At 35.4% G+C, this 72089-nt stretch overlaps 3 protein-coding genes and 2 pseudogenes across 3 annotated transcripts; all 5 read left to right on the top strand.

Annotated features, from left to right (window-relative positions):
• Positions 1-8341: 8341 nt before the first annotated feature.
• Positions 8342-9280, top strand: LOC139029601 (olfactory receptor 4C46-like). The gene has a single exon (XM_070463124.1). It carries the CDS (start codon positions 8342-8344, stop codon positions 9278-9280), a length of 939 nt encoding a protein of 312 aa, XP_070319225.1.
• A 13185-nt stretch (positions 9281-22465) lies between these two features.
• Positions 22466-23407, top strand: LOC110123145 (olfactory receptor 4C46-like). The gene has a single exon (XM_070463122.1). The coding sequence runs from the start codon at positions 22469-22471 to the stop codon at positions 23405-23407; it is 939 nt and encodes a 312-aa protein (XP_070319223.1). The 5' UTR covers positions 22466-22468.
• Positions 23408-32214: 8807 nt separating this feature from the next.
• LOC110123148 (olfactory receptor 4C11-like) lies at positions 32215-33142 on the top strand (annotated as a pseudogene).
• Positions 33143-40502: 7360 nt separating this feature from the next.
• Positions 40503-48187, top strand: LOC110124057 (olfactory receptor 4C13-like; annotated as a pseudogene).
• A 21306-nt stretch (positions 48188-69493) lies between these two features.
• Positions 69494-70426, top strand: LOC110122446 (olfactory receptor 4C46-like). Its single transcript, XM_020869958.2, has one exon. It carries the CDS (start codon positions 69497-69499, stop codon positions 70424-70426), a length of 930 nt encoding a protein of 309 aa, XP_020725617.2. The 5' UTR covers positions 69494-69496.
• Positions 70427-72089: the final 1663 nt, after the last annotated feature.

Here is a 72089-nt window from a genome sequence, read left to right as displayed (position 1 = left end):
CACAAAATTCCAAAGCAGAAAAAAGTCCCTATTTGCAGGGGTTATGGTTTTTCTCTTGTGTCTTTGGGAGGGAATGTGCTCACCCCTTTGGGCACCATACCACCAGCTCATTTTTCTGGTGTGCTCCATTTACTTTTTTTTTGGGGTCAAACTCTCTTTTTTTTGATGTCTTCTATTCCTTTGTCAAAACCCCAAACGATTGTAATTTTTTCCCGGGGAAAAAAAACCAGCTCTTTCAAATTTAATGCATGGAAAACCCCAAATTTTTTGGGAGGGATTTGGGTTTTCAGTTTCTGACATCATTCTGCCTTTACTACAATGGGCCCATGACGCTAATTGGGCCCTCTGCCCAAAGGGCCCGGGGACTACACAACCCTCAGACCCCGGGAGTGTTTTTGGTTGCTAGGGGAGTTGGGAAAGGGCAGGAGGTTTTCTTATTTAACCTTTTTAGGGTCCTCTTCCCATCTTCGGCTACCCTTCTTTGGGCCCTAATTTCATTACCACTTTATTGTGATCTGAACCCCTTTTCTCGAAAAATTTCCTGCACTGAAAACCCCCAAATCTAGGGCTTTTTGGTTGCTGCCAACAGTGGGTTTATCTGGCTGTTAATCTTTTCCCTTTTCATGATTAGCTCCCCAACAGCATTCTGCCCCTCTTTTAAAGGGCATGGGGCTTTGGGGGGCAAGGGGAAAAAAAACCCCCTCCCCCTGTGTTCCCCATCACGGTGATTTCTTTCTCTTTTGGCCCCTGCATATTTTGTAAAATGGGAAGGGGGGGGGGGGAAAAGTTACTTTTTCCCCATTTATAAAAGGGGGTTCTATATTCTACACCATCATTTGGTCCCAAAAAAGTTTTTTTAAATTAAATTTAATTTTTTTAACCCTTAGAAATGGGCCAGATTAAAAATGCAATTAGGAAATTATTTAATAAAAAAATGAATTTTTAATGATAAAAAAATGGGTTGGGGACCCAAAGTTCAGTCAAATGATGCAAAGATCAAAAGGGAAGATGAGTAAAAAAACCTATTATAAGAAAAAAAAAAAAACAGTTTTAAATCAGAGCTTTTCCCAAATACAGAAGAAAAATGGGGTGGGAAAAAACAATAGAAAATCTCACCTGGGACTTTGCAGGGTTTTGGAAAATTCTACCAAAAATTTTGGGCTTATCTTATTAAAATTTGTCTTGATAAAAGATTTAAAAAGCTTTTACCCAACAGAATTAAATAAACAAAAAAAAACATTTTGTGATATTTACCATAAACCAAGGCCCAGCAAAAAAGGGAAGTGGGTGCTATTAGCCCCATTTTACAGGTGAAATAAATAAACAAAAATGGATTTCCAAAACAGAAACCTTGGGGAACCATAATAAAATCAAAATGCCTCTCCCGACCATGTTTTTTCACTGCGGTTTTAAAAACTGAAAGGCATGCAAAGAAAGGTTTAAGTTAATTTTCACCTTTTTATCATTTATTGAGGGCAAGATCATGCTTGGGCTATCTATTTTTCCATCTGTCCTTTTTTATATATACACATTATTTCCAAATTTTATATATATTTTAAATATTATAATTAAAATATTTAAAAGCTAAAAAGTTATCTGCTTTTATTAGGCAAAATCCTATTTATATTAGACTATATAATATATCATATACAAGGGATATGTTCATTAACCCTACCAATTTTCCCAGGGTTTTTTTTAGTAGCTCTGCCATTTTTTACATTTTCATAGTGGGGGATATTACTTTTACACCCTATATTTAACTTTTTAGGGGTGTTAAACCCAAAGGGGGCCATTTAAAACCCCTAAGGCATAAGTAACATTATTTTAATACCCAAAATATCCCTTTTTGGTATTTTCAAATTTTAAAATAAAAAACAAAACAGTATCATTAAATTTCCTAAAACCCAAGGGCTGCCCAAGTGCCTAGTGGGCAATTTCTGCTGGCTGCTGCTAAAACCTTTGTCATGTCCTACTCCCGTGTGCCCCATAGATGGCAGGCCACCAAACCCCCCCGTCCCTGGGATCCCCCAGGCAAGAGCATGGAAATGGGGTGCCCTTGCCTTTTCCCCGCCAAGGGGAATGATAAGAAAGGAAAAAGAAGATAATATCTCTTTTTAAAATTTCCCCCAAATAATTTAAAAAATTTATGTGAAATTTAATCAATGTATTTCCCTAAAAAAAATAAATCTTGGGCCGTGTGGGAGGTTAAAACAAAGAAAAAAAATATTATGTTTAAAATTCAATAATTAATCAATTTATACAAAATTTATGGATAAAGGAAAAATCACATGGGCTTTTTCAATGATACATGCAAACTGATACCCTTTTTAATTTAGATTTAAAAAATAAAAAAACCCTTTTGGGGATTTTCCGGGCTTTAGGGGTTTTTCTTACTCTTTCTGATACCCTGGGCTGTAGTTTCCCGTTTTCTCTTGTTTTATGGGGATTTTCCCCGCAAAAAAACGAAGGGATTGTGATGTTTTTCCTCAGGGATTTTTCCCCACCCAGGGTTTAAAAGAACATCTCCTTTTCCTTCCCGCATTTGCAGGGAAATTTTTTTTTAAATGGTGAGCTATCAAAGGGGGTTTTAATGGAAAAACTATATTTTGTCAAAATTTAATTTTAAAAAAACAAATTATCAAACTTATAAAGAAACAATTTTTTAAAAAATTTACAGCTAACATCAACTTTAATGGAATTTTCTCTAAGATTGAAAAAAAGTTTTTAACTTTTAAATTTAGTTCTGCATTGTAACCTAGCTAATTTAAACAAGGGTTTAAAAAAAAAGAAAATTTAAAAAAACATATGGATGAGAAAAAAAGATTGGCCCGATTACAAAAATATATTTGTGGGGAAAAATCATCATGGTTTTTCCCGTGATCATTTATGGATGTGAGAGGGTAAATTTTGAAGAAAAATTTAGCACAGAGGAATTGATTTTTTAATGTGGGTTGGAAAAAAGACTCGGGGAGTCCCTTGGGGCGCAAAGGAAAAATCCAACCAGTTTCCCTTTCCCAAAGGAGATCAATCCTGGGGGGTTCATTGGAAGGGCTGATGCGAAAAATGAAAATTTCCCAAACCTTTGACCCCCTCATGCTAAGAGTTATCATTGGAAAAGACCCCGAGCTGGGGGGAAAATTTTGGGGGCAGGGGGAAAGGGGGGACAGAGGATGAGAAAGGCTGGATGGAAACATACTCGATGGGAAAGATTTGGGTTAAAATCCGGGGGTTTGGGGTTATGGAAAAGGGAAGGGCCGGCGTGCTGCGGGTTCAGGGGGTTTTCAAAAAGGCGGGCACAACCGAGTGATGAACTGAATGAAACATCATGGGGATAGGGGAGAAAAAAGAAAAATTTAAAGCTGCTCAGTTGTGTCGAAATCTTTGTGACCCCACGGGCTGAATTTCCCTGGGAAAGAAAAAATAAAGGACTCCTACCAAAATCAAAAGGATTTTAATTAGGTTTGTTAAAAGGGGACAGGTAAAATTCAAAACAAAATTCGGAATGCAAATTTTTATATGAACAACTATTTAAAAATTTTAAATTAGAAGCAACTTTTTATTAAAGGACTGTTAAAAACATAAATTTCCCTGGTTTCAATTTTAAAAATTTCAAATTAAACCTTGGGATGTGAAAAACCGAAAAAACTTCTGATAAACAAATTTTGTAAGGGAAAGGGGGAGATTTTGCTATGCCCGATTAAATTAACAGACTCAAATATTTAATATATCAATTGCAATTTTTTTAATTTCAGTTCCCTTAAACATTCTATAAGTATTCAAAGAAGTCACAAACAAATTGAAAAAAATAATAGGGAAAATTTTAAAATTAAAAAAATCCTGGAAAGTAATTTCAAAGAACGCAATATTTTGGGAAAATGTTTCTCATCTTTAAAAATCAATTTCTTTTAGATATGTGCCCATTTTTTTTAAGTTTGTTTCCCAAATTTTCTCATTTCCCTTGGGCTTTATTTTTTTATGCTTTTTTTTATGCTTTTTTCCCTTTTTTTTTTTGGTATTGGTTTTTGTTTCTCTTTAAACATTTTTTTTTATTACTATTTTTCTTGGGCTTTTTTGGGGGTTTGCCCTTCTGTTTTGGTTTGTGGGCCCCTTTTCTATTTCATCACAAGGGCTTCTCACTGGGGTTTTAGTGGGGTTTTGGGGCATTTCATTTTCTTAAATGAGGGAAAAGGGACTCAAAGGGAGTAGGACTCCAGAGCGTGCAAATCCCCTAGGGCCCGCCCTTTTGGGCTCAGAGCACATGATTTTTCTAGCTGTGGCCTGTTAGTCCCCCCATGGCGGTGGGGTCTTTTTATCTTTTTTCAGGGGTCAGACCCGCCTTTCCCCGGGAAAGGGAGGTGGGTTTTCGGGGGCCAACCAGGGAAGGTCCCCTTTTAGAAGGTTAAAGGTTCTCTGCCCCTTTCCCCCTTTTTGGGGAAAACCCCCATTTGGGTTTTTTCCCCCTTTTTTTTCTTTTCACCTTTTTTCCCCCTTTTTTTGAAAACTCTTGGTTTTAACCCCTTTTTTTCCCTTTTTTTTAAAATTTCTTTTTATTTTTTTTCCTTAAGGGGGGAAATTTCCCCGTCCTGTAATTTGGGCCCCAAAAAATAAATTTTAAAAGAACTTTTCAGTTTTATAGAAATTTTTCACAAAACAAAGCCCAAAGGACTGGGGAAAAATTTTTTAAATTTTTTCCAAACCTTATTTTTAAAATTTTTTTTCCCCCCACGGGGTTTAGGGGGTTCCCAAGGGGGAAAGGTGGAAAAAAAACAAAAAGGATTTTTAAAATTTCTATGTGGTTAAATAATTTAAAGAAAAAAAATGGAATTTGAAGAAAAGTTTTTTTTTAAAAAAAAATCCTTGGTTTTTGAATTTTAAAAGCCCCCCTTTTTGGCTTCAAATTTTGCTTCCGAAGGGAAAATCTTTTGGGAAAGGGTGGAAAGACTCAAGTTTAAATCCCTGGTCAAAAAAAGATTTCCCAAAAAGAAGGGAAAAGGACAAATTCCAAAAAACAAAAAATTTTTGGCCTTAAAAAATTTAAAACCAATACAGAAAGGAAAAATTGGCTTTTTCGGGCCAAGGGACTTCAAAAAGGGCGCCGGGTTGGGGCCCCCCCCCAAATTTCCAAGCCCCCGGTTTTGGGGTTTAATATCCTCCAATTTTTTAAAATTTTTAAAAGTTTTCCCTTTCCCCCCTTCAAATGGCTTCCGAGAAAAAAACCTTAATATTATTGATTTTTTTTTTTAAACCTAACCCTTGGGGTTTAATGTAAAAAATTTTAAGGGGATTTATTTTTGAAAAAAACAAAAATTTTTGGGGCCTAAATTTCCAAACTTAAAATAATTCAGGTTGGGGTTTCGGAAAGGATTTTTTCCCCCGATAAAAAGTTTTTTCTTTGAAAATCAATCCCGTAAGGGGTTAAAAAAAAATTTTTTGCAAGGGGGAAAATCTTTTCCTTGTTTATCACAACAATTCCCCCAGAACCCCAAAATTTTTAGATTTTTGGAAGGGAAAAAGGGGGAAAATTTTTTCTTGAAAATGCAAGATTTAAAATTCCCTCCCAAATTTTTTTTCTCTAAACAATTCTTTAAAAAATAAACCCCCTTTTAAAAAAACCTTTTTTAAGGGAAAGAAATTTCCCCAAAGGAGGGTTGGAAAAAAAATTTTAAAAAAGGTTTAAAAAAAATTTTTTGGAAACCCCTTTTAAATAATTTCCATGGGGATTTTCAGGTATAAAATTTTTTTAACCCAAAAACCCCCAAAAGAAAAATAAAAAAAGGGGGAAGGAACTTTTTTAAATTTAAATTTTAAACCCAAAAAATCCCCTTTCCAAAAACCTTTCCCCCCTTGTGTTGGGAAAAATTTTAAGATTTTTTTCTGCATAATGTTCAAAATTGATCCATTCTAAATTCAAGTCCCAGGTTGTCTGTGAAAATTTTGTAGGTCTTTCATCTAGAAGAAAATATTTCGATTTATAAAAACAATGACTTGTCTACTGTGACACTCAATAATCTGACTAGTGTCTTCATGAGTATGTCATATCTTTCAAACTGAAAGTTAGTTAGCCCCAGAGGAAGTCAATTTAAAATGGAATTAGTTCTGAATATCCTCAGATATCGCTAATATCTTCCAAAGATCAGAGGGTAAGTTTATTAAATGCTTGTTAGCAGCAGTTACTATATATATATGTGTGTGTGTGTGTGTGTGTGTGTGTGTGTGTATTAATCATGCTTTAACACTTTTCAAATACAGCAACAGAGCATTACATCTTCACCCTTTCCTTCAAAAGACACTTAGTGAGTATCACTAACCTAGTCTGTTAGATGAAAACCTTAAGACTCATAGAGGCTGAGAAACTTAAAGGAACCCACTCTCCATCCCTAGATATTCTTCTTTTCCAGGAGACATTTCTTTTGATAATTTAAATTAATAATGAGAATGAAAACAAAACTTAATACCCTTCACACTCAAAAAGCCACAGATGTCTTAAAAGATAAAAATTATCCTCTTTTTATTTCAAGCAAGCACATGGATAATTATTTCAGGGATCAACTGCTATGAATGGTATGAGTCCTTGTGGCTTCTTAAAGAAAAATGACATTGTCGATGTTTCTCCCCCATTTACTGCATGGTTAAATGTGCTTCTCTGTTTTATCACTCAAAATGTCAACTCTTCCTACCTTCTGGGTGCATAGAAAGTCATAAAAATAAGTGAAGATCCTTTGTGTTTTCACAGCAGTGTGATGAATATGTTCATATTTGTTTCTTTAATTAATTCTCATAAGCGCCTGTGAGGTAGACAAATTGTTCTCACTTGATACTAGGGGAAACAAGAATGTAAGGTGTCAAGAAATATACCCAAGATCAAGGAATTTTAAGTGCAGAAAAGCAAGATTCTGATATTGCCCTTTTGATTCTCAAACCAATGGATTTCACCACTGGGATCATTATTTCAGCATTTTACAGAACAGTCTGTTCATGATTTGTAAGGAAATTAAGGGAAGAAGAAAATGAGGTGAAGGAGAGAGAGAAAAAAAAAACAAAAACTAATTTGACCTTCCATGAAAGCAGTGCCACATAATTACTAACATTTTAGATTCCAGTGTATTATATTATGCACATGTGTCTGGGTCTGTATGTATGTGTATTTTCATTTTCAGTGAAATTGCTTTGTATATACTTACCTCTGAAATACTATTTAAGCAATTATAATTATTGTAATCATGTGAAAATGAATTTGCTAACTCAACATTGTATATATTAGCCTAATATAAAAGATGTGTTTTAAGAATTTGCAGTAAAAAAGAAATGAGAAGTATAATCTGAAATAATCTTATATCTGCCTTTCATTTGTTGCTTGATTTGGGGCAGGATCTTTATCTTCTCTATTCTTCTATGTCCCGATGTGTAAAATAAGTATAAAAATGATGGCAGTAATCATCCGACAGGTTTGTAACAAGGATTAAATAACCAAATGTCTGAGAAAAAAATTTAGCACATAGTAAGTGTTCATTAAATTAAAAAAAAACAATTTTATTGAAGTATTGTTGATCTAAATTGAGATCTGGTTTTCCAGGTGGTGCCATGGTAAAAAGTCTGCCTGCCAATGTAAAAGATGCAGGATACATGGGTTCAATCCTTGAATCATGTAGATACCCCATAGGAGAAAATGGCAACCCACTTCAGTATTCCTGCCTGGGAAATCCCATGGACAGAGGAGCCTAGTGACTATAATTCATGTGTTTGCAAAGAGTCAGACATGACTAAGTATGCTTGCACTCCCACAATATTATCATTAATATTACTGCTAGCTTTAGTCTCTGAGATTATGTGCCAAATTGAGAAAACAATACCATTTACAGTTTGTTTTCATGTTACACCCATGGAAATCAGTCATTATATAATTTTATTAGCTACAACACAGTTGTTGGACTTAGGCAATTTATTTGGCAACTGTATTACAGAAGCTCCGGTATTTCACTATTCTTTCATTACCAGTGCACTGACAGAGTTAATATTAACTAGTCTCATAACAGGCTTACATCTGGCTTCCATCCCCTTAGGGAAACTCAGCTCACTCCATCCTAGTACACAAAAATCTTTACTAGATCTACATACAAGATTTTCTCTCAAAACCCTCTTCTTCACCACATTCATATTCTCAGATTCTTACAGTCATATATAAGTAATATTCAGCAGATTGGAACATTATCTTTTATCACAAAAAAGTCATAAGAATCTAGGCATGTGTTATTTATTAGGCAGAGATGTTTAATGAACGCAAGGTTGAAATAAAACAACATCTTTTTTTCCCCCTGCCCCAGGTTATGCAGTTAACAATAACATGAGATACATGGAGAACAGGAACAACGTGACAGAGTTCATTCTCCTGGGGCTGACACAGAATCCAAAGATGCAGAAAGTCATATTTACAGTGTTTTTGGTTGTCTACATTGTCTCTGTGGTAGGAAATGTGCTCACCTTGGTCACCATCACCACCAGTCCTTTATTGGGTTCTCCCATGTACTTTTTCCTGGCTCATCTCTCTTTTATTGATGTCTGCTATTCCTGTGTCAATACCCCTAAACTGATTGTAGTTTCACTTCGTAAGAAGAAAACCAGCTCTTTCATTGAATGCATGTGCCAGATCTTTGGGGAGCATTTATTTGGAGGTGCTGATATCATCCTGCTCACTGTGATGGCCTATGACCGCTATGTGGCCATCTGCAAGCCCTTGCACTACACAACCATCATGAACTGGCAGGTGTGTTGGCTGCTAGTGGGAGTGGCATGGGTGGGAGGCTTTCTTCATGCAACCATTCAGATCCTCTTCATCTTCAGATTACCCTTCTGTGGCCCTAATGTCATAGACCACTTTATGTGTGATCTGAACCCTTTGCTCGAACTTGCCTGCACTGATACCCACACTCTAGGTCTCTTTGTTGCTGCCAACAGTGGGTTCATCTGTCTGTTGATCTTCCTCCTCTTGGTTGGCTCCTATACAGTCATTCTGCTCTCTTTAAGGACACGCAGCTTGGAGGCGAGGCAGAAAGCCCTCTCCACATTGATCTCCCACATCACAGCAATCCTCCTGTTCTTTGTGCCAAGCATATTTACTTACCTGAGACCAGCAGTCACTTTACCTGTTGATAAAGCTGTTGCTGTATTCTACACTATGATAACCCCCATGTTAAATCCCTTAATCTATACCTTGAGAAATGACCAGATGAAAAATGCTATTAGGAAATTGTGTAGTAGAAAAGTGATTTCAAGTGATCAATAAAATGTGCTTATCTTCCAATGTTCATTCAACTGATGCAAATGTCAAAAGGACGCTATTGGTGAACACACATTATCAGTTAAGAATATCAATGAGATAAAGAAAATAATAACCAACAGAAATCATTGCTTCTGCAAAAGGGGGAGAAGAAAGTAATACAACAAATGATAGCATAACCTAGCAGAGGACAACTCATATTTTTTAAAATATTCTGCAAAATTGGAGACTGATTTTACTAGTTTCATCAGTGAAAATACATCCATAAGCTTTAACCCCAGTAAAATGAAATAAAATAGATAACTCATTGACATTTAGCAGTCATTTCTATAATAACACAAAGAGGTAGGTATGTTTTTATCCTCACATTAACAGGTGAGTAATAAACATAAAAGAGGGTGGTCCAAAACAAAAAAATTGAAGATCCAGTAGTCAGAGTATAATTTCCTCTCATTCCATGTTCTTCACTGCTGTGATATACTGTTGGGCAATTCAATAGTAAGGTAATATAATTATACTGTTACCATTTATTAAGACAACATCAATTCTGTTGATATTTATCTATCTTTCTGTCTCTCTCTATATATATACAAATATATATTTGTTATACATATTTTTAATTGACTTTATATACTAGTATATGTACTGTCTTTCATTACATGTATTTATTCAGATATATAAAATAACTAAATCACATATTTTCACTTACTCTGTTCATTTTTATATATCATAGTGGTAGTAATATGCTAATTGTAACACTGTGTTATGTAACTATTTTTTAAATACAAAATGAATAGGTCATTTAAACTCTAATATATAAGTAACAATATTACACCATATCCATTTTAACATTAAGAAACATTAAAAATAAAAAATAGTGATGCATAAAAAAGCAAAAACCAAAAAAATATTCTGTATTTTACATATCAACAACTTAGGTTTATAAATCATCAGAAAAGAGGATGATTTAAATAAAAGAATATTTTAATTCCAGACAGTAATTTCAGTGTATTCTCTTAACAGTCCTACTTCATTAAATACTTGCAGACTTCTTAGCAATAATTTCTGCAAATAGCATAATTTTGGTTTATGATAAATGTTGACTGGATAAGCATTATTAGAAAGGAAAATGAATACATTCAGTAAAATAAAGGAAAAAAGTAAGGGGTAGTGGAGAATAATAATTTTTTTTCTCATCTATTTCAGAATCTAGGAAGAATTCTATCTATGTCTATTTTGGAAGCCACAAGTTGTCTTAGTCCTGCCTATGTAAGAAAAAAAAAAGTAATTGAAAGTATGCTATATTGTAAAAAACAATTTTTTACATTGATATCTTCTCTGCTCTTAGAAAGAATTTATTACTTTATGAATATTGTTTGGTCATATTTTTTCTTTTTTCAAATTAATTTTTTTAACTTTTAAACTTTTAATTTTGTATTGGAGTATAGTCAATTAACAATGTTGTGATAGTTTCAGGTGAATAGCAAAGGGACTCAGCCATACATATACATGTATTAATTCTTCCCCAAAGTTCCTTCCCATCCACGCTGCCACATAACATTGAGCAGAATTATATGTGCTATTCAGTAGATCCCTGTTTGTTACCAATTTTAAATATAGCAGTGTGCACATGTCCATCCCATGTACATGTTGTATTTTTCTGTTATTAATTTTTATTTCCAGTAACTTTTTTTATGAAAAACAGTTTTAAAAATATGTATCTCTGTCTATACAGAAAACAATTGCAGTGAAAATATATTCCATTCATTTCTTTTGCCCTTCATTCACTAAACAACAAATAATTTTGAGCTCAAGAAATATAACACTGATCCACAGGGTTGCAAAGAGTCAGGCAATTCAGAAGTGACTGCACATGTGCATGTATTTGACTTTGATCAGTGGACAGAAGAAAGGGGGTTTGTGGCTTTTATACCAAGAGTTCTGTAGTGATAAGCAGGCATCACCAAAGCAGACAGATGCAGAACTAATAGCCCCATTCATTCTTAAAAAAAAAAAAAATCCTTCAAGGCCAGTAGAGATGGATAACCTCCCAATTAGTGTAAGTTCAGGCAATACACCTGGTTTTTCACCTTGATTGGAAAAAAGACATGTCAGATGTGCAATATGTACTGATTCATGGATTTTAACCAACAATTTGGCTGGAGGGTTAGGAACATGGAAAGAATGTGTTTAGAAGATGGGCAAACCAATCTGGTCAAAACCCCAAAATTCTAAGGTCAGTTGTTTATAATATGTATGCAATTGTTTGAAGCACATGGGGTAAGAATATCAGCACAAGGAACAGGTCGGATTAAGGAGAGTATGGAAAATTCTGAAAGAGATGGGAGTACCAGACCACCTGACCTGCCTCTTGAGAAACCTATATGCAGGTCAGGAAGCAACAGTTTGAACTGGACATGTAACAACAGACTGGTTCCAAATAGGAAAAAGAGTGCATCAAGGCTGTATATCTTCACCCTGCTTATTTAATTTATATGCAGAGTACATCATGAGAAATGCTGGGCTGGATGAAGCATAAGCTGGAATCAAGATTGCCAGGAGAAATATCAATAACCTCAGATATGCAGATGACACCACCCTTATGGCAGAAAGGTGAAGAGGACCTAAAAGCCTCTTGATGAAAGTGAAAGAGGACAGTGAAAAAGTTGGCTTAAACATCAACACTTGGAAAACTAAGATCATGGCATCTGGTCCCATCACTTCATGGGCAATAGATGGAAAACAGTGGAAACAGTGTCAGACTTTATTTTTGGGGGGCTCCAAAATCACTGCAGATGGTGATTGCAGCCATGAAATTAAAAGACGCTTACTCCTTGGAAGGAAAGTTATGACCAACCTAGACAGCATATTTAAAAGCAGAGACATTACTTTGCCAACAAAGGTCCGTCTAATCAAGGCTATGGTTTTTCCAGTGGTCATGTATGGATGTGAGAGTTGGACTGTGAAGAAAGCTGAGTGCCAAAGAATTGATGCTTTTGAACTGTGGTGTTGGAGAAGACTCTTGAGAGTCCCTTGGACTGCAAGGAGATCCAACCAGTCCATCCTAAAGATCAGTCCTGGGTGTTCATTGGAAGGACTGATGCTGAAGCTGAAACTCCAATACTTTGGCCACCTCTTGCAAAGAGCTGACTCATTGGAAAAGACCCTGATGCTGGAGGGATTGGGGGCAGAAGGAGAAGGGGACGACAGAGGATGAGATGACTGGATGGCATCATAGACTCGATGGACATGAGTTTGTGTTAACTCCGGGAGTTGGTGATGGACAGGGATGCCTGGCCTGCTCCGATTCATGGGGTAGCAAAGAGTCAGACACGACTGAGCAACTGAACTGAACTGAAATGAGGGTGCCACAGGAGTCTGGTGGCCTACAGTCCATGCAGTCACAAAGAGTTGGACACAACTGAATGTTTAATACTTTCAGTACACCAACAGGCTACTTGCAATGGGCCTGAAACTTCCAAAGTAAAACCTTTCAAGATAAATTCAATTATAAGAGCTGAATTCAATTATAAGTAGGTTATTTGAAAGAATTGAGAGAGTAAGGAAAGCATATTGCATGAAGAATAAGAAGCAACTTGAAAAATAACAAATTGTAATCAAAAAAGTCACTTTCAAGAAAGTCTAAGTACAATAATATATATATATTTTTTTCAGCTGTTGGAAGAAAAAAAACAACTGTAAGTAAAACATATGGTGGATTTAGGAATATATAAATATATAAAACATATATATATTTATATATATAAATATATAAAACATATAAGATTTAGGAATAACTGTAGAAAAGTTATTTGTATATATCCTGTATCACAAATGTACCATGGAAATTATAATTTGGGGGCTCAGAACTACACACAATTATTGAAAGCAAATCATCAAATACAGTTAAATGATTTGGGAACCAAAAAAACAAAACAAAACAAAACAAAAACGGTGACAGTGCTTAGAAATTTAATCAGAAGATCCTGTGTGTGTGAAGGAATGTCCATCTATGGATCTTGAGGTTTTCAGTGACCAGAGTCCGGATAGTGATCTAGTCAAACAGGGGTCTCCAAGGTCCTTTCTTCCTTTTAAGGAAAATGTTAAGTCATTTCCTTGTTCCCAAGGAAAGAGTTCCTGGGGAAGCAATAGTTACTTTCAGAGAGAAGGTTTCTCCATCTGCCTTTCCCCTTCCATAGCTGTCCTTTATATTGAAACCTATAAAAGTTTACTCTAAGGAAATTTTAAAAGTCTTATAAACAGAAACATATCTCACATTCATACATCAAACTATTAGTATAATTAAGATAACATAATTCCTCACAGTGATCTGTAGACTCAATATAATTTCCATCGAGATACAAATATTATTTTTTTTCCAGAAAGAAAACGTTGATCCTAAAATTCATAAGGCATTCCAAGAGATCCTAAATAGCTAAAGAGTCTTGAAATAGTTTTGAAATGTTCTTTATTAAGAACAAATTTGGAGGACTCACACTTCTCACTGAACTTACTTAAAGCTACAGTAATTAAAACAATGTATTAGAATGAGGTGACAAAGATTAAAAGAATATAAATAAATGTCCAGAAATAACCTTTATATCTAATGGCAATTGTTTCTTCACAAGGTTGCAAACAACATTCCATAGGCATTGAATAGTATATATACAAGTAGTGCTGAAAAACTTCTGTGCCGGAGCCTGCCGGCAAACGAACTGGTCGAGAACGCAATTACCAGAGTACCTGAGAAATATAAGACTTAGACAGACTTAGAAAGACTTAGACAGACTTCGAAAGATAGGGTTGAGAGGGACAGAGTCAGCTTGCATCTGACTCTGCCAACTTTATTGAAGAATACCACACCTATATATATGCTAACAGGAGTTGCTAATAGATCAAAGGTTTGCATATGTGCAAAGCTACAGGCACAGATGTTTTAAATTTCTCCACTTAAGATCAGTAAAGCATCACCCTAGCGCCCAACATGATTAACTAGATAGAAAACAGGCTTCAATCATGACGAGTTTATCAGCACCAGGAAAACAGGTGAAAGATCGCTACAGCAATTTCCTTGAGGGAGGTGAGAAAGGCCAACCTGTGCTTTAATAAATCAGGGGTGGCGGGACAGAGAGGGACCTCTTGATCTCTCTCAGAGCCAAGAAGGAGCCTGAGCAGTCAGGCTGGCTCCCCGCATCTCCCCCTTTTCTTTTGACTAATGGCCTTTATATCTCCCTCAAAGGAAATGGCTGCGTTTGCAAATGGGAAAACATCAACAATCTTTTATATATCATTTCAGATAGGCATTGACAAATGCAAGAACCAAAGGTTGTATTCACAAATCCATCAAGTGTTATTTGGGGCTACGCATCTTATACTAGGACTATTGTTCCAGTCTGACCCAGGCCACACAAAGGACTTATTAGTATCAAACGTCACATCTATCACAATTTTACATTTGTAGGAAAGTAACAGTCCCATATGTTTCATCAGGTTTCCTGGGAGTGTTCAGCCTTCAAATGTTGGTATATGAGTCTTTTGCTCCCAGCAAATGTCAGCAGGGGTCAGTAGCTGTCCTTTTTCAGGGGTCATCCAGAAATATTCATCCCAAACTTGATAATAATCACCTTCAAATCGATCAGGAGCACTGGGGGAAAGCTTGATTAATTACTGCACATGCTAATGTAAGAACAATATAGGCCAGAGCAGATCGGGGTTGAGCAGTGTCAGCGGCCATCCTTCTTGCTTGTAAGATGAACTCATGCATCTGCTGAGCTGTCGGGAATGCATTTCTCTGCTGTAGAGACAGCCGACTCATTTGCTGGTTCAGTGATCTTCTCCGTCTGGCGTACCAGCCTTTCCGGGAGCCAGCGCGGTGTTTTGGCATCCTGTGGAAAAACACATACATAACCCCTCCCCCAAATTAATACTGGATCCGGACCATGCCATGAATTGTCTAATGGGTCTTTCCATACATCCATCTGCCAAAGGTGATTAGGTAAGAGTCCATGAGGGTTGACACCTAGATGAGGGACTGGAAGAAATTCAGGACAAACAGAACAAGATTAAACAAATTAAAAGGCTGTAAGAGATATTGAAAACAGACTTTGTGAACCACTGAAAGTTCGACTTCTTGAGCGAAGGTATATCCAGTCTGCCAGGAAAAAGAAGTATTATTAACCACAAAAGCAGAAAAACAATCTTTTAATTATTTTATAGGTTGCACGTGGTATCCCAGCAGGTGAGGGCAAGCTGGGCTGGAGTGGTCCCATAACCACCATAGTTTCATTAACTTTGCAAAGGTCTTGTAACAACCTCCACCTGCCGAACTTCTTTTTAATAAGAAATATGGGGGAATTCCAAGGGGAGTTGGATGGCTCAATATGTCCTAATTGCAACTGCTCCTGTATCAATTGCTCAGCTGCAGAAATTTTTTCTTTTTTCTTTTTTTTTTTTTTTTTTTTTTTGCATCTGGGGCATACATCAGGATTCTTTGTACTATCTAAATTATTTTTCTTAGGACATTGGGCCATACGATGTCCCAGTTGTCCATATGAAAAGCAACTGCTGGGAGGCCCTCCCTTTTTCACACTACCCTTGTTCTTAGTCTGTTGATATAGAACTTCCTTGACAGTTTTTCCCTGGATAGCAGCAGCCATAGACAATTCCTGAAGATAGGAAGGGCCAATGTCAGCACAAATTCTTATATAATCTGTTAAACCCTCATACTCAAAAGCCTGCTCTTCTAAATCATCTCGGTCTTCAGGGGAGAGTTCTGAATCAGAATCTTGCTCGAGAACAATAGTCTCAGCATTTTTTCTAGGACCTGGAATTATTGGGGAGTCATATATGTGCTCTGCTACCCTCTGGGGAATATTCGAACATTTGGGTGTTATAAGTTTCAAAGCTGTTTCAAGTTTCTTGCTTTCGTGTTCTGGGTTCAAACAAAGTCCATAGGGAATAAGCATCAAGAGGAACCCTATCTGGCCCATGGAGAGTATAAGCAGTTTGAATTTGTTCTCCCACCTTTGCCCAAGTTTCCAAGTTAACAGTTCCTTCCTCCAGGAACCAAGGACAAGTTTCCTCTATGAAAGCAAGAAATCTTTCCAGTTTCCGTTTAGACACCAAAAACTCCTCTAGCTTTTAACATAATTTTTAACATAGAAACAAAGAACTATCTACTACTATTTTGCCCCATGAGTTTTACTCTCAACTATACCCTCTCCACCCGCAATCATCCACAATGCCTGAACTCGCAAATACCTCCCGCGGGAGAACCTTCGGTCTTCGGGTGGCTGTACGCTGGAATCCGTCCACGTCCCTGTTCGGGCGCCACTCTTGCCGGAGCCTGCCGGCAAACGAACTGGTCGAGAACGCAATTACCAGAGTACCTGAGAAAAATAAGACTTAGACAGACTTAGAAAGACTTAGACAGACTTAGAAAGATGGGGTTGAGAGGGACAGAGTCAGCTTGCATCTGACTCTGCCAACTTTATTGAAGAATACCACACCTATATATATGCTAACAGGAGTTGCTAATAGATCAAAGGTTTGCATATGTGCAAAGCTACAGGCACAGATGTTTTAAATTTCTCCACTTAAGATCAGTAAAGCATCACCCTAGCGCCCAACATGATTAACTAGATAGAAAACAGGCTTCAATCATGACGAGTTTATCAGCACCAGGAAAACAGGTGAAAGATCGCTACAGCAATTTCCTTGAGGGAGGTGAGAAAGGCCAACCTGTGCTTTAATAAATCAGGGGTGGCGGGACAGAGAGGGACCTCTTGATCTCTCTCAGAGCCAAGAAGGAGCCTGAGCAGTCAGGCTGGCTCCCCGCACTTCTGTATCAAAATGAAAAAAAAAAAAATGGATTCAGAACCCTACCTCACACCATATAAGAATACTAACTCAAAAGAGATCAAGGATCAGATGCACATCTAAAACTACAAAATTCTTATTAGAGAGAAATATTCATAACCTTGGATAAGCCAATGGTTTCTTAAAGATAGCAACAAAATCACAAATAGCACAAGGAAAAAGAAGAATTAGATTCCACCAAATTAAAAACTCTTGTGCATCAAGGGACATTATCAAGAAAGTGAAAGCTAGAAACACTGCTGATGGGAATGTAAAATAGTGATAAGATGTTGGTCCTCGCTATTGTCTTATTCATTTTCTTTTCATTTATTGTTTTTCTCTGATCTTTATGATAACTTTCCTTCCATTAACTTTGGTATTAAACAAATTAAAGTAAATGAATCATCATGGCCATATTTAGTTATACCAAGAATAAAATATTGTTAGAAGTGAAAAACATAATCAATTATATTCACAAAATTAACAGAATAAAAGAGGATAATAACATCATTTCAGATGTTGCTGTTGTCCAGTTGCTAAGTTGTGACTTTTTGTGATCCTTTCAATAGATGCATGCAAATTAATTCACTTCTATTTGTATTTATGAATGAAAATATTTATGAATATATATTCCACGAGATAGTTACTACTAAATAAAAAAAGGAAAAGTGTTTACTCAACCTGATAAAAAAGGCATTGGTATAAAAACTATAGCCACCCTCATACTTAAGGATGAATTCTCTCTCAAGATTGGAAACAAGTCTCTACTTTCCAAATTCTGTTCTACATTATAAGACTCCAGCCATTGCAACAAATTAAGAAAAATAAAAGACACATGGAAGGGTAGAGAAGAGCAAGATCTTGCAAATATATTTATGGACAGATAACATCCCTATATAGGTAAAAATTTTGAAGGGCTCTACAAAAAATAAAATAGACCTAAGCAACTAACTAAACAAGGTCGCAGGTTTAGAATTTCAACACAAAATATCAAATGGATTTCTATAATAGCAATTAAAATTTCAAAGAAGAAACAAAATGTTATGTAAAATACTATAAAACATGAACTTTGATGAGCATATTAAGAACATATTTAAAAATGCAGTCAAGATTTATATATGAAAACCTTAAAATACTATTGAAAGTAAATCTCTAACTAAAGGGAGATATATGCTATGTTGATAGATTAAGAGATTCAATGTGTTTACCATATCAATTTTTATAATTTTAGAGCAGTTCCAATAAATATAGCCCACAAGATTCTTGAAGAAACTAAAAATCATATTTTGAAATTTGTATTGAAATATAAACTTTTAAAAGAAACTGGGATGAAAAATAACTCTCAATAAAAGGACAAAATTGGAAAATAATTCTACCAAAATTGAAAACTTAGTATTAACCTCCCATAAACATGTTGGATAGTATTGAAACAAAATAGAATATATGTTAAAAATGTAAATGTAGAGATTATTTTTAAAAAGACATCAAGTTAATTTAATGCAAAAGAATAGATTTTTCAACAAATGCTGATTTTTCATAAGTGATTACTTATTGTGTCAGGTCTAAAATATTGATCTACCTCCACATCAGGTGTGTTTGTTATAGAATTTTTCCAGACTTAAGTTTAACATTTAGTTATTTGACTCATTTTGCATTATTTTTTGCATAAAGTAGTGGCTGAAATCAATTTTTTTCTTATATGGATAATCTAGAATATATAATAGTGCTAATTAGCATTATTACTAAGAAAATGTAAAGATTTCTTTTATAGGTACATTGTGGAGAAGGAAATGGCAACCCACTCCAGTATTCTCGCCTGGAAAATCCCATGGACAGAGGAAGCTAGTGGCTTACAGTTCAGGAAGTTGCAAAAAGTTGAACACTGCTGAGGACAGACACACACATAGGTACTTGGTATATATATATATATATATATATATATATATATATATATATATATATATATATAATGTAAATATATTTATGTATAAAAGTTTATGAACACAATTTTATATACTACATAAATTTGTGTGTGTGCATATATATATATATATATATATATATACCTATATTTGGAATATATAAACCATCTTTACAACAACTTAGTAATAAGAAACTCAGATATCATTCTTAAATCATGCAAAAAATATGAAAATAAACTTCCAAGGGCAAATAAACAGATACATGAATGGCCAATAGAATATTTTTTTAAAATGTTCAACATGGTTAGTCATCAGGGAAAAGAAACTAAAACCTCAATATCTATCACTGCACATGTCCTAAAATGACTAGAAGGAAAAAAAAATCATGCAAACTGATAAGAATGGTGAATAATTCTTGTGTTTGAGTTCAGACCTCCCTTCTTGAGCTTTAGATATCTCTCCACATGTTTAATGTTGCCTAGGGTTCCATAATGACCAACACATGGATTCCTTAGATTTAACTGGAGCCGTTTATAGTTTCTGTTCATTCTAAAAGTACTATGATAATTGCAAAAAACTGGTTTGACATGAAGTGTTTTAAAACCACCGCCATTATTATATCCTCGTTGCTTTTGGCTGTCTTGGCAATGGATAGCAGGTCTCCAGTAATACCTTAGTCTGGATAAGACAAACATTTTCTGTCCAAAATGAGTGCACAAGTTAACTACATCATAGGCTGCCAGGCTGGAATTTAGCCATCCTTGCTATTCACAGGACATCAGCCTTCTTAGAAACCTTGGTTCAGATAGAATAAGAGGACTCACATGTTTTGGTTGCAAGTGCAGGGAATACAATTCCCCACTCAGGAATGAAAGTTTTATAAATGCATGTCTCCAGAATATCCACTTCTAAGACAAAGCTTTAACAGCAAAGCAGATAATAAATTCACTGGAGAGAAAATAGCATCTACAAGACAAGAACATTTATGGAAATCTCTTTAAATATCCATGCATCACAGATGAAAATGTCTTTTCTGTTTTCATCTTCAGAGCAAGATTCATCAACTGTGCAATGACACATTTGCATATGTTTTTACCACTCTTTCTGCCTCTTGTCTGCAGGACCAAAACTACTTGTTTTGGCCATTTCCCCATAATATTCCAAACTAATGCATTCTAAATTCAAGCCCCAGATTTTCTTTGTAAACTTTGTGAGTCTTTAGGCTAGAAGAAAAGACTTAGACTTATAAAAATGATTATATTTCTACTGTGAATAATCTGAACAGGATCTTTTGGAATATGTCATATATTTCATACTGAAAGCTACTTATCCCAAGATGAGGTGGGATAATTTGAAAATGGAATTAGTTCTGAACACTTTGAAAATCATTAAATATCATCTAAAACCAGAAGGTAAGTTTTTTGATAGTGTCAATCATAAAGATATATACAGTATACAGTAATCATTATGTTTCAACAGCTTTCAAATATAGTAATAGAGTATTTTAACTTCACCCCATTCTTCAAAAGGTGGTTTGTAAATATCATTAACATAATTTTACAAAAGAAAAAATTATGGCTCATAGAATTTAAGAAATTTTTAAGTTCTAGCTAAATATCAGATATAGTTCTTTGGCCATGAGATACTTCTTTTAATGATTAAGACTAATCATGTGAATGAAAATAAAGCTTAAATATAATTTACACATATGTAAATTAACATAAATAATAAATGATATAAATGATCACTTGTTTAGTTCAAACATGAAAGTGAAGAACCTTTCCTGGGATTAACTGCTGTGCATAATAAGGGTCTCTATGACTTCACTAAAAGTAAAATTGGAGATGACTCTTCCTCACTTTAATTGGTTAATTTATTTGTATTATTGCACAACATGTCAATTTTTCTTACTGCTGTGTTCACAAATAGAAGAATAAATGAAATGCCTTTATGTGTTTTCCATAGTGTGGTGGATATATTCATACATGTTTCCTCAATCACTTTTTATAACAACCTGTGAGGTAGACACTATTGTTCTCACTTGATTAGAGGAAACAAGGATGGAAGCTGCAAAGAAATGTAGCCCAGATTAAGGAGTTGTAAGTAGGGGAAAACAAGATTCTTATCTGGTCTTTCTGATTCTCAGAACGACATACTTTACCACTGGGACTGTGATTTTCAACATTTTGCAGAAGAATCTGTGAGATTATATTTTATAGGGGACTTGGAGAAAGAACAAAAAGGCTAAGGGGACACAAAAATAAATGGATCTACAAAGAAAGCAGCACCACATGTTTTTGTTCTGTTGTTCATTTGCTCAGTCCAACTCTTTGTGACCCCATGGACTGCAGCATGCCGGGCTTCCCTTTCCTCCACCATCTCCTGGAGCTTACTAAAACTCATTAATTAACTAACATTTGAGGATTCAAAAAAGGTATATTGTGTGTGTATGTGTGGATGTTCTTGTGTTATTTGCCTGATATACACTTGCCTCTAAAGTTATTAAAGTAATTCAAGTCATCGTAGTCATATCAAAAGAGTTTACTAGTTAAATATTGTTTATTATGACATAATATAGAACATGAGTTAAAAATCTGAAGCACAGTTAGTATTCATAAAGTTTTAGTTAATGATTATTGTTATGACTAAAAGTAGTCTTTACAACTTTTAATCCTGTGCAAAAAATGAAATAATACTATCCACCTAGGTTGCTATCATGCCATGATGATGTCAGTCATTGAAAGTATGTTTGTTACTGGAATTAGGCAACACATTGCTCATTTGATTACAGTAACTGTGTTCTTTCATTTAATTCTCATCAACAATTCTCTGTTACAATTTATGCAACCTATTACAATTAGCCTGATCCTGGGGTTTCCTTATCTGTTCTCCTTCACTTTCCTGAACCTCAACCTGCTTCATACAAGCCACACAAAGACCTCTATTAGAGTTATATCCAACATTCCCTCTTTCTCAAATGCTTCTTCATCCTTCCACTAGTATTCCAGTTACTTTCCCTGGTTTCTCATTTTCTAAGATTAAAAGGAAAACTCTTTAACTTTGAATTGATAGTCTTTGCATCCACTTTCTATTTCTTTTTTCAGGCTTAGTTGCCACTATACATGAGACCTACTCCTTCTACTAAGGCCCTAAGTCATCTTACAAGATTCATTGTATACAGATCCCCTCTTGCCTCTGTGTTCACTAAGTTCCTCATGATTCTAAGCATTATCTTCTCCCAGAAAAGAATTTGAGCAATTCTTCAAGATATCAGAAGCTCTTTTTTTTTCTTAATCTCAAATAAACTCATAAGCTTACAGAACTCAATAGAATTTAGGTATTTATTACCGGAGATAAAGAATTCAAGGTTGCATTATGAAAAAGTGACATTTTTTCATGTAATGTAATTAACCGTATGAGATACATGGAGAAAAGGAATAATGTAACAGAGTTTATTCTACTGGGACTCACACAGAATCTGAAGATGCAGAAAGTCATATTTGCTGTGTTTCTGGTCATCTACATTGTCTCTATGGTAGGGAACGTACTCACCTTGGTCACCATCACCACCAGCTCATTATTGGGGTCCCCCATGTACTTTTTCCTGGCTCATCTCTCTTTTATTGATGCCTGCTACTCCTGTGTCAATACCCCTAAACTCATTATAGATTCACTCTATGAGAAGAAAACCAGCCCTTTCAATGGATGCATGACTCAAATATTTGGGGAACATTTCTTTGGTGGTACTGATGTCATCCTGCTCACTGTGATGGCCTATGACCGCTATGTGGCCATCTGTAAGCCCTTGCACTATACGATCATCATGAATCGGCGGCTGTGTGGACTGCTAGTGGGAGTGGCATGGGTGGGAGGCTTTCTTCATGGATTCATACAGATCCTCTTCATCTTCCGCTTACCCTTCTGTGGCCCTAATGTCATAGATCACTTTATGTGTGACCTGAACCCTTTGCTCAGTCTTGCCTGCACTGATACCCACACTCTAGGGCTCTTTGTTGCTGCCAACAGTGGGTTCATCTGTCTGTTAAACTTCCTCCTCCTGTTGGGCTCCTATGTGGTCATTCTGCGTTCCCTAAGGACCTACAGCTTGGAGGCAAGGCAAAAAGCCCTCTCCACCTGCATCTCCCACATCACAGTGGTCATCTTATTCTTTGTGCCCTGCATATTTGTGTACATGAGACCTGCAGCTACTTTACCTATTGATAAAGCAGTGGCTGTATTCTACACTATGATAACTCCCATGTTAAATCCCTTAATCTATACCTTGAGAAATGCCCAGATGAAAAATGCCATTAGGAAATTGTTTAGTAGGAAAGCTATTTTAGATGTAATATAAATGTACCAGGACACCAAAGTCAATTGAACAGAGGGAAAGTTCAAAAGGATATTTTTGACCAAAGAAAGAAACTAATATAAATCTTAAATTCTACAAAGTGGGCAGAATAAACTGGGGTAGAAATGGGACCAAAAAACAGGCTTTTGCAAATTTGGAAAACTACCAAATTTTTACCTATTTATCTAACTTCATTAATGTTTATGGATTCAAAACTATTTTTCTAATAAAACAAAAGTAACAAAATATGCTGATATTTATTCATAATTTCAATTACAATCCAAAGTGTAGACATAGTTATTATCACCATATTAAAAGTGAGTCAACAAATGGCAAGGAATATGTTTCAAAGCAAAAATACTGAGGAACCAGTAACCAGAACCTACCTGAACTGTCAGACCATGTTCTTAAATGCTGTGAGGTAGGACCAGGCCATAATGATCAACAACATTGATCAACATAGTTGATCATGTAACTATGATCAACATAGTTACATTTGTTAACATTTATAGAAACAGTTCTGGTGAAATATATATTGATATAGATATATATTATACCTTAGCATATATACTATCATAATGTATATATGTATACTTAGTTGTTGTTATATATGAATAAATGCTAATGATTTTAATTAATAATACTGACAATTTTTTATGTGTCATGGCTGATGGTTTTATGTCAAGTAGTGTGTTATTGTGGTGTGTAACTATTCTAGGAATATAAAAGCAATGGACCATTTAATATCTAAGCAATAAGTGATATACCATATTTAAAAATTTCCTATTGCATTCAGAATCACTTCGAATCACTCATGTAACCATCTTATCCTGATAAGGAATCAGAAGGACAGATGATTCAAATAAAATATGATTTAATGTCAGATGGGAATTTCAATTTATTAAGTATATAAATAGTCATACTCCATAAAGTACTGCCTACTTGCTAACATTTTTTTACAATTAGCCCAATGTCTGGTTCATAATAAATGCTGAATAAATAATATAAGTGTAAAGAGAGATGAATAACACTAATAAAATGAAGATAAATAAGGATGGGAAAGAGATTAAGAAAATTTTTCTACTTTTATGTGTTTCAGAGTCTGGAATGAATTCTAGTTTTATATCCTTGGAAACCACAATTTTTATTTATTCCCACTTACACTATGAAAAAGAAAGAAACTAAAATTGTTTCTGTAATCAAATGAGCAAATTATTTACCTTTTATTCTTTATGCTATTACCAAGATTTCATTATTGTGTTACTGTGGACTTTTTCTGTTATCTGTTAATCAGTTTGCTTTTGGGTAACATTATATTATGAAAAGGTTTTTTTTTTTTTTTTTTAATAAGTAGCTTCAGTTACATACGAAGTAATTTCAGTATAAATGTATTCCATTTATCACTTTCATCCTTCATTCATTAAACAATAAATAGTTTTGGGTCCAAGGAATGAATAAAGCACATTAATATCTGCTTGGGTTTCAGTGATAAAATGGAGAAGGAACTGGCACCCCACTCCAGTGCTTTTGCCTGGCAAATACCATGGATGGAGGAGCCTGGTAGGCTACCCATCCATGGGGTCACGAAGAGTCGGACACGACTGAGCAACTTCACTTTCACTTTTCACTTTTATGCATTGGAGAAGGAAATGACAACCCACTCCAGGATTCTTGTCTGGAGAATCCCAGGGATGGGGAAGCCTGGTGGGCTGCTGTCTATAGGGTCACACAGAGTCAGAAACTACTGAAGCAACTTAGCAGCAGCAGCAGCAGTGATAAAGAGAAATTCAAGAGATGCCTTCACAAAGTTTAGGACCACTGAGAGACCCCCAAAAGTATAGGTGGTTACAATGTAGTTTTAAAAAAAATAAGACAGTGGAAACACGGTATGCTATGAAAGCATGCTTGATGGATATACAACAAAGACTTTGGAATCAGAAAGTTTACAGAGTGAAAAAAATGTCAAAAATGAAACTCAAAGTATGAGAAAATATTTCCAGAGTAAATAGGCACCAACTGAAGTAAGGGTGTTCTTAGAAATGGAATATATAACAAAGGCTAGAAGGTGAATATAAGAATGCAGGAATCCTAATAATTTTGATAGAGTTGTGAAATCAGCTATTCATTTAATTTTTTTATTGTATTCCTGCTATATGCCAGGAAACATGCTGGGCATTTAGCTTATAAAGTGAAAATAGCAAGAGATAGACATAGGGAAGTTAAAGAAGAGTCTCATAATTGTGTCAAGGCTTGATGCTATGTACTATATGGAAAAGACTGAATGGTCTTTTAAGATAGCAAATGATGCAGTTAAAGTTGAGATTTAGGTGATGACTCCAGATACAGTACAGAAAATAAATTGAAGGGAGAAAGATGGGCAGCAGTAGAGCAGTTAGAAGGTTACTATAATTATCTGGGTATGACATGACAGAGGCTTGAGCTGTGGTGGTACAAATGATGACACGGAATGTGGTGGCCATGTTGCACCTGGTGAGATCTCTTTCACTGGGCCAGTGTACTCAGGAGTAGCTGCCATATGGCTGAGCAGCTAAGAACTCACAACCCCATTCTTTCTGCACAATTGCACCAGAGAAAATTGGAACTGCTTCACTGGAGATTACTCTAACCATCCCAGGGTCCACCACTTGCCAGTAAATGACTGGACTGGGGGTGAAGGGCTGGTCCTCTTGCCTTAAGGTGGAACCAGTATCATAGTACAATAAATACTGCAGAACTCTCTGGGTTCCTGGGTAAATCCAAACACTAACTGAGACTCTATTCCTTTCCCCCTGTACTAGAGACAGCTTCCCTCAACATTTCTCCTTAGAAATTACTTTTATAAATTTCCCTGTCCACATTAGCACCTAAGAAAACCAAAGTAAAATGGAGAAATAGAGAAGGGTTCCAGAAATATTTCAGAGATATAAGCAAAATAATTTCATATATAAAATGAAGATTTGAGAAAGAAGAGTCATGATGAAATCCAGATTCTATCATAGATCACTGGATGTTTGAGTAACCCAGGAAGAGGGAACAAAAGAAAACCAAGTCTTCTTTGCCAATAGAAAAGATCTCCCCACAGCCAGTGGACCTGACCTCTCATCTGCTATCTAAAGGACTAGCCCTGCATTAGTTGAGGAAACTGCAGCCATTGTGAAAAACAGTGTTACATTCCTGAATAAGTGAAAAATAATATTACCCAATGATACAGCTTTTCCAGTTCTGGACATATTCCCAAAAGAATTGAAATCAGGAATTCAGATATTTGTAGGGTGGTAGCACTACTCAGAGCAGCCAAAATGGTTAAGGAACCTAAGTACCCATAACACATGAGCAGATAAACAAAATGTGGTAGACAGTTAAAACAATAGGATTCAACACTTAAAAATAATGGGTCTCTGACACATGCTGCAACAGAAAATATGAGGATGACCTAAAATATGCCATTCACTTTTCATAAACTTTGTGTTTTATAAGTGGTTTATATTTATAGGCAGGTTGTAAAAAAAAAAAAAAACAACACAGTTTTCATATACCCTATATTGATGCTGGGAGGGATTGGGGGCAGGAGGAGAAGGGGACGACAGAGGATGAGATGGCTGGATGGCATCACTGACTCGATGGGCATGAGTTTGAGTAAACTCCGGGAGTTGGTGATGGACAGGGAGGCCTGGTGTGCTGCGATTCATGGGGTCGCAAAGAGTCGGACACGACTGAGCGACTGAACTGACTGACTGACTGATATTCAGTTTCACTTGTATTCATCTTATGTTAGTATGGTACATTTGTCACAACTAATAAACCACTGATATTACATTATTTTTAACTAAAATCTGTAAATTAATTAGATTTATTAGTTTTTATTGATGCTGTATTTCTCCTCCAGAATCTGATCCAGGAAACCATCTCACATTCAGTTGTTAAGTTTTCTCCAGCTCCTCCAAAAATGAAAGTTTCTCTGACTTGTCTTGTTTTGGATGACTTTGACCTTGGTAGTTTTAAGGACTAGGCAAATACTTTGTATAAAATTTTGCATGGGGCCATTATGGCAGGGTTATGGTTATTGGGAGAAAGACCAGAGACATTCAGTTCCACTTTCATCATATCATATCAGTGGGTACATACTCCCAATGTGACCTGCCACTGTTGGTGTTAAATTTGATCATCTGACTCAGGTAGTATTTGTCACATTTATTCATTATAAATTTATTCCTTTCCCTAATTGCATAGTGTTGTCTTTGGAATGAAGTCACTTAGATGTGTACTCAGCTGACACTGAAAAATTGGAGCAACTGAGTACAAAGTATCTGCCTACATTATTTGGAATTTTGTGTATTCTCCTCTATCTAGTAGTTGGTACAGTTATTTATATCACTATAACTCATGGGTATTTATTTTATACTTTGTATTATATTTCAATTGTCTGTTATTTGTTTTGTTGCTGAAATGTTTTTCCAGTTTGGGCAGAGGGGACATCTTTTCTTTGACTTCTGTGTTCCTTTGGCTTATTCTCATCACTGTGCAGATGTGTGTGCTTTAGCATTTCCTTACTTTCTGTTGCTGCAAGATACTCTGGTTCATGTCTACATTCTTTGCTGCAGACCTAGAATCTGCCAGTTTTTTTTAAAGAAGTCCTGATTCATTACTTGAAGAATATTATCAGTAAACAAGACCTGTGTTCTGGATGACCATCTTTGTTTTAATTCTAGTCCAAAGATGACACTTAGGGCCCATGTAAACATCTTTAATTGAAGGTATAAGCCATATTTTTTCCATAGGTAATAAGACAAATTGAAAATTAAGCTGTTTATCACATGTGGCTCATTTCTTTTAATTGGAAGGGAAGGGACACTTTAGGGAATCACCTTCTGCAGAATTCTATATTTTGCATCATACATATTTATGTACTCCTCCAAGGAGGCAAAAGAGAAGTACTTCCCTGGTCAAAGTCTTGTGTGAGAGTGGCTTTCAGAAAGTGTGGGATGAATCTGAAATCCACTTAGTCTGTCTTTTGGCATGCTGGCGAGGACCTAAGTCTCCTTGTGAGATCAAAGAATTCCTGTTCCAGATGAACAGGCTTTTAAGATCATTTAAAATGATTTTTCACTTGAGTCAAGGGTGTCCAAATTACCTTGGGATGAAAAAACAACAAGTGAACATCCTAACTTCTGCATTAATTCCTACAAACATGGTAAGATCTTAAAAACCTCAATGGCATCTAAATATAGTTTAGTGTGAAACACTACTAGACTGTATGTATAGGTTATTTTCTTAAAGCTTCTGTTCACTTAACAGATACCAGTTAAGACCTTACTCTTTTCTAGGCACTCAAATTCAGTTGTTTATGAACAAAAATTCCTGTCCTTACTTAACACTTAACTTCCTAGCATACAGTGCTGTCATCTTATTTTGTTTACTTTAAAATGTAGTTTTTGATGTGGACAATTTTTTAAATGTTTATTGAATTTGTTACAATATTTCTTCTATTTTTATGTTTTGGTCATGAGACATACAGGTTCTTAGCTACCTGACCAGGGATAAAACCTGCACTCCTTGCATTAGAAGGCAAAGTTTTAACCACTGGACCACCAGGGAAGTCCCTACTATGCTCCTAATAATGGGTTAACCAACAATTGGTATAAATAAAACTGCCACCTCTTATTTATTCAGTTCCCTTCACATATATTTTAAGACCATTCTCATCTTTTGCTCTCAGAGAAAAGGTTGTAATGATGGTCTTTGATCCTGTGAGTAAAAGTATCTGTAGGCAATGGAATCACTAGACCCATATGCTGAGTGCAGTTGTAATATTATAGATGTTGAAAATTATTCCCTAACTAGTACAGCCACTATGGAGAACAGTGTGGAGATTCCTTAAAAAACTGGACATAGAACGGACATATGACCCAGCAATCCCATTCCTGGGCATACACACTGAGGAAACCAGAATTGAAAGAGGAACGTGTACCCCAATGTTCATCACAGCACTGTTTTATAATAGCCAGGACATGAAGCAACCTAGATGTCCATCAGCAGATGAAGGAATAAGAAAGCTGTGGTACATATAAACAATGGAATATTACTCAGCCATTAAAATGAATGCATTTGAATCAGTTCTAATGAGGTGGATGAAACTGGAGCCCATTATACAGAGTGAAGTAAGCCAGAATGAAAAACACAAATACAGTATACTAATGCATATATATGGAATTTAGAAAGATGGTAATGATAACCCTTTATGCGAGCCAAGAAAAAAGACACAATTGTATTGAACAGTTTTTTGGACTCTGTGGGAGAGGGCGAGGGCGGGATGATATGGGAGAATGGCACTGAAACATGTAAATTATCACATGTAAAACAAACTGCCAGTCCATGTTTGATGCATGAGACAGGGTGCTCAGGGCTGGTGCACTGGGATGACCCAGAGAGATGGGATGGGGAGAGAGGTGGAGGGTTGTTCAGGATGGGGGACACATGTACACCCATGGAGGATTCAAGTCAATGTATGGCAAAAACCAATACAATATTGTAAAGTAAAATAATAAATAAATTAATTTTAAAAAGAAAATCATCTCCTAAGAGACTGAGCCCTCTTAGCCTCCTACCAAAAATCTGTAGATTGACTACAACCCACAACTTGTCAGCACTATACATCAACAGATTGCATCACAAAGATTGCTTTACTCAAAAATGGGTTAAAATGTTATTTAATTTGAACGTATTTAACTGTGAATGAAATTAAGGATATTTATCTATGTTTAGTTGTATTTCACAACTAAAATGGATTCTTTTGCCCATTAATTATTTTACTGTGCTTTTCTAAGATGAATAAATGAAATCTATTTATACTTAAAATTATACTTTCATCTGGCATGTAAGTTGTAAATATACTTTATCAGTTGGACATATATAATTTGTTACTGACTGCTTGTTTGGAGACTATAAAGACACATAAGACAAATTTTTCAGTGATTCACATATAGCCAGATATGAAAAAATGCTCTCTTTATTTTTGCCTTCCTTTACTTGAGGTAACAATAAAGGCCACTGAAAATATATATTACAAGAATTCTACTGAAAGTTACAGGTATTGCTTGTAGCTTTCTGGGTTCACTTTACAAATTCCTAGTACTTAATCATAAGCCTGAAATATTTTTAAAAAGTTCTGAATATGGCATATGTTCATTTTTGAAATTTTTCCTTCATTTAAGAGATGGTGAATCTCTGAGTTCAAATTTAACTTTGAACAACATAGTATAACTTAAAGACTAAAATTTAAATAAATAAATAAATAAATAAATAAGAGCTGAATTTAAGATTGTCAACATCTGGGGACTTTCCTGGTGGTCCAGTGGTTAAGATTTTGCCTTCCAATGTATGGGGTGTGGGTTCAATTCCTGGTCAGGAGCTAAGATTGCACAAGCCTTGCAGTCAGGAAAAAAAACAAAAAACAAAAAACAGAAGCAATATTGTGATAAGTTCAATGAAGACTTTAAAATACTAAAGAAAAAACATTAAAATTGAAAAATACTAAAATTGTAAACAACTAGACAGGTTTAAGAAGTAAAGTAAAAATCAAACTTAGTCAAGGCAACAGATTCAAATAAATTTAATGATAGGCTGGATCAACTGGTTGTGTACGCATTGCTAAAATTTTATGCTTTTTTATTTCTCTCCACTCAGTCTATCATGTGTCTGTGTGTGTAATGCAGTGTGTGCTTGTGAATATAGTTGTACGTGTGCTTTGTTGTAGTTCAGGCACTAAGTGATATCCTCCTCTTTATGACTACAGGTACTGCAGCACACCAGGCTTCCCTGTCCTTCTCTATCTCTCAGAGTTTACTAAAACTCGTGTTCTTTGAGTCCGTGATGCTATCCAAGCATCTCATTCTCTGTTATCTTCTTCTCTTCCTGCTTTCAATCTTTCCCATCACCAGGGTCTTTTCAATGAGTCAGTTCTTCTCATCAGGTGGCCAAAGTATTGGTGCTTCAACTTCAGCATCAGTCCTTCCAGTGAATATTCAGGACTGATTTCCTTTAGGAATGACTGGTTTGATCTCTTTCCTGTCCAAGAGATTCTCAAGAATCTTCAGGTTTCATTATGAAAGACATTCTGAAATGTTTAGACAATCATTACTCAAAGCAATATTGACTAGAAGAGTATTTTATCACTGGACATTTTGTTGAAGATGTGACAGCATATTGAGTAAATTAGGTAAACTGTTTCTCTACTTCTGTAATAGGGAACATTAATATCAATATGTCCTTGATAGAAATTGAAGATAACCTTAAGCTGAAAAAGTTATTCACTCTTGTGAAATAACTCAAATTACTATTAATGGCATCTGAAGAATTATTTACTTATTATTTTCAATTTCTTATATTATTATTTTCAGATGCATTTAAGAAACAGGTTGAATGAGTATTATGAATTCCATGTAATTCAGATAAAGCATTGTATTGCAATAAGTGATTATGCATTGGAAGGTGGCAGTCCATGATCATGTGTACCTATTAGGGCTCTATCATGCTAGTGGTAAAAAAACCCACCTGCCAAAGCAGGAGACAGATACTGGTTCAGTCCCTGGGTCAGGAATATCCCCTGGAGAAAGAAATAGCAATCCATTCTAATATTCTTGCCTGGAGAATTCCATGGACAGACGGCCCTGGCAACTACAGTCCATGGGATCACAAAGAGTGGGACATGACTAAAGTGACTTATCACACATATAGCATTCATGCCATTTTCTTTCTTTTTTCTCCTTTGCAGATACTTTCTCATCTGAGTTTTGCCCTCACTACATGAAACAATGCAGCAAAATAACAGAGTAATGGAGTTCATACTGTTAGGATTGACTCAAAATCCTAAGAGACAGAAAATGGTATTTGTAATCTTCATTTTCTATGTAGGAATATTGATGGGTAATTTCCTTATTATTACAACCATAAACTTCATCCAGACACTTGGGAGCCCCATGTACTTCTTCCTATTTTATTTGTCTTTGGTTGATACCTGCTTTTCAACTTCAGTAGCCCTGAGATTAATTGTGGATGCCCTGTTTGCAAAGAAAAGCATATTTTACAATTAGTGCCTGACTCAAGTCTTTGCACTGTATTTCTGTGGATGCATGGAGATCTTTGTCCTGGTCCTCATGGTCATGGATCGGTATGTGGCTATCTGTGAGCCCATGAATTATGCAACAATCATGAGCTGGCAAGTCTGCATCATCCTGATTGTTCTTGTATGGATAGGGTCTTTTACACATTCTGTGGCTCAGATTATTCTGACCTTGAGATTGCCCTTTTGCGGATCCAATTTGATTGATCACTATTGCTGTGATATGTAGCCACTATTGAAACTTGACTGCATGCATATTTATGTGATGAATTTACTGATGGTGATTAATAGTGGGCACTTTGTATAAGCAATTTTATTATTCTGATATCTCTTACATTGTTATCTTGCATTTGCTCTGGAACCACAGTGCAAAAGGGAGGAAAAAGCCCCTCTCCACCTGCACTTCCCATGTTATTGTAGTTGTCTTATCATTTGGTTCATGTATATTTATATATACTCAGCCCCCAACCACATTCCCCATGGACAAAATGTTGGAAGTATTTTACATGTTTGGAACACCCTTCCTCAATCCACTCATCTACATATTGAGGAATGCAGAAGTGAAAAATGCCATGAGAAAGTTATGGCATGTCAGAATTACCTCAGAAAGCAAAAGATGAATTGTGGGCCTGGATTGATTGTTTACTGAGTCATGGTTTTAGTGAATCTGTACAAATTAACATATGTGACAATGCTTGACTCTTGTGGGAATAGCATAAATAAAATCAAAGTGTGCTTTGCTTTATTTTTTTTTAATTCGCAGGCAAGATGAATACCAAAGCTTCTCATTCTTACATGGACCAAACTTGCCAATTCTAATCATGATCCCCTGTCAGAGTTTATTTTTCAATCAGTTCAGTTCAGTTAAGTTGCTCAGTTGTGTCTGACTCTTTGAAACCCCGTGGACTGCAGGACACAAGGCTTCCCTGTACATCACCAACAGAGCAAAAACAACATTAAAAAATTCTCATGTATTTCTACTTTTTGGGACATTGCAAAATTCAGTGTCTAAACTGGCAACTCAAAAGTTTAATGTGATGCATTAGGAGGCCCATATGTGTAAAAGAGAATAGAAGTGTCATAATTTTGTTACAAGCTCATCTAGTCTAAATATCCCTCATGCCAGTACACAAACAGTCACAGAAACATACACTTACTATACAAGGGTTTGTGGTTATTTGTACTTCAGATCACTGAATGGATGAACAAATGTAAGAGATATAAAAGAGAAGAAAATATTCTCACATGCATATGAAAACAAAAAGTTTATATAATAGAACATCGTGTTATACAGGGAAAGAAAACTTAGAAGTTTTTATGTGCTTCAGAAGTATTTGCAGCCAAATTAAATAGGGGAAATGGTGTGATTTTAAATGATTTTTGGAAGATGTTATTAATATAAACAGAGTGTATAATTGTGAATAGTCATCTGCCCTCAAAAGTGATTCACCTAAAGGAGAAACTCTCAATTCTAAGTATACTTTCATTTCTCTCAGGAAAAAGTAGAATTCCTGATATTTCCATTCCCTTTTTTGCTATCTCAGTTATGTCTCAAATATATTATAAAGTGGAATATATCTTTCAAAAACACAGATAGCAAATTCAGAACAAATATCAATTCTCTGAAGTTCCCAGAGTAAACCCATCCTCGAGATTTTTCTGCTGAGAAATATAAGAAATATAAGAAGGAAGGTTTCAAAACAGTTTCAGATGTCTTCCTTATCTCTAATACATAATAAATGCCTCTAATCCACTTTATTTAAACATCTGCAATGTGAACTAAAACACAGGAAACATTAGGAATTGATGAAGGGGTCACGAACTGATTTTATTCTACCTTTCAAATGGGGAGTAGAATATAATGATTAAGAGCATTAGCTTTGGGTTCAGCCTTTATGAATCCAAATCCTTGTTCTATCACCTCATAGACCTGTAACTTCAGGAAAGATAGATGGACTTCTAGGCCTCAATGTTTGTCTGTAAAATAGAAATTAAAATAATCTCTATGTCATTGGCTTGTCATAAGGGTTCAAGTTTGCATTCATAACGAAATCTAGTATGTGCTATTGTTACATAAATGAATATTAAATATACTTACTAAAATTTCTATTTTTAATTAATGTCCACCGCATAAGTTTGCCAGCAATATTTTATTTTATTTAGAGAATACAGTTACAGTTATAATGGAAGGAAAATCAAACTAAAGATATTCATCAAGCATTGGCTTTGTGTGTGTGTGTGTTGTTTTGACATTTTAAAATATATTGCTACACTGTCAATTCACAACGTTCTGTTGGTTTCAGGTATATGGAAAAGTGAATCTGTTATGCATATACATATATCCACCCTTTTTGTTTAGATGATTTCCCTATATGGGCTATAACAGAGTATTGAGTAGTTCCCTGTGTATACAACAGGTCCTTTATAGCTATCTAGTTTATATATGGTAGTGTGAACCTGCCAATCCCAAGTTCCCAAATCATCCCTGCCCCTCCTTATTCCCTTGTAAACATAAATTTATTTGCTACATCCATGACTCTACTTCTGGCTTATAAATAAGTTCATTTATACCCTCTTTTTAAAAATCCCACATATGTTAACCCATACGATACGTGTCTTTGTTTGACTTACTTTACTCAGCCTGACAATCTCTAGGTCCACCCATGTTGACTCAAATAGCATTATTTTGTTCTTTTTATGACTGAGTAGGGCTTTCCTGGTGGCTCAGACAGTAAAGAATCTGTCTGCAATGCAGGAGACCTGGATTCGATCCCTGGGTTGGGAAGGTCACCTGGAGGAGGCATGACAACCCACTCCAGTATTCTTGCCTGGAGAATCCCCTGGACAGTGGAGCCTGGTGGGCTACAGTCAGTGGGGTTAAAAAGAGTCGGACAGGACTGAGCAACTAAGCACAGCATAGCATGGTTGAGTGACATTCCGTTGTATATTTGTATCACAACAATTTTATCCATTTCTCTATCAATGGGCATTTAGATGGCTTCCATGTCCTGACTATTATAAGTAGTGCTGTAATGATCATTGTGGTGCATGTATGTTTTCAAATTGTTTTTTCCTAGAGGTATGCACAAGTGTGGGATTGATGGGTCATGTGGTAGTTCTATTTTTAGCTTACATCATGAGAAACGCTGAGCTGGAGAAAGCACAAACTGGAATCAACATTGCTGGGAGAAACATCAATAACCTCAGATATGCAGATGACACCACCCTTATGGCAGAAAGTGAAGAACTAAAGAGCCTCTTGATGAAAGTGAAAGAGGAGAGTGAAAAAGTTGACTTAAAACTCAACATTCAGAAAACTAAGATCATGGCATCTGGTCCCATCACTTCATGGCAAATAGATGGGGACACAGTGGAAACAGTGGATGACTTTATTTTGGGGGCTTCAAAATCACTGCAGATGGTGATTGCAACCATGACATTAAAAGACACTTACTCCTTGAAAGGAAAGTTATGACCAACCTAGACAGCATATTAAAAAGCAGAGACATTACTTTGTCAACAATGGTCCATCTAGTCCAGACAATGGTTTTTCCAGTAGTGATGCTTGCATATGAGAGTTGGGCTATAAAGATAGCTGAACGCCAAAGAATTGATGCTTTCAAACTGTGGTTTTGGAGAAGACTCTTGAGAGTCCCTTGCACTGCAAGGAGATCCAACCAGTCCATCCTAAAGGAGATCAGTCCTGGATATTCCTTGCATGGACTGATGTTGAAGCTGAAATTCCCATACTGTGGCCACCTGATGTGAAGAGCTGAATCACTTGAAAAGACCCTGTTTCTGGGAAAGATTGAGGGCAGGAGGAGAAGGGGACAACAGAGGATGAGATGGTTGGATGGCATCACTGACTCGATGGACATGGGTTTGGGTGGACTCTGGGAGTTGGTGATGGACAGGGAGGCCTGGTGTGCTGTGGTTCATGGGGTCACAAAGAGTCGGACATGACTGAGCGACTGAACTGAACTGAAGGAAACTTCATACTCTTCTCCATAGCTGCTGCATAAATATACCTTCCTGTCAACAGTGTTGGAGGGATCATTTTCTTCACATCCTCTCTAGCATTGAAATAGAGATCAATGAAAGAAGAACAGAAAGCACAGAGACAAAGCCATGCATCTATGGTCCCCTAACTTATGACAAAGTAAGCTAGAATATATACTAGAGAAAAAAATTCTCTTCAATAAGTGGTGCTGGGAAAACTAGACAGTTATATATAAAACAATGAAATTAGAACACTTCTTAACACCATACACAAATATAAACTCAAAATGGATTAAAAACTTGAATGTAAGGCCAGACACTAGAAAACTCTTAGAGGAAAACATAACCAGAAAACTCTTTGACATAAATCACAGCAAGTTCTTTTTGGATCCACCTCCTAGAGTAATGAAAATACAAACAAAAATAAATGAATGAAACCTCATTAAATTTTAAAGGTTTTGCACTACAATGGAACCCATAAAATGAAAAGACAACCCTTAGAATGAAAGAAAATAATTGCAAGTTTTTATATATATGTATATATGCATATATCATATATATATATTTGGGATATATATATATTATATTTCTCATATAATTGTTAGAATTATAGTTAATGAACATATATGTACATTATATAACTAATTAAATGTATGAATATTATTTATATGTGTACACATCTAAAAATATATGTACATATAAAACATATATATGTGTGTATATATGTATATGGACAGGGAAATGGATAGATAGTCCATCAAGTCCCTATATCAATAAATATTGATTAGTATAATTATGCTGCCTTTCAATCATCATTGCCTTGGCCATCTCTCACAGCACTTAAGTGCATGATCTGAGATGTCAGTTAGATTCCAGTTACATGTTCTTCAATATTTCTGTTTTGGAATGCACTACTTTCATTTGTTTCAGCTCAGTTCAGTTCAGTCACTCAGTCGCATCCGACTCTTTGTGACCCCATGAATTGCAGCACACCAGGCCTCCCTGTCTATCACCAACTCCCGGAGTTTACTCAAACTCATGCCCATTGAGTCGGTGATGCCATTCAGCCATCTCATCCTCTGTCGTCCCCTTCTCTTCCTGCCCCTAAGCATCAGGGTCTTTTCCAATGAGTCAGCTCTTCTCATCAGGTGGCCAAAGTATTGGAGTTTCAGCTTCAGCATCAGTCCTTCCAATGAACACCCAGGACTGATCTCCTTTAGGATGGACTGGTTGGATCTCCTTGCAGTCCAAGGGACTCTCAAGAGTCTTTCCAACACCACAGTTCAAAAGCATCAATTTTTCAGCGCTCAACTTTCCTCACAGTCAAACACTCACATCCATACATGACCAGTGGAAAAACCATAGCCTTGACCAAATGGACCTTTGTTGGCAAAGTAATGTCTCTGCTTTTCAATATGCTATCTAGGTTGGTCATAACTTTCCTTCCAAGGAGTAAGTGTCTCTTAATTTCATGGCTGCAATCACCATCTGAACTGATTTTGGAGCCACCCAAAATGAAGTTTGACACTGTTTTCACTGTCTCCCCATCTATTTGCCATGAAGTGATGGGACCAGATGCCATGATCTTAGTTTTCTGAATGCTGAGCTTTAAGCCAACATTTTCACTCTCCTCTTTCATTTTCATCAAGAGGCTTTTTAGTCCTCTTCACTTTCTGCCATAAGGGTGGTGTCATCTGCATATCTGAGGTTATTGATATTTCTCCTGGCAATCTTGATTCCAGCTTGTGCTTCTTCCACCCAGCGTTTTTCATGATGTAGTCTGCATATTAGTTAAATAAGCAGGGTGACAATATACAGCCTTGATGCACTCTTTTTCCTATTTGGAACCAGTCTGTTTGTTCCATGTCCAGTTCTAACTGTTGCTTCCTGACCTGCATACAGGTTTCTCAAGAGGCAGGTCAGGTGGTCTGTTATTCCCATCTCTTTCAGAATTTTCCAGTTTATTGTGATCCACACTGTCAAAGGCTTTGGCATAGTCAATAAAGCAGAAATAGATGTTTTTTTCTGGAACTCTCTTGCTTTATCTATGATGCAGCTGGCGTTGGCAATTTGATCTCTGGTTCCTCTGCCTTTTCTAAAACCAACTTGAACTTCTGGAAGTTCATGGTTCACTAATTGCTGAATCCTGGCTTGGAGAATTTTGAGCATTACTTTAGTAGCCTGTGAGATGAGTGCAATTGTGCAGTAGTTTGAGCATTCTTTGGGATTGCCTTTCTTAGGGATTGGAATGAAAACTGACCTTTTCCAGTCCTGTGGCCACTGCTGAGTTTTCCAAATTTGCTGGCATGTTGAGTGCAGCACTTTCACAGCATCATCTTTCAGGATTTGAAATAGCTCAACTGAAATTCCATCACATCCACTAGCTTTGTTCATAATGATGCTTTCTAAGGGCCACCTGGCTTCACATACCAGGGTGTCTGACTCTAGGTGAGTGATCACACTATTGTGATTATCTGGGTCATGAAGATCTTTTTTGTACAGTTCTTCTGTGTATTCTTGCCACCTCTTCTTAATATCTTCTGCTTCTGTTAGGTCCATACCATTTCTGTCCTTTATCGAACCCATCTTTGTGTGAAATATTCCCTTGGTATCTCTAATTTTCTTGAAGAGATCTCTAGTCTTTCCCATTCTGTTGTTTTCCTCTATTTCTTTGCATTGATCACTGAGGAAGGCTTTCTTATCTCTCCTGGCTATTCTTTGGAACTCTACATTCAAATGGGAATATCTTTCCTTTCCTCATTTGCTTTTTGCTTCTCTTCTTTTCACAGCTATTTGTAAAGCCTTCTCAGACAACCGTTTTGCCTTTTGGCATTTCTTTTGCATGGGGATGGTCTTGATCCCTGTCTCCGGACAATGTCACGAACCTCCGTTCATAGTTCATCAGGCTCTCTGTCTATTAGATCTAGTCCCTTAAATTCATTTGCTTACCCATCTGTAAAATAAAGATAATATAAGTGCTTGCCTTTTCATATTGCTGTAAAGATTACTGCTGAATATCACTTTTTTTTTTTTTGCTTATCTTTTGTGCATTTATTTTTAATCAATTAATCTTTGCTACTTTGCAACTTTATTGCTGTGTGTTGACTTTCTCTGGTTGTGGTAGCCCAGGACTACTCTTAGTGGTAGTGTGTGGGCTTCTCACTGTGATGGTTTCTCTTGTTGAGGAGCACAGGCTCTAGGTACTTAGGCTTTGGTAGTTGTGGTGTGTAGGCTCCATAGTGTGGCAAGCAGCCTTAGTTGCTCTGCAGCATGTGGAATCCTGCTGGACTGGGTCAGATATTGGCCCTGCATTAGCAGTCACATTCTTAACCACTGGACTACCAGGGAAGCTTCATCACTATATTTTTAAAGAACAGACTTTTGGACTCTGTGGGAGAAGGCGAGGGTGGGATGTTTCGAGAGAACAGCATCAAAACATGTATATTATCTATGGTGAAACAGATCACCAGCCCAGGTTGGGTGCATGAGACAAGTGCTCGGGCCTGGTGCACTGGGAAGACCCAGAGGGATCAGGTAGAGAGGGAGGTGGGAGGGGGGATCGGGATGGGGAATACATGTAAATCCATGGCTGATTCATGTCAATGTATGACAAAAACCACTACAATATTGTAAAGTAATTAGCCTCCAACTAATAAAAATAAATGAAAAAAAATAAATTTCTTTATTGCATTTTACTGGGATGAAATCTTATGACTACATGTACAGTAATCAAGCTTGTAAAACTAGGTCCCAAGTTGGTTTTAAAAAAGCATCAAATATTTAAGAGTAGTCCTAGACTGTTTTTGATTTATGACATTAGGGTCACAGAAGGGTAATCTCATGATAAAGAAGAGCTCTATGGTTGAATGAATAAAGCCTTCCATCCATGTTGCTTCTACTAGCAGTCCACACAGTCGCTGATTTATGATGGTCGTATAGTGCAAGAGCTTGAAGATGGCCACATAGAGGTCACAGGCCATCATGGTGAGCAGGATGACATCAGCACCTGCAAGTACATGTTCCCCAAAGATCTGCATCATGCATTTATTGAAAGGGCTGATTTTGTTTTCTTAGAGTGAATATATGATCAGTTTGGGAATAGTGACATAAGAGTAGCAGAGATGGGCCAGGAACTAGTACATAGGTTAACCAATAAAGAACTGGTGGTGATGGTGACCATAGTGAGCACATTTCCTAACATAGAGACAATGTAGATGACCAAAAATGCAACAAATATGATTTTCTGTATCTTTCGATTTTGTGAGAGTCTCCGTAGAACAGATCATGTCATGTTCTTTCTATTATACCTGTATCTCAGGTCATGATTAGTTATACAAATGTATGGCCCTGGCTTCTACTTGGATGGATAGGAAGAAGTACTTTAGGGTTCTCTTGTGCTCAAGGCCATTTGTGCACTAACTCAGTTATGGCCCCAGGAATCTTGCCATTATATGAGCCTGATGGGCAAAGAGGTCAGTATTTCACTGGTATTTAATAGCTTTTTTTTTTTTTTTTTTTTGTGAAGTGGGCATGTTCAGCCTTTATTATAAAGTGAGGCTGGCTGTGAAAGGGCCCCTTGACAGAGTAAGCACCTCAGAGCCCACTTTAACAGCTATTTTTATGCCTTCATGAGAATGGAAAGATGTAATTGCCTACATGGAAACTTTTTCAGAATTCACATATAAGGCCTAGAACGATAGTAATCAAGCCACAAATTCTAGAATCTCTGTGAGAAGAAAATGGCAACACACTGCAGTACTCTTGCCTGGGAAATCCCATGGACAGAGGGTCTGGTGGGCTACAGTCCACAGGGTCACAAAGACTCTGACTTGACTGAGTGAGCAAACCAACAGGAACACAATAAGAAAACTAAATTACAGAAATCATATGGCCATATCCGGGGGAACTTGTGAAATAATTCAAACGCAATGCTGTATTTTATACCAGATGAATCCTACAGTACAAAGCATTTGCTAACCTACACAGAAAATTAGATTTCTGAGTTAAGTGATCCATTTCCTAGTCTTGTTGATCTTTTAAAGATTTGGTTTGGTCTAAAAGCTCATGGTAGAAAACCATTCTCAAAAAAATATTTATTCTACCTAAATTCAAGGCATAGTACAAAATTACCACAAAACAAGTTATGTGCTATTTAAACATATTAGAATGTTCATAAAATCTAAATGTATGAATTTCCCGACAAAGATATCAAAGAAATTCAGTGTGGAAATAATGGATCTTTCAACAAATGCTGGATCAATATGATACCCACTTGCAAAAAAGTGAATTTCAACAATACTTCACTCTATACACTAATATTAATGCAAAATAAGTCAGTGAACTAGATGTAAAATCTAAAACTATAAAAATTCTAGAAGAAGTAGAAGTATTTTTATCATGAGGTTGTTGTTCAGTTGGTAAGACTTGTTGGACTCTTTGCGATTCCATGGCCTGCAGCGTGCTAGGCTCCCATGTCCTTAGTGGGACAAACTCCAGAGGTTTGCTTAGTTTTACCTCTGTTGAGTCAGTGATGCTACCGAGCTATCTCATCCTCTGATGTCCCCTTCTCTTTTTGCCTTCAATCTTTCCCAGCATCAGGGTCTTTTCCAATGAGTTGTATTCTCGCATCAGGTGGCCAAAGTATTAGCGCTTCCCCATCAGTCCTTCCAATGAATATTCAGGGTTGATTTCTTTTAGGATTGACTGGTTTGATCTCCTTGCTGTTCAAGGGACTTTAAAGAGTCTTGTCCAGCACCACAATTTGAAGGCAATGACTCTTTGGCCTTCAGCCTACTTTATGATCCAACTATCACATCTGAACATGAGTACTTTAAAACGAAAGTTTGACTATATGGACTTTTGTTGGCAAAATGATGCCTCTGCTTTTTACATTGACTAGATTTATCAAAGCTTTCTTTCCAAGGAGCAAGTGTCTTTTATTTTCATGGCTATAGTCACCAACCACAATGACTTTAGAACCCAAGAAAATAAAATCTGTCACTGTTTCCATTTTTACCAGTCTATTTGCCATGAAATGATGGGACCAGATGCCATAATCACAGTTTTTTTTTGTTTTTTTTTTTTTTAGTTGGAGGCTAATTACTTTACATCATTACAGTAGTTTTTGTTGTACATTGAAATGAATTAGCCATGGATTTACATGTATTCCCCATCCCAGTCCCCCTTCCCACCTCCCTCTCCACCCGATCCCTCTGGGTCTTCCCAGTGCACCAGGCCCGAGCACTTGTCTCATGTACCCAACCTGGGCTGGTTATCTGTTTCACCCTAGATAATATACATGTTTCAATGCTGTTCTTTTGAAACATCCCACCCTCGCCTTCTCCCAGAGTCCACAAGTCTGTTCTATATATCTGAGTCTCTTTTTCTGTTTTGCATATAGTTTTTTGAATGGCGAGTTTTAAGCCAGCTTTTGCACTCTCCTCTTTCACCTTCAACAGTCACTATAGCTCCTCTTCACTTTCTGCCATTAGAGTTGTATCATCTGCATATCTGAGCTTGCTGATTTTTTTTCTCCCAGCAATCTTGATTCCAGTCTGTGATTTGCCAGCCCAGATTTCTCATGATGTACTTGCATATAAGTTGTACCAGCAGGCTGGCAATATACAGACTTGACATACTCCTTCACTAATTTTAAACCAGTCTGTTCTTCCATGTCCAATTTTAACTGTTGCTCCTTGACCTGCATACAGATTTATCAGAAGACAGATAAGGTAGTCTGGAGGAGGGAAAGTCTAATTACTCCAGTATTTTTGCTGTGAGAACCCCATGAACAGTAGGAAAAGGCAAAGAGATCTAGAGGTTGATCAATATTTATTAGATATGACATGAGAAGCATGAACCATAAAACTACCAAAAAGAAAGACTTTAAAAAATTAAAGAAAATTCACAGCCTAGGAGAAAAATGTGTTTGTGTATAACAGATCAATCTTGCATAACATTTGTATACAAATACCTCATACTTTGTATCTGTATAATAAATATGACAAAACACATATATCTGGAATACATAAAAGTCATTAACAACTAAGTTAAATACTGACTCAGTGGACATGAATCTCAACTATGGGAGACAGTGAAGGACAGGGAAACTGGTGTGTTACAGCCCAGTAGTTGCAAAGTGTAAACATGATTTGAGAACTGGACAAAAAGATACACAAAACTTTTATTTTTAAATTATACAAATAACCTGAAAAGAAATTTCCCAATGAAAGCACATACCCATAAAAATAGTTTCTAAAAATGCTCAAAATTGTTAGTCATCAAGAAATGCAAACAAAAATTTCAGTAACTTTCAGAACTTCAGTTCGCTTCATAACTCTTAGCATAACTAAACAGAAAAATAATATATAGTGATCCCTTTTTGTGCTTTAGAAATCTCTTCAGAGGTTTAATGTGTTTCATGCTGACCATCATAGATGTCCAAAATATTAATCATCTGGATCCTATTAGAGTTTCTGTTTACTTCCATTACTCTCTGATGAACAGGGAATAAAAGGTTTTTATTTCAGTCACTTTGAAATGGTTTCCACTAATTCTATGCCCTCACTGCTCTAATTTATAAGCATTCAGTCCTAGATTTCCAGAAAAGTTTAATATTGATAAGAAAATAGAAGTTTTCTCTTTGAGATGAGCCCAGTTTAACTATACATCACAGGTACCCATGCTAGAAATATGCTACCCTTTCTATGACATGCCATTAAATTTTCTTTGAAACCCAGATTCATATACAGATTGTGGACTCACATGATTTGGTTGCAGGTCAGGGAAAATGATTTTCCACTCTAGAATGGATGTTTCTCAAGTATGTCTCTCCAGAATGCCTGTTTCTAAGGCAAAATCATACCATCAAAAGAAGTAATTAATTCCCGGGAGAGAAAGTGTCCTTACAAGACATGCAATACAAGGTCCTTGAATGTTTCAGAAAACCTCTTTAATATCCATGCATGTTATGGACATTCTCATGATTTGTTGTTGTTGTTGTTGTCCCCTCTAGAGCAAAGTTCGTCAAGGGTAGATTAAACCATTCGAAAGTGTATTTACCATTCATTCAGCCTTCTGTCTATGGAACCAGAACCATGTATAGAAGATCATTTCTACATCATGTTATGAGTGAATGGATTCTAAATCCAAGCCCAGGGTTTTCTGTAGAAAGTTTTAGAGGTTTATGCTAGGAGGAAATAGACTCATGAAAAGACTTGTTTCTCTACTGTTGATTTGATACAAATTATCTGAACATTCTCTTTTAAGTGTGTGCGGTATTTTTCATATGAAAAGTCACCTATCCCAAGAAGGGGTCAACTGGAAGACAGGATTATTTCTGAACACCCTGAAATATCACTAAGATGATCTAAGACCAGAAGGTAAGCCTTTCAGTAGTGCCAATGCTTATTAAAGATGGTTATACTGCTGTTCTTTTTTTTTTTTTTTTGATGGAAGAAAACGTGGAGGCTTTATTGACACTCTGAATTTCAATGCTTGTTTTTAAAGGGGAAAAACACTGTAATGATGTAAAGTAATTAGCCTCCAACTAATAAAAAAATTAAAAAAAAAAAATTAAAAAAAAAAAGAATAACAGACTTGGAAAGAAAATGAAATGTAATTTGTTGACAAAGACATGTTTATACTGCTGTTCTTAATTGTTGTTACTTTCCATATAAAGCAAATTTGATATTCCAACATTTCAAAATAGAGTAATAGAGCATTTCATCTTCAGGTTTTGTTCACAATATGATTGGTAAATATCATTAACCTAACTTGACAGATGGAAAATTTTGAGGCTCATAGAGATAAAACAATTTAGAAGATACAACTCTCTAATACAAGATACAGTCCTTTTGCAATGAGATACTTAAGATTGATCATGCGAATGAAAAGAAAATTTAAATACTGTTTACACAGAAAAAAATAATGTGAATATTAAATGATATAAATCATCTTCTGTTTAGACCAACAGGAATATGAAGAACTCTTCTTGGGATCAACCATGGTGTATAATATGGGTCTCTGTGGCTTCTTTAAAAGTAAAATTGGAGATGACCGTTCTTCACTTTATTGCGTAGCTAAATGTCTCTTTGTATTATTGCTCAAAATGCCTATTATTCCTACAACAAGGTGCACAGACAGTCAAAAATAAGTGATGGTCCTTTGTGTGTCCTCCATGGTACGGTGAATATGTTCATATATGTTTCTTCTACCAATTTTCATAACTGCTTAGAAACAGTTATGAAAGACGTCAATCTTCTCACTTTATTGTAGAGGAAACAAGATGTAAGGTGCCAGAAATATACTCCAGATCAAGAAGTTGCAAGTGGAGAAGCACCTGATGATATGGCCTTTCTGATTCTCAAAACAACATGCTTCACTGCTGCACCACCATTTTCATTGTGCAAGAGAGTCTGCAGGACTATTCATTGCAGGGGAATTGAAGAAGGAGAAATTAAGGTGAGGAAAATAAGAGGGAATGAAACATCAGTGAAAGGAGTGCCACATAGTTATTGATATTAAAGAATTCAATATATTATCCTGTGTAAGTGTGGTGTGTGTGATTATATGTGTATTTGTGTGTTGATGAATTTGACTCATAGATATGTTTCTGTTATATTGAAGTAACTGTGGTAATTATGATCTTATCAAAATGAGTTTACTAGTTAAACACTGTTTATTGTAGTATAATGATCTAGACAATGGGTTAAGAATACAGGTGAAAAAATCTAATAATATTCAGATATTAAATATCTGTCTAACCTTGCAAGATATCCTTAACTTTTCTAGGTTTCTATTCCTTAATGTGTAAAGTAAGTATAAAATGACAGTAGTGATCAGATCACAAATTTGCAATGAGAATTGCAACCAATTTCTGCAAAGAAAAATTAGAGCACTGAGAACAATGAGGAAGTGTTCAGGAAGTTTTAGCCAACATTAGTATCACTATTATTTACATCTAACATGATTTCCTGAGATTGTTTTTCATTTGCAAGAGGAATGAAATAATAATACACACACATGTTGCTACCATACCATGCGTATAACAATCAATCATTAAAAGTATATGCATTAGTTATTTATAAAGTCATTGGATTTAGGTGATATGCATTATTGAATATATTATGGTAGCTCTGGAATTCTGCCATTACTTTCTATTCAATATATATTAAACTTTAGGTCAACAATTATAAATATCTGGTATCATGGTTTCTTTTCTCTGGCTTCTATCTCCATACAGAACCTCAACCAGCTTCATCAAGATCACACAAAAATCTTTACTAGAGTTAAAGCCAATATTCTCACTTTTTCAAACTTCTCTTTATCTTTACACTCGTATTCTAAATTATATTTACTGGTTGACCATTTCCTAAAAATAGAAGAGAAATTGCCTAGCTTTGAATGCGTATCCTCTGCATGCATTTTCTACCTCTCTTCAGGTTTAGCTGCCACTGTGTGTGAGATTTACCACTTCACCTTAGGCTGTGAGTCATCTCACATACACAGATCATCTCAGGCTTCTATCTGCATATTTTTCATGTCTGTACTTTAAAAATCACCTTCCTGAGCAGAGAATTTGAATAATCACTGTCTTTTCTTGAATGATTACCGTCTTTTTTTTATCTCGTATAAATCATAAGAATCAAAACCCATAGAATTTAGGCATTCACTATTACATTGGCAAGATTAATTAATTCAAAGTGGAACTAATAAATTGTGACCTTTTCAGGTAATATAATTAATCATAACCTGAGATACCTGGATAACTGAAGCAATGTGACAGAGTTTGTTCTACTGGGACTCTCACAGAACCCACAGATGCAGAAGATCATATTTGTTGTGTTTTTGGTCATCTACATCATGTCTATGGTAGGAAATGTGCTCACTATGGTCATCATCAAAGCCAGTCCACTGTTAAGTTCCACCATGTACTATTTCCTGGGCCATCTCTCTTTTGTTGATGCCTGCCATTCCTGTGCCACTACCCCTAAACTGATCATAGATTCCCTTTATGAAAAGAAAACCAGCCCTTTCAACGAATGCATGATGCAGATTTCTGGGGAACATCTGTTTGCAGGTGCTGATGTCATCCTGCTCACTGTGATGGCCTATGACCACTACATGGCCATCTGCAAACCATTGCACTATACAACCATCATGAATTGGTGACTGTGTGGGCTGCTAGTGGGAGTGGCATGGATGGAGGCATTATTCATTCAACCATACAGCTCCTCTTCATCATCAGATTACATTTCTGTGGCCCTAACATCATAGATCATTTTATGTGTGACTTAATATTTTTGCTCGATTTGGCCTGTACTAACACTCACCTTCTAGGACTTTCTGTTCCTGCCAATGGTGGTTTCCTCTGTCTGTTAAATTTGCTTCTCTTGATTGGCTCCTATGTGGTCATTCTGTGTACCCTGAGGGCCCATAGCTGGGAGGCCAGATGCAAGGCCCTCTCTACCTGTGTCTCCCACATCACAGCAGTCATCCTATTCTTTGGGCCCTGCTTATTTGTGTACCTGAGACCAGCGGTTACTTTACCTGCTGATAAATCAGTTACTGTATTCTACAGTATGATAACTCCCATGTTAAATCTCTTAATCTATACCTTGAGAAATGACCAGACGAAAAATGCCATTAGGAAGTTGTGTAGCTGAAAAGTGATTTCAGGTGATCAATAAGATGTCCATGAAGCCCAAAGTTCAGTCAACTGATGCAAAAATATCATTGTTGGTGACCTCCAGCAAAAATACCTATAAGATATAGAAAAAATAATAATAACCCTTATAATCATAGATTCTGAAAGGGGAAAAGAAGAGATGGATGCAACAAAAGAGACAAAAACCTAGCCTAGAACTATTCTTTGAATATTTGAAAAGTTCTACCAAATTGGAGCTGTTTTACTAGCTTCATCTATTGTATGTGTATTCACAAGCTTTAATCCCAATAAAATTAGTTAAAGAAATTTAAAAATATAATGAGGAGCATCCCTGGTGGTCCCGTGGCTAAGAATCCAATTGCCAATACAGAGGACATGGGTTCAGAAATATCCACCAGGCCAATGGACAAATAAGTCCATATGTCACCTCTACTGAGCCTGTGCTCTGAAGCCCACAGGCTGCAACTGCTGAAGCCCAAGTACCTGGAGCTTATGCTCTGAAACAAGAGAGGCCATCTCAGTGAGAAGCCTGAGCACCACAATGAAGAGTAGCCCCTACTCTCTCTAATCAGAGAAAGCTGACACGAGGCAGTGAAGACCCAGTGCAGCCAAATTAGTTAATTAATAAACCTAAAAAAAAAAGAGTGACAGCAGTAATCCTTATATCAGTACAAAGAGGTAGACACTGCTATTATCCCCATTTTCTAGGTGAGAAAACAAACAGACAGAAATATGTTTTAAAATAGAAATACTGAAGAACAAGTAACCAGAATCTAACTGAAATCTCAGACCATGTTCTTGACTCCTGTAATAATATGACTGGGCAATGATGACAGAAAATTGCATAATTATATCAGCTACCATTTATCGATACAGAGACTTTGCTGGAAAATCTATCTTTCTGTTCATATACATATATATATATATATATATATATATACACGGACATACACGTGTGCAGTGCTATGCTCAGTCATGTCCAACTCTCTGTGACCCCATGGACTGTATAGCCCACCAGGCTCCTCTGTCCATGAGGTTCTCCAGGCAAGAATACTGGAGTGGGTTGCCATTACCTCCTCCAGGATACACACACACACACACACACACACACACACACACATATATATATATATACACACATATATATTAATAGTATTTATATAATTGTTATAGTTATATGTATTTGTATATATACTATTATATATATATCAGTTATATATCATCATATGCAAATAATTATAATAATTTTATTAATGACTCTGCTATTTTTAATACACTAGAGTTGATGGTGGTTGTGATATGTTGACTGTAACCCTGGGATATTTAGGTTTTAGGCAATAAAGGCAATATGCCATTTAACCTATAAGGCGTAGGATATTACACCAATTCAAAATTTACTTTTAGAATCAGAATCATTGTGGATTGTTCATGTCACCTCCTTAGGTTCATAAATCATGAGAAAGAGTGATGATTCAAACAAAATAATATTATAATGTCAGAAAGTTCAATTTACTCAATAAATGATCATACCCCATAAACTAATTACCTACTTGTTAACAATCATTCTGTAGTAGCACCATGATGGTTCATGATAAATACTGAATGCATAAATGTATGTATAAATGAAAACAAAAATCCATTAAAACACACAAAAATAGTAGCAATGTAGACTTGGAAAGTTTTCCTACTTAACCTTTTTCAGAATCAGAGAATTCTGTTTCTGTTCTTGGAAATGACAATTTGTTTTATTCCTGCTTAAACTAGGACATAACTGAAGTGACGTAGCATGTAAGCTAGGAATTAACAAAAAAAAAGAAAATTAAGGTACCATTATAAGAACAAAACCTCTACCTTAATATTCCATCTGCTCTTGGAAAGATTATATCATCATAAAGATACTGTTGGTTTTTGTTATATTATTCTGTTAATAAGTTTGCTTTCTGGTAACATTTTCTTAGGAAGAGTGTTTTTAAAAGTAGCTCTGTCTAAAAAGAAAGAAGGAAAATTCATTGCAAAATATATTCAAATCCACTTATGTATTCTTCATTCATTAAAAAGCAAATATTTTTATATTCAAGAAATGTATCCAACACATTAATAGTTGCTGGGATTCAATTGTGAATAATGAGAAAGAGAAATGAAGCTTTCACAGTACTTAAATCCATTGAGAGATCCCAAAAGGGGGAAGAAAATTATAATGCAGATGCATGGGTCATGTCAAGCTACTGCTTTGAAGCTGAAAATATTGTCTTCATTTGTCTGCTCCTGGGCAGGAATCCCTTAGAAGAAATGGAGTAGCTATCATAGTCAACAAAAGGGTCCAAAATGCAGTACTTGGAATGCAATCTCAGAAATGACAGAATGATCTCTGTTCGTTTCCAAGGTAAAACATTCAATATCATGGTAATCCAAGTCTATGCCCCGACCAGTAATGCTGAAGAAGCTGAAGTTGAAAGGTTCTATGAAGATCTACAAGACCTTCTAGAAATAACACCCAAAAAAGATGCCCTTTTCATTATAGGGGACTGGAATGCAAAAGTAGGAAGTCAAGAAACACCTGGAGAAACAGGCAAATTTGGTCTCAGGGTACAGAATGAAGCAGGACAAAGGCTAATAGAGTTTTGCCAAGAGCATGCACTGGTCATAGCAAGCACCCTCTTCCAACAGCACAAGAGAAGACTCTACACATGAACATCACCAGATGGTCAACACCAAAATCAGATTGATTGCATTCTTTGCAGCCAAAGATGGAGAAGACTTATACAGTCAGAAAAACAAGACCGGGAGATGACTATGGCTCAGATCAAGAATTCCCTATTGCCAAATTTAGACTTAAATTGAAGAAAATAGGGAAAACCACTAGACCACTCAGGTATGACCTAAAGCAAATCCCTTATGATCATACAGTGGAAGAGAGAAATAGATTTAAGGGACTAGATCTGATAGACAAAAGGCCTGATGAACAATGGACAGAGGTTTGTGACAATGTACAGAAGACAGGGAGCAAGATGATCCCCAAGAAAAGGAAATGCAAAAAAGCAAAATGGCTGACTGAGGAGGGCTTACAAGTAGCTGTGAAAAGAAAGAAGCAAAAAGCAAAGGAGAAAAGGAAAGATACCCATTTGAATGCAGAGTTCCAAAGACTAGCAAGGAGAGAAAAGAAAGCCTTCTTCAGTGATCAGTGCAAAAGAATAGAGGGAAAATAATGGAATGGGAAAGACTAGAGATCTCTTCAAGAAAATTAGAGATACCAAGGGAACATTTCATGCAAAGATGGGTTCAATAAACAAGAGAAATGGTATGGACATAACAGAAGCAGAAGATATGAAGAAGAGGTGGCAAGAATACACAGAAGAACTGTACAAAGTTATTATGGCCCAGATAATCATGATGGTGTGATCACTCACCTAGAGCCAGACATCCTGGAATGCAAAGTCAAGTGGGCCTTAGGAAGCATCACTATGAACAAAGCTAGTGGAGGTGATGAAATTCCAGTTGAGCTATTTCAAATCCTAAAAGATGATGCTGTGAAAGCACTGCACTCAATATGCCAGCAAATTTGGAAAACTCAGCAGTGGCCACAGGATTGGAAAAGGTCAGTTTTCATTCCCGTGCCAAAAAAAGGCAATGCCATAGAATGCTCAAACTACCACACAATTGCATTCATCTCACACGCTAGCAAAGCAATGCTCAAAATTCTCCAAGCTAAGATTCAGCAATATGTGGACCGTGAACATCTAGATGTTCAAGCTGGTTTCACAAAAGACAGAGGAACCAGACATCAAATTGCCACATCCACTGGATCTTCAAAAAAGCAAGAGAGTTCCATAAAAACATCTATTTCTGCTTTATTGACTATGCCAAAGCCTTTGACTGTGTGGATCATAATAAACTGTGGAAAATTTTGAAAGAGATGGAATGCCAGACCATCTGACCTGACTCTTGAGAAATCTGTATACACGTCAGGAAGCAACAGTTAGAACTGGACATGGAACAACAGACTGGTTCCAAATAGGAAAAGGAGTACATCAAGGCTGTATATTGTCACCCTGCTTATTTAACTTATATGCAGAGTACATCATGTGAAATTCTGGGCTGGATGAAACACAAGCTGGAATCAAGATTGCCAGGAGAAATACCAATAACCTCAGATATCGAGATGACACCACATTTATGGCAGAAAGTGAAGAACTAAAGAGCCTCTTAATGAAAGTGAAAGAGGAGAGTGAAAATGTTGGCTTAAAGCTCAACTTTCAGAAAACTGAGATTATTGCATCTTGTCCCATCACTTCATGGCAAATAGATGGGGAAACAGTGGAAACAGTGGCTGACTTTATTTTGGGGGGCTCCAAAATCACTTCAGATGGTGACTGCAGCCATGAAATTAAAAGACACTTGCTCCTTGAAAGAAAAGCTATGACCAACCTAGACAGCATATTAAAAAGCAGACATTATTTCCCAACAAAAGTCCATCTAATCAAAGCTATCATTTTTCCAGTAATCATGCATGGATGGGAATGTTGCACTATAAGGAATGCTGAGTGCTGAAGAATCAATGCCTTTGAACTGTGGTGTTAGAGAAGACTCTTGAGAGCCCCTTGGACTGCAAAAGATCCAAACAGTCCATCCTAAAGGAAATCAGTCCTGAATATTCATTGGAAGGACTAATGTTGAAGGTGAAACTCCAATACTTTGGCCACCTGATGCCAAGAAATGACTCACTTGAAAAGACCCTGATACTTGGAAAGATTGAAAGCAGTAGGAGAAGGGGACAACAGTGGATGTGATGTTTGCATAGCACCACCAACTTGATGGACATGAGTTTGAGCAAACTGTGGTTGGCAATGAACTGGGAAGCCTGACTTGCACGGGTTCCATAGGGTCTATGTGGTCTATGGGGTCGCAATGTGTCAGATACAACTGGGCAGAATGGAACTGAACTGATGATGTATGTAGGTTACACCTGGAATACAATATTGTTTAAAATTAGAAACACAATCAATTATATTCACTAACTTAACAGAATAAAAGAGAAAATTACCTTTTCAATAAGTGCATACAAATGCATGCATTACTATTTAGATTTATGAATAAAAAATGTTACCAAATAAGGAATGAAAATTAACTTACTCAACCTGATAAAAGAGCATCTGCATAAACCTATAGCTGTACTTAGTGGTGCTTTTCCTCTGAAATTGGAAACAAGACAAGACATTCCCATGAAAATTCTGTTCTGGATTGTACTTTAGACCCAGACATTGCAACAACAACAACAACAAAAATAAAATAAAAGAGTTACAGATGAGAAAATAAACAGGCAAAATTTTACACATATATTTATGCCAGATAATATCAATATATAGGTATAAAATATTAAGGACTGTACAAAAAAAGAAATATACTTAAGCTGTTAAATTAACATGTTTACAGGATACAATGTCAACACAAATATCAAATGAATTTCTATAAAAACAATTAACACTGAAATTAGAAATAATGCACTATGTAAAACACTATTAAACACAAAATTCGATGGATATATTTTTAAAATATGTTTAATACTTTTATATGAAAAACAGAAAATAATGTTGAAAAATAATAAGTAAAGGTAGAAATATACTCTTTTGATAGATTAAGAGACTGAATATATTCACCTTATCAATTTTTCTATTTAAATGTAATTCCAGTAAATATATCACAGGATATTTCAGAAACTGACAACCGTATTTTATAATGTATTAATATATGGAAATGTACAATTTTACATGAACCTGCTATAGAAAATCACTCTGAGGAAAAAAGCAAAGCAAAACACAGAGGACTGATTCTACCCTTACTCAAGACTTACTATAAGACTCCCATCAACCATACTGTGTAGTACTGAAAAGTAATAGAATGTTCATAAATAAAAGTAAATGTAATGTCAATGTATAACAAAACCCACTGCAATGTTGTGAAGTAATTAGCCTCCAACTAATAAAAATAAATGAAAAATAAATAAATAAAAATAAAAAGAAAAGTAAATGTAGGATCTTTTAAAAAGATATCAAGGCCATTCAATGCAGGAAAAACAGATTTTTCAACAAATTCTGGTTCTATTTGATATACATATATAACAAAAACAACAACAAAAATGAACCTCAACCACTGCCTCACACTGTACATTGAAATTAATACAAAATGAGTAAGAGGTATATATATTAAACTCAAGCCTGGAAAAAGTCTGAAAGAAATACCTTTGAGCTTGAATTAGATCAAAAATTTAGACATGGCACCATAGCCCAAGTCATAAGAAAAACTGAAAAGTTGAAAGTTGTTAATAATTTAAATCTTCTGCTAGCCATATACTGTTTTTTTTTTCATTTATTTTTATTAGTTGGAGGCTAATTACTTCACAACATTGCAGTCATTTTTGTCATACATTGAAATGAATTAGCCATGGATTTACATGTATTCCTCATCCCAGTCCCCCCTCCCACCTCCCTCTCCACCCGATCCCTCTGGATCTTCCCAGTGCACCAGGTCCGAGCACTTGTCTCATGCATCCAACCTGGGCGGTGATACATACCGAGGAAACCAGATCTGAAAGAGACATGTGCACCCCAATGTTCATACTGTCTCTTTTAAATGAAAAGGAAATCCACAGGCTATGAGAAAAAGAATGTATGCACACATATATATACATAAGTGAAAGTGACTCAGTCGTGTCCGACTCTATAACCCCATGAACTATACAGTCCATGGAATTCTCCAGGCCATAATACTGGAGTGGGTAGCTGTTCCCATCTCCAGGGGATCTTCTCAACCCAGGGATCTAACCCAGGTCTCCCATGTTGCAGGCAGATTCTTTACAGCTGAGCCACAAAGGAAACCCGCATATATATAATATATACACAAATTTATACACTGAATAGAAAAGAGATCTCACAAATAAACCCAAACACTTATGGTCTATTGATCTTAAGTTATACATTAACATAAGGAGGCAATAATACACATTAGGGAATAGGCAGTCTCTTTAGCAATCAGTATTGAGAAATTTGGAAAGCCATGTGTAAATCAATGAAATGCTGGGGCCCTGGGTTCAATCCCTGGTCAGGGATCTAGATCCCACAACTAAGACTCAATGCAGCCCAAAAAAATCAATGAAATTAGAATGTAATTTCACACTATATACAAAAATAAACTTAAAATGGCTAAAGACTGAAATATAAGACATGTCACCATAAAACTTCTAGAAGAGAATATAAGCACAACATTCTCTGACATAAAGCATACCAATGTTTTCTTAGGTCAGACTCCCAATGTAAAAATAAATAAATAAATAAAATAAAAGCAAAAATAAGCAAGTTGGATCTAACCAAACTTACAAACTTTCATAAGCAAAAGAAACCATAAGAAAAAAAAAAAAAAAAAAAAACAGAATCAAACCCAACAGAGAACCCAGAAACAAACTCACACACACATGGTCAATTAATCTTTGATAAAGGAGGCAAGAATATACAATGGAAAAAAAGATTTCATACCTGAAACTAACATAAAATTTTTATATAAAATACTTTTTTTTTTAAGGACAGTCACTTAATTAAATAGTTCAGGGAAACCTGGACAGCTACATGGAAAAGAATATAATTAGGACATTCTCTAACATCATATACAAAAGTGATACCAAAATGAATTAAAGACCTAAATGTAAGATTAGGTACTATAAAAATTATAGATGAAAACATAGGCAGAATGTTCTTTGAAATCAATTGTAGCAACTTTTTTTTTCATCTGTCTCCTATAGCAAAGGAAATAAAAGTAAAAATCTCAATAGGTTTTAGAATAGTTTATAAGCTTAGGTTTTATAAGTGGAGTGAAACTTAAATATCCATTAATCACCAGAGATGAAAAATGGATGATCAGACTGCAGTATTAAAGCATTTTTAAATTCTTATGAAAGCAAATACATTGGCTTTTGGAAAAGCTAGGATTAGGGAGGACAAAAAGAACAAAGAGAAGACAGCTACCATTCAAATACAGATTATATACATAGAAGAACTGTCGTAAATAGAGTAGGTAGATCAATAAACTGCAATATCAGGGTAAGAACAAGTTTATTCATATTCAGGGATTAAAATTGATGGAACTGATTGTTGGGAAGTAGAGTATAGAAAGGAATGATAAAGGAATAGATATCCATACACCATTTAAGGTAGAAACAATATATCATAAGCTAAGAATCTAATGAAAATATCAGAATAAATCAGCACTAAATGTACATTGGAACTTTTATTCAGTTTTAATTTTCATTTTTTAAATAAAAATTCTTTATTTTTATTTTATGACACTTCAGTTTTGTAGGCTAAATAGGCTCAGTGAAAATGTTTACCAATTCCTTTCCATGATACACAAGTCTATATTCTAAAAGTTTCCTCTGGATATACTTCAGACAATCTCTTACATTGATCTACTTGTCTATACTTATAAAAAAATCACAGCTAAACCACTGTGGATTTATAATAACCATTTAAATTAGGTAGTGTAATTTCTTCAAATATTTTTAATAATGTAATTTTAATAAGACATGGCCTCTATTTCAATAAAATAATTAGAATATTCTTTTGAATTTCTCTCATACACATGTATATAAGTTCTGTTCTGATTTCTTGAAGGGGGTTTCTTTCAGAGTAATTTAAGGAAGACAGAGAGATGTTTTAAGTGAGATCTAGCTTGCAATATATGAACATGGAGCTCTCTATTATTTACATCTTTTGTACTTTTTATAAAAAAATTCTCTGAATTAATGTACATTTGGGGAAACTTATTCCTAAGTAATTCATATAGTTGATCCCACTACATATGGCATTTAAAATAATGTGTTGTTCATTACTTATTACTGGTATAAAAGCATTTTTATATTGATTTTATAAATTTAAATCCTACCGAATTCAATTTTTGCCTTTCTATATTTAGACTCAATGAACATGAGTTTGAGCAGCTCTGCGATGTAGTGAAGCACAGGGAAGCCTGTCCTGTACAATCCACGGGGTCTTTCAGTGACAAAGAGTCAGACACAACTTAGTGACTGGATAGCAACAAGAAATAGACTTAAAAAAAATCACCCAGACTGGAAAATAAAGCAAAATGATCTTTATTCACAGATGATATGACTGTCTCTGTGGAAAAATTTAAAGAATATGCAGATTTTGTAGAAAAACTACAAAAGTGGATAAGTATAAGAGAAATACTGAACTCAAAGAATGAATTCAGATGTAATCTTTTATGTTCCATTTTTGTCTAGCTTTGTCTAGAATAGATGCTATTTCTTTTTTAATTTCTTTTAGAATTTTAATGAAAGTATATGTATAGTAAATTTGTTTATGAAGACTGGAAATTGGAAATTCAATTTCTTTAAAACACATAGAGATACTGATTTTGTCTATTATTTGTTTTAATATGTTTCATTATTTTATATAATTCTTGGACCTTCTCATTTTATATAAGTTGCATTTATTGATCTTAGTGTGTTCATAACATGCCCTTATTGTCCTTATAAAATGATATAAAGTATTACAATTGAACATCTACCATTAAGAAATAAAATATTTTGATAATAAATGATCTAAGTCACCTAGTTACCAAAATCTGAAAATTTGAAAACAAAATAAATCTAAAAATATTGATATATGATACTATAAATCTAGAGTATGAAATCAAAGATAGTTAAAAACCCCTAAGTAGAAAACAAGACAAAAGTCAAAAGTCTTTTTGTTGAAAGGATTAATAAAAGTCAGAAGCCCATTTACACCCATGGCTGATTTATGTCAATGTATGGCAAAAACCACTACAATATTGTAAAATAACTAAACTTCATTTAAGATAAATTAATTAATTTAAAGAAATCAATCAAGAGAAGAGAGATAAAAAATAAAGCTACCAATATGAGGAACAAAACATTTTATATAACTGTAAGTAGTGTAGATTTATAAATACATTTTGAAACTTTTTTTGACAAAACCCACTAAAGTGGCCATGGCTTATGATCTTACAATTTACTTCTAGGTAGTGGTTTATGATACCATAAATTTAAATGACTTTCCCCAATATATCTTCAATTAAAGGAGTAGGTACAGAATTTAAATAGTCTTAGAAGAAAGAATACTAAAATGAGCATATGTCTCTCAGAATTAGAGCACCTGATATTATCTACAATAAATGTCAAAGAAGAGATGAAGAAATTAAGCTCAATTATGGAGACATGAATTGCATTTGGCCTTAATGAGATTATATACCCATTTTAGAGTGAGCAACTAAACACTTTAAGGCAAAATGGGAAATCTAAAGAGCCAGAATTTCATCTGCAATGGACATTTTGTTTTAGGGAAGGCAATTTTTGCAGAGACTGAGATATTATTTCTCAACATTTCATGTGATATAGTTTCACTATGGAAGTTATAATACTTTCATACCAAATAGCACACTGATAATGTCTCATAAGTCAGAAAAAGAAAATACCCTCCAAACAAATTATAGCTTAATTATTATTTGTGAACAAAGAATGCCTCACACCATTTAAATAAACAAAGGATGTTGCCAAGTCACTCATCACTGCAGTGACCCAAAGGTGTGCCCTAAGTGAATTCAGGATAAAGAAAAATAGGATACTGGTTGTGGATAATAAAGATGCATATCAGAGTGTGACTTCAAAAAACCCAGACTCTTGCTCCTTTTCATACTTAGAAAACATTAAAATTATTAACTTATAATTACTGGTGATATTTTTATTTAGACTATCATTTGTTGCTGTTGTTGGGTGAGAATCACCAGACTCATCAAGAGGGGAAGAAAAAAGGAAGAAGACTGAAAACAAGAAAATTAGAAATGAAAATTGAAAAGTTACAACAGATATTGCAGAGATACAAGGGATCATGAGAGACTACTACCGATAATTCTATGCCAATAAAGGGGACAACCTAGAAGAAAGGTACACAGTCTTAGGAAAGTACAACCTTTTAAGACTGGACAAGGAAGAAATAGAAAACTCAAACAGACCTATTATAAGCACTGAAATTAAAACCATGATTAAAAATCTTCCAACAAAACAGCCCAGGGCTAGATGGCTTCACAGGCAAATTCTATCAATTATTTAGAGAAGAGCTAATGCATATCCTTCTCAAACTCCTCCAAACAATTAGGGAGGCACACTCACAAACTCTTTCTATGAGTTCACCATCATCCTTATGCCAACAAAGATATCAGGGGAAAAGATTACAGACCAATATCACTAATAGATGTAGATGCAAAAATTCTCAACAAAATACTATCACTAGCAAATAAAATCCAACAATACATTAAAAGGAACATATGTCATGATCAAATGGGTTTTCTTGAACCACTTGAACCAAGTTCTCTTGAACCAAATTCCCTTGTACCGGACCAGTCTAGACAGCAAACTGATGACCTCAAACTCACCTTACAATAATGCTCTAATAGAAAAGAAACACACACATCAGGATTAAAAATAGAGGATATCAGAAGTAGATAGCTATCCCAAAATTCTAGATCTGATCTATGTGATCTTGTTAAATGTTTTCTTGACTTCTTGGACTTTTGTTCATGAATCTAAGGTTTCTGTATCTTAGTCACAACCATGTGTAAATTTTAGAAACCAAATTGTTGACTTTGTGGTCAATTACCTACTTCCAGTACTTCTGGTTTGCTTTGGTGTTTTTTTTCCCAAGGCTCTGAATAGATGGTTCTTTCAAAAATTTATTTTATAGGAAAAAGTTATATTTTTGTCTAGGCCACTACTTCTTTTAGTAGATAGTCAACCAGAGAACTTACTCTGACTCTGGCCATAAATAAGTGTTTTCCTTTAGTGTTATTCAAACTCAATTAAACTCATGAGCTAAATTTCAGGCAAAATTATAACTTCCCAATGATTACAAGTGCCCCTCTCTCAGTTATTGGATTAAATAAATCCAGAGCTGGCTATGGTCATTTACATTTAACCTCTCCACTCATGCTGGGAATATATATATATATATATTAGTGTGTGTATATATATATACATACATACATATAAATATATATAGATATAATCAGTGTAATATATATTTATTTATTGTATATATATATACATACATATACATGTATATTGATATAATCAGTGTAATAAATATAATAAGTATACTAAATATAATCAATGGCTGTTGAGCATCACTTGGACCACAAGGAGATTAAACTAGTCAATCCTAAAAGAAATCAACCCTGAATATTTATTGGAAGGACTGATGCTGAAGCTGAAACTCTGATACTTTGGCCACCTGATGCGAAAAGCTGACTCATTGGAAAAGACCCTGATGCTGGGTAAGGTTGAAGGTAAGAAGAGAAGAGGACAACAGAGAATGAGATGGTTGGATGGCATCACCGATTCAACAGACATGAGTTTGAGCTAATTCTGGGAGATAGTGGAGGACAGTGGATGACAAAAAGTAGGACACCACTTAGTGAACTAGGTAATTAGGCTACAGGTCTTGTGAAAAATTTTAATATATAATGTCTCTGAAAGACAGTGATTGGTACGGGACAGACTGAGTCATACTGAAAGTGAAAGTTGCTCAGTCGTGTCTGACTCTTTGTGACCCCATGGACTAGTCCATGGAGTTCTCCAGGCCAGAATACTGGAGTGGGTAGCCTTTCCCTTCTCCAGGGGATCTTCCCAATCCAGGGATTGAACCCAGGTCTTCCCCATTGCAGGTGGATTCTTTACCAGCTGAGCCACAAGGGAAGCCCATGAGTCACGCTTCTAGAAATATGATACTTGGTTGCATCTAATGGAACTCAGTGGTTGTGATGCACTGATCTATGGCCCTGACTTCTGCCAGGAAAGGTAGGAAGATATACTTCGGGATTCCCTTGTGGTCATAGCATCTTTTGTGCTAATTTAGTTACTACTTCAGGAAATTTGCCATCAGTATGAGACCAATGAACCAAGACACCTGTATTTCACTTGTATAATGACTTAACAGCTATTTTTGTGCCTTCAGTGGGACTGGAAGATGCAATTGTACACACAGAAATCTTGACAAAATTTACCCAGAAGGCCTTAAATGACAGTAACTAGGCTACAAAAGTACTAAATTCTGGAGTCGAAATTATGAGGAAAACTATATTACAAAATCATGTGGCCCTCAATAACCATATAGCATTTCAAGGGGGCACCTGTGCTGTAGTTCAAATTGAATGCTGTTTTTGCTTTTAATACCAGATGAATCCTACAATATTAAGCATTTACTGACTCACACACAAAATCAGATTTCTGGCTCAAGTTACTCACTTTTTGGTCTTGCTGGTCTTTTAGAGATTTGTTTTGGTTCTGAAAGTACGTGGTGTAAATCTCTACTTATTTCTTTATTAGTGTTACTAGCTGTATTACTTATATCTTGTCTGTTTTGTAAGATTATTATTTCTTGCATTATTCAGTGTTTAACCAAGCCTCTGGCAAAATTAATAATGGCTAAATATCTTGAGGTGGTTCATTTTATATATATATATATATATATATATATATATGTATATATATTTTATATAGATAGATATAATAAGATATATATATATATCTTATATATATAGAAGATGGTAATATTGCAACTCTAGATATGAGAATAATCAGAAAGGAAAGTACTTCTTAGATAATAATAGACTAGTAAAATAAGCAATTTAGAGAGTTTTAAATTATCAACATTGACTAATCCAAAAATTAGTACTTTGAGTGGCTTCTCAGCACAACCCTCAGCCACAAGGATGTGACTTCCTAGTACCAGATAGAAAATTGATTATAAAATACTAACCAAATGCTGATTTGAATTTATGACCAAAAAGAAGTACTATCGACAAAAAATGTTGTCTGTCATGTTGATAGACAAAGGATCTTGGGGATATGTCAGCCATCAGCTGCTGCAGTCATTCCCCATGTGGTAGACCATGAGGGAAATAGGATACACATCCTAGATCAATAAATGCATATATTATATCATATAGATGACCAGGTAGAGAGGTAGATAGATAGGCAGATGATATATTATGTATTATTACCATGATATTAATGCAAATATGGTAGAAAATAATGTTCAATATCAATTACTAAATATTACTACTTATACAGTCATAAAAATGAGAGAATTGAAGAAAATTAAGCAGAAAGTAGATTGAATATAGGAAATGAAAAGGATAAGAAAAAATCAGTGAAATATAAAATGAAAAATAATACCAAAATCAATAAAAGATAAATCAGATTATTTGAAAACATCAATAAAACTGATAAGCCCTTAACCAGATTAAAAAGTAGAAGTGGGAGTAGAAGGAGAAAAGGTGAAAGAGAACAAGAGAGAAAGAAAAGACATATTTCTCACTTCAAGAATGAAAACACAGAATTACAGATTCAGATTCTACAGATATTAGTAGAAAGGTAAGAAATATCATGAACAAATTTTGAGCCAGAATATTTGACAACTTAAAAACCACTTTACTGTAAAAATATAATTAAAGATGTAATTATAAACCTGAACAGTCCTATATTAGTGAAAGAGATTGAAATTGTACTTCAGAGCATAGTCAAAAATAACTCCAGGTACAAAAAATTCAATTTCTAAATTCCATAAAATATGTTAAAAATAAATAATGCAATTTCTACACAAAGTTTTTAAAAAAATAGAGAATAGTAAGCATATCATTTCATGCAGGCAGGATGTCTTAAGTAACAAATTACATTACAAGAAAAAAATTACAAATATCTCCTATCAAAATATGCAAAAAGATATTAAGAAACATACCAATATATGAAACATGTATGCATGTTAGTTTATATCAGAAATAAAAGCCTTTAATATTCAAAAATATTCATTAAAATAAAAGACTAAAGGTGAAGACTTATAATGCCACTTCGATAGATACATACGAATTCATACAGCTCATTTCAGTCGCTCAGTCATGCCCGACTCTTTTCAGCCCCATCAACTGCAGGATGCCAGGCTTCCCTGTCCATCACCAATTCTTGGAGCTTGCTCAAACTCATGGATATTGAGTCCATGATGCCATCCAACCATCTCATCCTCTGTCATCCCCTTTTTCTCCTGCCTTCAATCTTTCCCAGCATCAGGATCTTTTCCAATGAGTCAGTTCTTCACATCAGGTGGCCAAAGTATTGGAGCTCCTCAGCTTCAGTCCTTCCAATGAATATTCAGGGCTGATCTCCTTTAGGATGGACTGGTTGGATCTCCTTGCAGTCCAAGGGACTCTCAAGAGTCTTCTCAAACACCACAGTTCAAAAGCATCAATTTTCTGGCACTCTGATTTCTTTATAGTCCAACTCTCACATCCATACATGATACTGGAAAAACCACAATTTTGACTAGATAGAACTTTGTTGTCAAAGTAATGTCTCTGCTCTTTAATATGCTGTATAGGTTGGTCATAGCTTTACTTCCAAGGAGCAAGTGTCTTTTAATTTCATGACTGCAGTCATCATCTGCAGTGATTTTGAAACTCAAAAAATAAAATAAAGTCTGACACTGTTTCCATTGATTCCCCATCTATTTGCCATGAAATGATGGGACCAGATGCCATGATCTTAATTTTTTGAATGTTGAGTTTTAAGCCAACTTTTTCACTCTCTTCTTTCACTTTCATCAAGAGGCTGTTTAGTTCTTCTTCACTTTCTGCCATAGGATGGTGTCATCTGCATATCTGAGGTTATTGATATTTCTCCCAGCATTATTGATTCCAGCTTGTGCTTCATCCATCCTGGCATTCTGCATGATATCCTCTGTATATAAGTTAAATAAGCAGTAGGAAAATATACAACAGTGATGCACTCCTTTCCCTACTTGGAATTAATACGAGTTAATAGATTTCAGTTCAGATTTATAAATAAAAATATTTTAGAAAATGAAGAATAGAAAAGAATTTGTCCAGCCTGATAAAGAGTGTCTGTATACATACTATAGCTACCATCATACTAAATGGTGAATTGTCTCTAAGATTGTAAACGAATAAGTTAGGCTAGTCTGAATTTCTCTTCTGTAATGTAACCTAGATTCAAGATATTGCGAAGGTAAGAAAATGAAATAGAGGACATAAAGGTGAGAAGAGGCAACAATTAAAAAATATATCAAGGTAGATAGAATTATTATAAAGGTATGTATATTCAGGACTCTAAAAACAATCAAATATGCCTACTCAGTTAATTTAACAATGTCATAACATACAATGTCAACACAAAATATCAAAATTATTTCTGCAAAAATAGCAATTAGAAACTGAAATTGAAAATGAAATTCTGTGCAAAATGCTAGAAAAAACAGTAAACTTGAGGTATACATTTAAAAAATATATACAGGGTAGCCAAAAAGTTGATTCTACTCTTTCCGAAAGTTGTTGGAGAAATCTGACTAAACATTTTGACCAATTCAATATAATTGTATCATTTTGTTTTACACTTGAACCTAACAGAAAATTATAAGCCAACTATACTTCAATAAAAATATAAGTAAAGGGGGATATATGTCCACAGAATATTTGAAGAAACTGACAATTCTATTTTGAAATTTATATAGAAATATATTATTTTTAAAAATCTGAAATACAAAATCATTCTCCATAAAAGAAATTATTCTACCTAAATTCAAGACATACTATAAAATTCCCACAAACCAAGCTGTGTGTCATTGAAACAGAATGTTCATAAACAGATCTAAATGTATGCATTTTCTAACAAAGCTATTGAGGTAACTCAATGCAAATATACATATATATATATTTTTCAAACAGTATTGGATTAATTGGATATTCATATACAAAGAAAAATAAAGAACCTCAATCAGTACTTCACACTATACATAAAAATTCATATAAAATGAGTCTGAGAACTGGATGTGAAATCTAAACTTAAAAATTCTAGAAGAAATATTTTTGACCTTGAGGTAAAATAGTATTTATGAGGTACAATACAATAAATATTAACTATAAAAATTAAAAGAAGAATCCTCTTGCTTTCCTGCTCATCAGATATCACCCCTTTTAAAAAATAAAAGGAAAAAAAAAATAAAAAATAAAAGGAAAGCCAAAGACCAGGAGAATAAAAAAAACGTTTGTATATATATTTAATTACATATATTTGCACAATATTTTATATACAAATCTTATATGTATAATACAAATGACAAAATACATATACCCAGACTATATAAAAATCACTTATAGCAAAAAATAAGAATCCAGAATTCAATTTTTAAATTGTATGAAGAAACTTGACAAGATACGCCTCCTCCATAAAGAAGATCCACTCGTGGCCACCTTTTAAAAATGCTCAACATCATTGGCCATCAGGGAATACAAAGTAAAACTTTGATAATTTATCATTGCATACCTCCTAGAATAATTTAAAAAAGTAATACAAAGTGACCATAATGTGAAAAACTACTTGTAGTTTGATTTATGGCTCCCTTCTTATGCTTTAGATCTCTCACCAAATGTTTGTTTAGTATTGCCTGGTGTTCAATACTGACCACCATATGGATCCCAGAGATCAATTATCTGTATTCTATTAGACTTTCTGTTTACTTCCATTGCCCTCAGAAGAATGTAGGGAGAATTAAAAAGGTTTTTATTTCAGGCACTTTGAAATGGCTTCCAATAATATTATGCCCTCACTTATCTAACTCCCGAGAAATCAGTACTAGGTTTTCAGAAAAGATTTAATATTTATAAGAAAATAGAAGTTCTCTTTCCAACATGAGGGCATATATTATGTCACAGGTCCCCATGCTGGAAGTAAGCCATCTTTGCTAGCCACATGTCATTAAGTTTTCTTAGAAATCCAGGTTCAGACAGAGAAAGGGGACCTGCGCATTTTGGTTGCAAGTGCAGGGAATACTGACTGTTTTCAACTGACTTATTTGAAAAGACTCTGACGCTGGGAAAGATTGAAGGTGGGAAGAGAAAGGGATGACAGAGGATGAGATGATTGGATGGCTTCACCGACTCAATGGACATGAGTTTGTGTAAACTCTGGGAGTTGGTGATGGACAGGGAGATCTGGTGTGCTGCAGTCCATGGGGTCTCAAAGAGTTGGACACGACTGAGTGACAGAACTGAAATGAACTGCGGTGAAAACAATTCCCCTCTCAAGAATGAGTGTTTCTCAGGTCTGTCTCTACAGAATACCTGCTTCCAAGGCAAAGCCTTTCTATCAAAAGAGATAATTAATTCCTGGGAGAGAAGACAGAATCTACAAGAAAAGTCCTTGGACTTTTGTGGAAACTGCTTTAAATACCCTTGCATCACAGGCGAAAATGTCTTTTTTTGTTGTTATTTACATTCTCCAGAGCAACATTCATCAAGGTTGGAGCGACCCTTCTGAATGTGTTTCCACCACGCATTCTGTCTTCTGCCTATGGGACCAGAGTCATCTACAGATGACCATTCTCCATAGTGTTCTGAGTGAATCCATTCTAAATTCAACTTCCAGGTTGTCTGTGAAATGTTTTTGAGGCTGTAGACTGGAAGGAAAGATTTAGACTCATTAAAAGACTTATCGACTGTGAGACTGAATATTCCATTTTGAATGCATCATATTTCTCATGTTGAAAGTTACTTAGCCGATGAGGAGGTCAATTTGAAGACAGGATTATTTCTGAACACCCTCAAATATCATTAAATAATTTAAGACCAGAAGGTAAGCTTTTCAATAGAGCTGATGCTTATTAAAGATTGTTACTCACCATATACAGTAATCATCATATTTCAACTCTATTTAAATAGAGTAATAGAGCATATTATCTTCACCCCTTTCTTCAAAAGGTAATTAATTGGTAAGTATCATTAATCTAAATTGAAGATGAAAATATTTGAGGCTTACAGAGATAAAGAAATTTACAAGATCCAGCTCACTAATACCAGATACTCTTCATTTGCCATGAGATACTTATTTAATAACTAAGACTGATCATGACAATGCAAACAAAATTTAAAAACACTTTACACACAAAAAGATATAATGTGAATATTAAATCATAATCTGTTTATTTCAAACACAAACATGAAGAACTCTTCCTGGGATAAACCACTGTGCCTAATATGGGTCTCTGTGGCTTCTTTAAAAGTAAAGTTGAAGATGGTTCTTCCTAACTTTGAAGCATGGTTAAATGTTTCTCTGTATTATTGCTCAAAATGTCGATTTTTTTCCTATTCCTGGGTGCACAAGCCAAAAAAAAAACAAAGTCAAGTTTCTTTGTGTGTCCTGAACTGTGTGATAGATACGGTCATAAATATTCCCCTAATAACTTCTCATAACAGCCTGTGAGGTGGTAATTAATGTTCTCACTTGATTTTAGAGGAAACAAACTGTAAGGTGCCAGGAAATATACCCCAGATCATGAAGTTGCAAGTGGGGAAAAACAAGATTCTTACTTTGTCTTTCTGATTATTAAAACAATTTGTTTTACCACTGGGATTGTCATTGTCCATACATTTCAAGAGAGTCTGTGGGATTATGTCTTTTATTTAATTGGAGAGAGAAGAGAATTGGAATTGAAGAGAAGAGGATAAAGTAGACCTTCAGTGAAATAAATGCCACATGGCTATCAATACTAGAAGCTTACCTCATAGCTCAGTCAGTAAAGAAGCTGCCTTCAGTGCAGGAGACCCAGGTTGGATTCCTGGGCCAGGAAAATCCCCTGGAGAAGGAAATGGCAAACCATTCCAGTAAGCTTATCTGGAGAATCTCCTGGGCAGAGGAGCCTGGCAGGTTACAGTCCATGGGATCGCAAGAGTTGGACATGACCTAGTGAATAAACCACCACCATCAATATGTTATACTGTGTGTGTATCTAGTGTTTGTGTGTGTATGTGTATCAGTGTTTGAGGATCAGTTTCCTTCATATATACTTGTCTCTTCTGTTGAATTGAAATAATTATAGTTATTATGACCATATCAAAAGGAGTTTAGTAAGCATTGTTTATTATGGGTTAAGTATGTGGAGGAAAAAATCCAATCGTGCTTCTGTTATTTATTATCTGGTTGATCCTAGGATTCTTAAATTCTCTTTGCTTCATATTTCTTAATGTGTGAAATAAGCATAAAATGAGGGTAGCAATCATCTCATAAGTTTTTAATAAGAATTAAAAAAACAAATGCCTACAAAATACCTGAGAGTAAAGTAAGTGTTCAGGAAGTTTACGGTAATAAGATTTTTATTATTACTGTCATTATTTTTATTATTAACATGATTTTCTGAGATTGCTTCTCATCTGCAAAACTAATGAAATAATAACATTCACACAGGTTGCTGCCATGCCATGCATATGGAAGTCAATCATTAAAAGTGTGTAATTAACTATTAAAATGCTGTTGGATTTAAGTGATGCATGCTTGCTCAGTTGTGAATGACTTCAAACTCTTTGTGACCCTACAGACAGTAGTCCACCAAGCTCCTCTGTCCAAGGGATTCTCCAGGCAAGAATACTGGAGTGGGTTGTCATGCCCTGCTCCAGGGGATCTTCCCGACTCAGGGATCGAACCCGAATCTAGATGCATCTCCTGCATTGCAGGCAGAATCTTTATCATTGAACCACTGGAGAAGCCCAGATTTGGGCGATATGCTTTCTTAAATGTATTTCAGTAGCTCTTGTATCTTTTCATTACTTTCCCATGAGCAATACACTGTTATACTTATGTCAACAATTACAACTAATCTGTTGTCAGGGTTTCTTTTCTCAGGCTTCTATCTCCAAACTGAACCTCAAGGCACTTCATTCAAGACATACAAACACCTTTACTAGAGTTATACCCAAGACCTCTTTTTGAATCCCTCTCTATCTTACACTCATATTCTCAATTACTTGTGCTGGCTTCCCATTTCCTAACAGTAAAAGTGAAATTCCTCAGTTTTGAATCCATCGGCTTTGCATGTGTTTTCTGTCCCTCTTTTCAGCCTTTGTTGCCACTCTACGTGAAATCTACTGAATCACATTAGGTTATGAACATCTCACATGATTAAGGGCCTAGAGATCATCTCGTGCTTCTGTCCGCATAGGGGTTTGCATGTCTATATATTAAAAATCACTTTCACCCAGGAGAGAATTTTAATAATCTTCAAAAAATCAGGACTTCTTTTTTTCTGTCTTAAAACATATTATTAAATATCAGAACTCAATAGAATCTGGGCATTTATTATTTTTTACATTGACACTCTTAATTCAAGATTGAGCTAATAAATTGTGACTTTTTTCAGGTAACATAATTAATAATAACCTAAGATACATGGATAATGGAAACAATGTGACAGAGTTTATTCTACTGGGACTCACACAAAATCCAAAGATGCAGAAAATCATATTTGTTGTCTTTTTGGTTGTCTACATTGTCTCTATGGTAGGAAATGTGCTCACAATGGTCACTATCATCACCAGCCCATTACGGGGGTACCCCATGTACCATTTCCTGGCTCATCTCTCATTCATTGATGCCTGCTATTCCTGTGTCAATACCCCTAAAGTGATCATAGATTCCTTCTATGAAAAGAAAACCATCCCTTTCAATGAATGCATGATGCAAGTCTTTGGGGAACATCTGTTTGCAGGTGCTGATGTCATCCTGCTCACTGTGATGGCCTATGACCGATACGTGGCCATCTGTAAGCCCTTGCACTATGCGACCATCATGAATCGGCGGCTGTGTCAGGTGCTAGTGTGGGTGGCATGGGTGGGGGGTGTTATTCATTCAACCATACAGATCCTCTTCATCCTCAGTTTACCCTTCTGTGGCCCTAATGTCATAGATCACTTTATGTGTGATCTCAACCCTTTGCTCGATCTTGCCTGCACAGACACTCACATTCTAGGATTCTTTGTTCCTGCCAACACCGGTTTAATCTGCCTTTCAAACTTTCTCCTCTTGATCGGCTCCTATGTGATCATTCTGCACTCCCTAAGGGCCCATAGCTTAGAGGCTAGACGTAAGGCCCTCTCCACCTGTGTCTCCCACATCACAGCAGTTATCCTGTTTCTTCTGCCCTGCTTATTTGTGTACCTGAGACCAACAGTTACTTTACCTGTTGATAAAGCAGTTACTGTGTTTTATACCATGATAACTCCCATGTTAAATCCTTTAATCTATACCTTAAGAAATGCCCAGATGAAAAATGCCATTAGGAATTTGTGTAATAGGAAAGTGATTTCAGGTGATGCATAAAATGTGCATGGAACCCAGCATTCATTCAACTTATGTAAAATCCAAAGGACATTATTGATGACCTCAGCCAAGAATACCTATGAGATAAAGAAGAATAAAACTGCAAATGATCGATTCTGCAAAGAGAGAAGAAATGGAGTCAACAAAAGAGAGGAAAAACATAGCCTTGGACTACTGTTTGCATATTTGAAAAGCTCTGCCAAATTAGAGTCTAGTTTTACTGTCTCCATTATTGTATAAGGATTCATAAGCTTTCATCATAATGAAACAAAATAAAATAAATGTTAAGATACAGTGATACTTAGCAGTAAGCTTATTAACAATACAGAAAGGTAAGCACTAATATCATCCCCATTTTGCATGTCGGAAAACAGGCAGTAAAGAGTTTGTTCCCAAACAGTAACATTGAAGAACCAGTAACTAGAAAGTACTTGACCTCTCTAACCATGTTATTAATGGCTGTGATATATATAGCCAGGAGATGATGATAGAAGAAGTGTAGCAAAATTATACCAGTTACTATTTATTAATACAGGGATTGTTCTAAACTATTTGTGTATCTTTCTGTCCATATACATACAAATGTACATACATATATGTATATATATTTATACATATGCAATATATATTATCAATATTATATACTAAATTAGTTATATATTAGTATTAATATATATGCTACTTATGTGCATATACGTTTAATTATATATAAGTAAATTCTAGTGATTTTCATTAAGGCTTCCCTGATAGCTCAGTTGGTAAAGAATCCACCTGTAATGCAGGAGACACCAGTTCAATTTCTGCCTCGGTAAGATCTCCTGGAGAAGGGAAACACTACCCACTCCAGTATGAAATCAATTAGTATTAATACATATGCTACTTATGTGCATATGTTTAATTATATATAACTAAATTCTAGTGATTTGAATTAAAAACCTGCTAATTTTTATACATCATGTTTGTGTACATGCCCAATCACTTCAGTTGTGTCTGACTCTGCACCCTATGGACTGTAGCCTACTTGCCTCTTCTGTCCATGGGATTCTCCAGGCAAGAATACTGGAGTGGGTTGTTGTGCCCTCCTCCAGAGGATCTTCCAGACACAGGGTCTGAACCCAAGTCTCATGTTTCCTGCATTGGCATGCAGGTTCTTTACACTAGTGCCACCTGGAAAGCCCTTTATGCATCACAGTCACTGGGAATATGTTGACTAATACTGTGTATGTAATTACTATAGGAATATAAAATAATGAACTATTTAACCACTAAGGGGTAAATAGAAATGTAACACCATTTACAAACTTCCTTCAGCATTAAAAATCATTCTGCAAAGGTCATGTCACCAACTTAGGCTCATAAACCAACAGAAAGAGTGATGTTTCAAGTAAAAGAATGTTTTAATGTCCGGTAGGATATTCATTGTATCAAGTACATGGTCATATTCCATTAAGTGCTTGACATCATGATAAATTCTGCAAATAGCACAAAGTCGAGTTCATGATAAATATATGCATAAATGAAAATGAAAACATTTACTGAAATAAAGATAAAACTATGAGTGGAGACTTGGAAATTTTTTCTAACTTATCTTTTACAGAATCAGAGACAATTTTTTTTTTTGTTTTGGAAACCACAATTTGTTTTACTCCTGCTTAGTCTAGGA

The sequence above is a fragment of the Odocoileus virginianus genome, unplaced genomic scaffold (assembly GCF_023699985.2).
Source record: "Odocoileus virginianus isolate 20LAN1187 ecotype Illinois unplaced genomic scaffold, Ovbor_1.2 Unplaced_Scaffold_30, whole genome shotgun sequence".
In the NCBI taxonomy this organism is placed as follows: domain Eukaryota; kingdom Metazoa; phylum Chordata; class Mammalia; order Artiodactyla; family Cervidae; genus Odocoileus; species Odocoileus virginianus.
This window is presented reverse-complemented; position numbering and strand designations above follow the sequence as displayed.

What these genes read in the sequence shown, in the direction of transcription:
- LOC139029601 (XM_070463124.1), top strand. Translation starts at nt 8,342, where the DNA reads ATGAGATACATGGAGAACAGGAACAACGTGACAGAGTTCATTCTCCTG.
- LOC110123145 (XM_070463122.1), top strand. Translation starts at nt 22,469, where the DNA reads ATGAGATACATGGAGAAAAGGAATAATGTAACAGAGTTTATTCTACTG.
- LOC110122446 (XM_020869958.2), top strand. Translation starts at nt 69,497, where the DNA reads ATGGATAATGGAAACAATGTGACAGAGTTTATTCTACTGGGACTCACA.